Below are 72,089 nucleotides of genomic sequence, written 5' to 3'. Positions count from 1 at the left end.
CAAAGTTCATCAGTATCACTCTTTCTTCCAGAGTCATAGAAATCCAGTGGCAAGATAAAAAAAAGTCAGGATGATTGGTGATGCAATGGATGCCCTTGGCATTTTCAACACCTGAGCAAGCTCTAAGTTCTCCACAGTGCCCACTTCTGCTATATTCATGGTCATTGGAACAAATTGTTCTCATTCACCCGTTCTGCAAGAGGAAGCCTTCACATGCTTGGACTTGACATCCTCCAAACTCATTAACTGGTTTCAGACCTGTCAATCACTTTCAACCAAGTTTAGCCTGTCTGCTGGGATGATTTTAACAGATTATGGCCACTGCACATACTACAGCTTCTTGAAGTCACAGATGAGAGTTGGGTGATAAGTGGGCACTAAAGGTTTCAAGGATGCTCATCATCCTTTGAAGTTAGATACAAGAAAACTAGAGTTCGGATCCTACCTTATATGCTAAGTATCAGCTATGTGATGATTAATGACTCTGAAATCAGATTTCTTATCTGGAAGAACATAAAGCTAGCTAACATGAAGACTAGCTAACCTCCAAGTTCTTTTTCAACTCAAAGCTTTGATGCAAGGATTGTTCAGATAACAGAACTGTTTATGTTTTTGTTTGTTTGTTCTGGCAATAGTCTTTAATACCACCTGAAAGATTTTAATTCAAATGTTACCAGGTAAATGAAACATTTAAGTTTATGTATATTGACAAAGTTTTCTGTTTTCAAAAACAGCTACATATTCCCTAGTAACCATTTGAAGGAAAAAACCACCCATGAAATTGAACTGTGGTACTCAGAACAGCTGCTGTAGCTGTTATTGCAGTAATAAGGTTCAGCCAAGTCAGCAGGATGTTGTTTCCGTCCTTCAAAGTGATGATGGTTTATATCACACAACTCCCTGCATTTAAAAAAAAATATGGCCTTGTAGCACTTCCTCATCTCATTACCCACTTTGTATTTCCTATAAATATTCTAGGAACATAGGATACAATGCTGAAAGATAGTGGAGCTCAGAGGATCATAGATGTAGAACAGGATGATACCTTAAGGATCATCTATATCAGCATGCCTCAAAATATGGTATACAGACACTTTCAGGGATTCTACAACATCACAGTTTATTTTCATAATAATACCAATATATGATTTGCCTTTTTCCCCTATTAGTGTGTACTTTCCAGAGATTGATGACCTGTGATGATATCACTGTTAGGACTGATAGTATGTGTTTTTTGTATTTTCTAGAATTTTCTATGGGAGTAGGTGTAAGGTAAAAATATGCACATCTTTAGATATTAACTCTCGGTCTCTCAGTACTTCTACTATACTCTTAGTTACCTTCAGTTATACCCACTATAACTGTAAATTTACTATTACCTAATAAATTTTTAATCTAACAGTCCAAAGTTTTTCTTGTGCCTACAAGGAAAAAAACAAGAAATAAGTATACTTTGTTGTTTTATCTTACAATTATATTTTGTAATTTTTTTCTCAAACTCATTTTTAAAAATTTAGAAACATTTGATTCTAACAGAAAAAAAGTATTGTTTTTTTTTTTCTATTTAGGGACAGATCACTGACTTTAACAGGGAGATTAGAAAACTTGCCTTCTCAATTCACAACTGCATTGTTTACATCTGAAGATAGTAAAAAAGATGAAACTGAAACTGAAACTGTCACTTAAGGAGTTCTATCATGAGAAAGAGATAAATTTGCTATAAATTAGGTGAAATGGAGTAAGAAAGGGGGGGGAAGGAGAAGAGATTTATAATGTAGGAAGAAAGGGTGGAAAGGGAATGGAGTCTTCTCTCTTCTAGGCAAGGACAGAGAGGAGGTGTTGTTTAGCCAGAGGAGAGAAGGAGGATGGATTTTGTATTTCCCCCCCTCAGTCCTCTCTGACTAGACCCCCCTCACTATGACTACCTTCAACTCCTACTGCCAGGCCCTCTGGGATCTTTCTTGAAAGAGGTTTCAGGTGTTGAGCCTCTTTCTTCTGGAGAGAAACCACTCCTCTCCCATCTTAATTCAGGCTGTTTTCTAATAAAGCTGGAGTCAGTTCTGGGTCCTAATGACTGAGTTTCTTCAAGGGAAGCAGAAAAGGGACAGGGCTGATGAAGAGTAAGGCTTGAGATTCAGGAGGGAAAGAGGGAGAGGGGGTCCCTATCTAATGAACACCCTTCCCCCCAAAGTTAAACAGCTCAGGTCTGATAACCTGAACCCCTGAGGGGTTCAGAGTAGAGAAACCCTGGTTTCTTGGCTGGCACAGCAAGTGTCCCCAAGGTCAAGGTTCAAAGGAAGTTGTAGAGATCTTCTTTGTGGGCTGCTTGTCTCTCAAAGTCCTTGTCCACTGGCTGGGTTTCTGGAGGATCTGGGATCAGTAATTCAGGAAGAGAAAGATCACTGACTTTGAGATTCAGTCAGAGTCCAAAAAACAAACCCTCTGCCCAGGTACTCTCCTCCAGGAGTCCATTTCAGCTGCCTGGATCAGCTTTTTCTCTCCCTCCAAGGTTCCAAGTTCCTTTCTGCCCATCCCCCCTTCGCTGCATGCAGGATTCTTGCAGCTCTTCCAGAATTATTCCCAAAGTTTCCAGATTTCTCCCTCTTACAGTGGTAAATAAGAAATAAAAATATGATGGAAGCTATTATTCCTTCAGTTTTTATAGATCATATTGTACCTTTCCCAGCAGAATATTTTCTAATAGAATTATAGTGCCAGTTAAGTTCAGTTTAAAGAAAAAGGGACTATTTTAAAGGTAGATGTTATAAACTCTTTAAAAGTCGAAAGTGTTTAAAAAAATAAAACCTTTACCTTCTGTCTTGGTTCTAAGGCAAAAGAGCAGTGAGGGCTAGGCAATGGGAGTTAAGTGACTTGCCCAGGGTCACACAACTAGATAGTGTCTGAGGTCATATTTGAACCCAGGACCTCCCATTTCTAGGCCTGGCTGTCAGTCCACTGAGCCACCCAGCTGCCTCCCATAGAGGATTTATTCATGAAAATGCTTGGCAATGAACAAAAATGGGGCCTAAATATTCGCAGTGTTGAATAACTGCTGAATCTCATAGTTTATCAGGGAACAGCTTGTGTTAACATTTTTATTGATAGTATAAAAGCAACGGTGTGTAAAATCACTGGTTTCTTAACATGAATCAAGACAATGGCAGTAAACTGTATTCAGAGTTTTATTCTTTATCATCATGCACTCGCAGTAAAATATACCAAAATCCTAGTTTCACTTGAGAATATCTTTGATGAACACTAACAATTATCATTTTTTATGAAGTCTCAGTTCTTGAGTTATGCTTCTCTTTAACAGACAAAATAGGGAATATGAATAAAGCCCTTCTGTGGCTTACCAAAGGTCAATGGCTGTTTCAAGGAAAAGAACTCCTGTCATTGAGTTCATTTGTGTGAGCTGAACTAGAACTCACCCCCCAAAACCATTTTTACTTAAAAGAATGACTGAAGGACAAACGATGGTTATATAGTCTTGGGGATTTGGTAGACATTTTCTCAAAAATGAATGGAGGGTGTCCCTTCAAGGAAAACAACTGACTATTTGTTGTCAGTCATAAAATTTTAACTTTTGAGCAAAAATCAAAATCTGCCACTGTGGCCCTGGCAGCTTCCCAGGACTTAAAACTTATTTTTTATAAGACTGGTGGCAATATGAACAAATGTCATTTTTAATATTGTATCACAAAATCTATCAACATTTGTAAGAAAGACAGAACTCAGGGAACTGATAGACACTACTCAGTGAATGGACCAACAGATGTTACACAATCACACATGGGTAAAAGATCCATTTAAAGTACATTATAGACCAATGGATTTTAATGTGATAAACATACAAAAAGTTCATTGGTTTGGTTTCAGGGTCCACATTGGAGCTAACCTTTAAGAAATTGCCATTTGTCAAGTTTTAATCTGGAATCAAAGGATATACACAATTAATTAAAAAGGCAATTAAAATATTCCAACAATGTGAGGTTGGACTTTTCTTCATTTGCTTCAGCTAAAACTACACTTCATAACTGATTACATAACTGCAAAGGCACATATAAAAATCAAACTGCCTTCTTTTAGGACAAATATTAAAGAATTTTATAAAAAATATCAAAATAATGCCACTTTTCTCACTAAATTTTGAATATGCAACTATTTTTCATTTTAAATTATGTTAACCTTTAGTAGGTTTATTATTATTTCATATTAATTAATAAATATCTTTAAACATGTCAGTTTTCTTTTCTAATATGGTAAAAATTGATAGACCCAATCCAAATGAACAAAAGCTATTTTGCTACATAATAATTTTTAAAAATGTAAAAAGACCATAAAGCCAAAAGTTTGAAAACCATTTTGTATCTGATTTGTTCTTTACTGCCAGAGAGGACAAGGCCTATGGAAGGAAAGGGATATATCCAAGGTCATATAGCCAGTTAACAACATGACTGAGATGCTACCCAATTTCTCTAACTCAGAATTCTTTTCACTACAGAACATCAGTCAACATTTTCTGGACCTCTGAATAGTTATCATGTCAAACAAGTTAAGACACAGTCAATTTAAAACAATATCTCCACAGATTAAAAGGAGCACCATTACAGTTAACTCTAGATCTTCTCTGGGCTTAACTGGATTCTAGGATTCTGAGGCCAAATAGAGAAGGGGGAAGGAAGCCAGTCTTTATTAAATACAGGCACAGTGCTAAGAGCTTTACATATATAATCTCATTTGATCCTCTGTTGATAGCAGCAAGTCGTCCACAATACTTCCTCCTCTTAAGAATGGGGGAAGTCATTGCACAAAGCAGTCCATCCTCAGTTCACTATCCCCTTGAATAAGTTGTGCTAGGTTGCCACAGACTGATACAGCAGCACCCAATCACCCATGGGTCCGTAAGGCTTTTTTATAATGGCCCAATCCCATTATCTAGTCAGGAGGACAAGAACGAGGACAAGCCCAAGGAAGCTTGTCCAGGAACTAAATTACAATCTTTCATCAATGCATAGCAATTTGAAACTTGCATGTGAGTCCCTAAAATCCTCAGAGGATATCTTCTGTATTTTCATGCATCCAAAATATATCTTTCAAAATTCACTATTTGAGCAGTCAAGATGGCATATGCTATCAGCATTATTAAAACACACAAAATCTATTTCCATGGAACATTGACATTACCAGTTTTAATATTTGGACCAACATCAAAGTTTGCTTCTTTAATGTGCTGTATCCTTTAGTTAGTCATAACTGATTCATTATGATTGGCACTTCTCCAGAAGTAGTTATGCCTCTTGATTTATTCATTCATTTTAATCTTGGAGTAATTTGAACTGAACTCTGGGTTTGCATAATTAAAAAGTTAAAGTTTAGCTGGCATCTAAGAAGTGACGGTGGGGAAAAACTACTTTGGCAGGCCCAGAATTGGGGGCAAATGTCCTTCTTTCTGGTTTGGAGTGCAATTAAAGAAACCTTTCCTGATTCCCCTTAATGCTAGTGGCTTCTCTGGATCAGTTAGCTCCAGTTTAACCCCCTCTGTGTCTTGTTTTCACACAGTTGTTTTCATAATGTCCCCTATTAGGCTGGGAGCTCCTTAAAAGCTAGGACTGTCCTCTGCCTTTGTTTCATTATTCCTGGAGCTTTGCATTGTGTCCAGCAAATGCCAATAATTGTTTGCTGACTGATATCAGTTGTACCTCCCAATAAGTATGCAGAGTGAAAGGAAGACAAGAAAGCTGAGCAGCCCTCTACCTGCAGGGTCAGGGTGCCTCTTACCAAAACACTTGGGAATACAACACACCTGCTACATGAAGCCTTGAAAAATCCTATATGTGGCCCTTTCAGGATTAAAGCAATAAGGACAGAAAGAAAAGCATTTCCTGACTAACAAATGAGGCTTTGTAGGTGCTTATCCCCAAACAATAAAGGCAGTTTGTCACAATGGAAGTTATCTTAAGGGACCAGAAAGGGTGGATGTGGAAGGCAATAAGGCTATCACCACCACTGCCCTCCCCCATATCAGGTAAACTTCCTCACTGGCCAAGAGACCAGGAGACTTGAATTATTCAGCTGAAGGAGGCTGCCAGAATGACCCTTTGTTTTCTGTGTAGATAATGGCCACATATCTGCAAATTTCTCATAGTACTTTGCCCCAGCCTCTCCTTTGTATCATAGCTGTATGTCTTTTCCCCTCATTTCAGTATAACCGCCTAAGGAATAATGTATATAATCCTATCTTTGTGTCCCAAAGACCACACAGTGGCTCCCCTGTAAAATCGCTTTAAATCTTCATTGAACAAAACTTAATTGAAATAGGCGACTTTTCCAAATAGAGCAATAGGCTTTCCTCATTCAAATATCATGGAGGCTAGAAAGGTTCACGAGGAAACTAAAGTTACTAAGCAAAAGTGTTTTCCTTGTTTCTTATCGTAAAAGTAGATTTCATGTCCCAGAAATGTGTATGAGAATTCTGGTGGAAAAATATTTTTTAAAAGTATGCCATCTATTCTAGTAAATCAGTCAAAATCACTTCGGGTTCTTTTTTTTTTGGTTTGTTTTGGTTTTTGTTTTCAAAGCACAGTCTATATATACAGCATAACTGTTTTGTCTGTGTTTATTCAGAGGACTATAGGGTGGAGTGGGGAGGTAGGCCCAAGCAGATCACATTGTGTGGTTTCTCATGTTATTTTCATGTAGATAAAAATCTTGTTTTAATTAGGAGCAGGATTGTCATCAAAAAGCATGTGGACAGTGGTTAGGAGAGAGGTGCTACTATCCAGTATGCCTTTTTGTACAGCCAGTTGAGTCTTATAGCAATGAGACCCTCCCCCCACAAAAGAGTGGAGGCCAGAGTGATCGGTCCAATTTTCCATACTCAAGGAAAAGCTGTAAAAAACACTAAATATGGAGTTGGAAACTACTGCCGAGATCCTTTCCCTCCATAACCAAAAAGAAAGTGGATTTTTTATAAAGAAAAAAGACATTAATTAATCTTTTACATTAGGAGAAACAAAACTTCCCAGAATAATGAAGTGATAGTCATGTTCTCTTCTTTCCTTCCCAGATCACATCAAAAGTCCAATGATCAAGATTTATGAAGTGGCTACTATGTTCAGAAACCATGTTATAAACTAGAGATATCTAGTTTATATCTGAAACTGATGCTCATATGGACTAGACAATATAAAGACATGTAATAAGTAATAAACAAAATATGGGATGGCATTACCAACCAGAAAGATCAGCAAAGACTACATGCAAAGGGTAATGCCCAACATCTGTTTTGAAGGAAATCAAAGATTCCAAGAGTTAGAGCTAAGGAGAGAGAACAATCCTTCATGAAAGTAAGAGGTAGTGGTTTGTGGGTGAGGAGCAGCAAGAAAGCCATTTTGGAGGGGTTAGAGCTTTAGAGGTGGGCAAGAGAGGAGGAACCTATGTACAATAAATCTAGTAGATTAGTGCCAAATGGTAAAGAGCTCTTGAAGTCAGAGAAGGTTGTGTTACATCTTAAACAATGAGCAGGATTCACTGATGCTTCTGGAATAGAGGATTTCCATGGAGTTTCCATGGAGTTTGACATCTAGCTGGAAAATGGGTTATAGAGGGGAAAGGTTTCAGGCAGAGCAACCAGTTAGGTGACCATTTCTGTAAGACAGAAGAGAGAAGAAGGGTTGGAACTTGAGTGATGGCTATGTGAGTAGAGAGAACCGGATGAATGGGACAGATGTTATGAAAGCAAAATCAACAAAACCTGGGAAATGATTAGACATGGAGGAATGGGGACAATTGATGAGTTGAGGATGGTTTCTGAGGAAATGAACCTGAGAAACTAGAAGTATAATGTCTCTCTTGACTGAACTGTGTAGTCTAGGAGAGGATTGGGTTTGAGAGGAAAGAGAACTCTCTTTTAGACAAGCTGAGTTTAAGAAACTTAATACTATGTCTCATACATAGTTGGCATATCCAATCAATATTGTTCCTTAATGTTTAATGAATAACAAACTGACCTGTGGGATATACAGAAACCTCTATGAAATAGTGGAATAAATATATAAATGAAATAACATCAGTTCTGCATACCATGTTTTAGAAGAAAAAAATGATAAATTGGAAAATATCCAGAGAAAGTAATTCAGTATGGGAAACTGGGGATTATTTATTCTAGAGAAGATGAGGGATATGATTACCACTTTTGAATACCTGAAAGAAGTAGAGAGTAGAAATTGGGAAATTGCAAAGAAGCAAACATGGATTTAAAGACCAAAAGAAATGGATTGCCTAAGAAGAAGCAGAATAGGTTTCTGCTGTTCAGAGGAGAATGACAATTTGGGGGTTGTACTGTAGAGGGGATTATTTTTCCCCATGTATGAATTGCCCTAGGTGGTACATAAATCAAACAGTGAAATTCCATAATTCTGTATTTTAAAAAATCATCAGTCTACCAACAAGCATATATTGAGCAGCTACTATGTGCCAGCCACTGGATTGGGTGCTATGTTCTGTGATTTAAGAGGTGTGGGCATGTCTTGAGCCAACAAAATTTGAAGAAAACTGTCTTTGGGACCAAAAAAAAAAATGTAACTACAGAGTAATCTTTGTTGTAAGGCTTTCTTCAGTAACAGAAATGCAGTTCATTGCCTGTCCATGCCTCAGTCTTTCCAAGGAAAAGGGCAGGGATAAGGCAAGCTCTGTTGATAAATCAGTCATAGTTTTTTGTTTGTTTTAACGTTAATTATTTGTAATGTAGCATGGATAGAGACCTGGCCCTGGAAACAAGAAGACCTATATTCAGTTCCTGCCTCTTATATTTGTAACCAGAGAATTAAGCATGGAACATTTGCTTAAGATTCGAACCCCCGGAGAGAATTATTCAATGTGCTTTGCCTATATAACCTGGCAAACACTACTTAAATTCTCAATACTCTAGGCAAATCTCATTAATAAAGGGAATTTCTGTACCTGGTTGAATGAAATTATAGGTCTCTATAACCTATTTGCTACGAGTTAATTTATTTGGTACTGTCTTTGTCTGTGGGTGGTCTCTTATGAAGCTTGTCCAATACTTCTAGTCACAGTTATTGATTTTTTCCTAGGGTTGGCTACTCAGAAAGTTACAAATGAGTGGTTTTTTCAGAGTGAAAAGAGCCAAAAAATTTAGGGAACAGTCTACAACAAATTCTAGACAACTTATTTTGCTTTCAGGTCTTCACTGGTGATGAAGTCTCCTTGAGAGTAGAGATTGTTTCATGCTTTGCATTTATATCCCCAGCACCTAGTAGATTGATTATCTGACACATAGAACATGTTTAATAAATATTTGTTGATTGGTTGATAGGTTTGTAGGAGCTTTTGGGCCACACCTTTGGGCCAAAATAACACTACCAGCCTTCAAAAACTTGAAACATCAGATGTGATCGTTTGTCGTCCCTGTGTTCCCAAATAACAAAACAACTGTGGTTTGGGAAGCAAATTGAACAAATTATCTTACAGACCAGTTATTTATATATATATTTATCTGTCTGAAACCAGCTTATTGAGTGCACATTTCATGGATATAAATAAATTTTGAGAACTTGCTAGAATTAACAAGACATATGGGTCTATGTTGCCACAAAAATGTATCCAACATAAAATCCTGCTGCCTCCTTCATACATACTTTATCAACCTCAGAGTGTTGTTTAAATGTCAGCTTTTATTTCTTCAGTACTTCAAGATTCTGGGGTTTCATCGGTGAGAGTATGCCCTCCACTGGGACAAATTGTAACCCTTCTATAAACTTAGCAGATGGTCTTTAAAGTTTCTGGGCCAAAAAATCTGTAAACTGAATCAGACTGGTACCACATCCAATATTCAAAGCTTTTTCTAACATAATAGGGCCTGTTCGTGATTACTCCTGTGACAGAGGTTGTAAGGACCCTAAGTTAAATCATAAGCAATGAAGCATAAGAATAGAATATTAGTGGAGGTTATTATTATCATTTATCCCATTCTCATACTTTTGGAGTTCAGATAGAAATGTTACACTATTATTATTCATACATTTCTCATCCTCTAGCAACAAGGTGGTGAAATAGAAGAAGATTAGACTGAAAAATGGAAGACTTAAGTTGGAATCCTATTTTAGATACTCATTTCTCTCTGTGATCCTTGGCAAGTCACTTCATCTCTCATTCTCAGTTTTCTTTTCTGCAAAATGGGAATAATAATTTCACCTCACTCCCAAGGCCATTGTGAGCATTAGTTGGGATAATATATGTCAAGCTAATTGTAACCTTAAAAGTCTCTATAAATGCTAGATTTATTATTACTATTGTTGTTATTATTATTAAATTGGTTTGATATAGTAGCCAAGAAAAGCACTGGAATAAATCACTACTCCACCATTTTTCTTTTATATTTGATCCTCTACAAATACCTGCATCTTGTAATTGAATAAAGGTATTAGCATGTAAATTCATAATCATTTTCAACACAACTTCAATAGCAGACAGTAACTTTTAATCTCTTCTGCTTCATCCCTATATTTTTAAAACTTTTCATTCCACGTAGGTTACAGATTACAAATGCTTGTATGGTGGGATTTATTAAAAGTATTGTTTGTTAAAAGTATTGTTCTCAAGATTTTCTGGATCAATGTTGTATCTAAGCAATTGTGGACAGATGTTCAGTTTGTAATAAGGACCCTATTCCAGCATAGTTTGTTGATTGAGTTCTTCATTATATTTTGACCTCTGAATTTGTTGTATTGGGATTTGTTACTGGCTAGTGAATGACAGATCCGCAGCTTCTGTTGTATAATGACTTCTGTTAGGTCTTTTTTTGTTAGGTATTGAAGTGCTGAATTTGTTACAGCCTGCAGTGTTTTGTTGCTTAATGTCTAGTATTTCTTGTATACTCTACACTGGTCACTAAATTCAAATCTCCTTATAGATCACTATTTGTTATTTCTGGTGGTGGTGACCTGGCCCTGAATGGCCACCAGGAACACTTTGCTTCCATAACCCAGTTATTTGTTCAGCATTTCTTTGTCAACATATTGTTGACTGAGTTCATAAAGATATTGTTTGTGGAGGGTCTTTTGATTCTATTCTGGGATTTTAATGGCATCCTGCCATAATGAATAGAGAGCTGCTCTCCAAGCCAAGAAGACTTCAGTTCAAAATCTCCTCTAACACCGACTATGACACAGGACAAATAACCTCTTAGTATTTATTCTAGGTAACCCTCTAAAGAATCTAAGTTTCAGAGAAGGTGATACTACCTTGGTAAAGGGAGAGTCCTCATCCAGGTATTTCTTATACAAACAAAATCACCGTTTCTATTGTCTGTCTTGGATTTTAGTTATTCCATACACTGCATCCACTGGCAAATCTCTCCAAGCTACATTCAACAAATTTATCATTATGTAGCTATTATAAAACTTTGCTCTTGCTTGGTGATATGATTTCAAGTTCTAAAGTTCTTTCTGTGGATTTTTTTTGTTTGATTGTTTTATTTTTTCAATCCTTACCTTCTGTTTTAGATTGATGCTAAGTATTGATTCTAAGGCAAAAGAGCAGTGAGGATTAGTCAATCTGGGTTAAGTGACTTGCCCAAAGTCACACAGGTAAGACATTTCTAAGGACAGATTTGAACCCAGCTCCTCCTAACTCCAAGCTTGGTGCTCTATCCACTATGCTACTGAGTTGTCCCCTTTTTTATGTTTATGAAGAGTTTAACATAGACTCTAAAGATAAAACTTTGGGAGAGTTGGGGATGGGAAATCAATTTAAGTTTAATGGCACCAGAGAATAGCATACAGCAACTCAAAGGCAAGAACATTTGAATTCAAGATCTACTTCTTTTTTAAATTTATTTTTAAAAATATTTTTCTACGTTTACATGATTCATTTTCCCCTCCTCTTTTACCTAACCTCCCCCCCCCACCCCCAGCCAACAAACAATTCCACTGGGTTGTACGAATGTTATCATCAAAACGTACTTCTGATCCTTCTTGCCTATTTGACTTTGGGCAAGACCCTTAACTTCTCAGTCCCCTAGGGCAATGATATCAGGCTCAACTAAATTCATCCGTGTGAGCTACATATTGTTTTAGAAAACTATAAAACATCATCTTTGTTATATTTGAGACAGTTAGGTAGGCCAGTAGATAAGAGTGCTGGGTGAGGCAGGAAGAAATGAGTTCAAATTTGGCCTCAGACCCTTACTAGTGGTATGACCCTTGGAAAGTCACTTAACCCTTGTTTTTCTTAACCAGCTAGAGAAGGAAATCACAAACTACTCTAGAATCTTGGCCCCTTGGGGAATGACAAAGAGTTGGACATGACTAAACAACATGTACTATTTTATTTTGAAAAACATTTCCCAATTATATTTTGGTCTGGTTCAGGCTAAAGTCAGGAATTTTGCTGGCTGCCTGCAACTTCTGGAAAGCAAATTTAACAGCTCTATTCTAGGCAACTGTAAAAACTTGCAGAAAGGTCATTATTTACTTACTTACATTAACTTACAATAACTTAAATTATTTACAGGTGATTTCATTCAAGAGTTCCCTATACCAATAAATTTCCAGATTTAATTTAGTTTATCTCCAAGTAAAAAATATAATAACTAGCTAAGATATTTGAAAAATGTAAAAAGTAGTATTTGGAGGGATCTGGGAGAACTTTATAGTCAACAATACTCTTGTATGGATGACGAAATTGAAGCCCAGTGAGGGACTTATTGACAATTCCAGAGCTCTTAAGAAATAGAATCAGAATTCGCCCACAAGTCCTCATTTTTCAAAATCATTGTTCTTTATACTAAGAAGTTCAATTTGACAATCAACAATATAGAACTAATCAAGAAAAGACAAACCTTCAGCCAACACAGGGCTAGTGTGACTTTGCCCCAACTCTATCAGTATGGGAAGGCGTGCTTTCTTCTCAGATGAGTCCACCAAGAGATGACTACCATGACTTTATCTACTTGTACTACTTTCAAATCACTTTCTGTAGATTTCCGTTTTCCAAGAACTCCTCTCACAGTCATAATGGAAGTAAGCAGAAGTCTGCCCCCTTTCCTAGAGCAATGGCATCCGTAATTCACTCTGACATTCATCCTCTCACTCACCATGCTTCATTCTCTCCAAAACTGCTTCTTTCCTGAGTAAAAGTAGTCATGGTTATCTTGCTTTTATTCATAGAAAATATTTTTCTCCTTCCATAAGAATGTATTCCCTCAATCTAGAGAGGGTTTTAAATATAAGGCAGAGTGAATTTGATGGGTTACAGCTTAATGATAGCCAATCTAGAAAGAAGTGGAAAAATTTTTTTGAATTTAAAAGTAATAAAACAAACAAACAAAAAGAATTCAATGGAACATAATAAGGATGGTGTGTAAGGTACCAACTGCAGCTTATATTTTTGCCTTGGTTGCTTTTCCCCATATTTTCAGGGTTGTTGCTGTTTTTTAATCTTATCATGGTCTTATTTATTCATTTGAAGTCAGAGCTCTGCCACCGAGCTTACCAATTCTCCCATGTACACTAGGCCTGATTAATAGAAGTCTTTCACTATATCTTTGAAATTATATCAGGAGACATGGTTCTTTTTTGAAAATGTCTTCTCTCTAGCCTAAGGTCCTCAAAAATAGATCATTTTTAGGAGGCTAATGGTTGATCTTGGTAACCATAAGACAACATAGAGAAAATATAAAGTATACAGTAAGTGTATTGTTTACCATCAAAAGATCATAGGATTTAACCTACTTTGAACTTAATTTGGTTGACAACCTCAGTTGCTTGAAAATAGCAACTGTGAGACAGATTGTTGGGGATCTAGAAAAAAGCAAAATATAAAATAGCCAAAGAAAAACCTGAATATTATGGCAAGACACAAAAAAGAAAAGTCTGCTCTAATGTCTTCTCAGTGAAACAAGTCCCATGGAAGAGGAGGAAAAAATTACTCTAAAACAATGCCATCGGACAAAAAATTGCCAATTTACCACTTCTATAAATTAAGAAAGATTATAAAATTTAATTACTTTGTAATAGAGCATTTCTTAAGAACCTACTATGTGCCCTGTACTGTGCTAATGTCTCATTTGATCCATGCAATAACCCTTTAAATTACTATTATCCTGTTTTACAATTAAGGAAGCAGAGATTAAGGGACTTGCTTAGAGACTCACAGCAAGAAAATGTCTGAAGTTAGATTTGAAGTAGGATCTTCCTTATTCTAAATCAATGCTGTATTCACTCTATCATCTAGCTGTCTATAGGGCCACTGCAAGGCTCAACTATCTGATAGTGTCTAAAAGTATTTGGTTTCAAATGCGATATAACTTAGTTACCATTAATGAGATTAAAGATCCACTTTAGAAGCAAATACATTAGGCAGAAGTGAAATATTTGATGTATCTATTTAACACCAAGCATCATGGCCCAGAGGTAAAAGATTTGGAATCTGGGGATTTGGATTCAAATCCTAGCTCTATTTTATTGGTATTTTCTACTTGCACAACCATGGAAATATTTTTTAAGGTCTTTTCTAATTAAATCCTTTGATTCTTTATTTTTATCATTCTAAATAAAAGAGATTCTGGAATATTGGTTTTCTGTTTTCTTGTGCTAAGAAGAAGGCAAATGAATCGTCTGAACTGACTGTCATTTTGTCTGGACCTCTATATGAATCACCCCATTGGCAGTCACCTGGGTATCTCACTCTTGTAAGAATCATGGTTTGGGAAATGCTTTCAACTCATTGAGGATATGACTAATTGATCAATTCGTCTTTCTCACTGTATTGTCATTTTAAATTATGATGTATAATGAACCCCACAACAAGCTCTAGTGAAGAACCAAACATTTCTACATTTGACCCTAAATCCTACTGCATTCCTAGACCCAAAGCAACATTTTGCAATTATAGGACTGAATTTGGAGTCTAAATTTAGATAGCATCATTTATATCCGTTTGAAAGTGGCTCTCTTTAAATAATTTGAAAGAAATATCCAAAAACTCTGCTTGAATTCTGCTTATTCTTTTCATTCCTAGAGAAAAATCATTTTCCCTTGGAGAAAAAGGGTGAACTCCATGCTTGTACAGAAATAATCTAGTCCTGGCTTCTAAGAAGCCTCCAAAAGTTGAGAATTCCCAAGGAAAATGAGCCAATTTTGTTTTTAAAGTGAATCCATTTGTATTTACATATTTCATATGGAATTATTTAAATAAGTTGTTTTCATAGTCCAAATTTAAAAAGACAAATTGTTGATTGTTCCACTGGTAAACATTTTCAGAATAAGTAATTCTTCATGAAAACAAAACTTGTTAAAATATCATGTTTTCTAACTAAATTTAAACTAAAAACACCATCATTGGAAAAATAATGTTTGTTAACCATACTGGAAAAAATCCTATGGTAAACATGATAAATAAAACAGTTTTATATTGTCAAATCATTGTAATTAATTGAAACTACCAAAAGATCAAGTCTTCAGAAAAAAATTATATATGAAAATGGTTCCTGCTATTGATTTAAAATTTTTATCTAGGATTTCCCAAATTCAGATAAAATAAAATAAAATTTAATGGAGAATTTATGTGTTACCTCTTAGGTAAGAAGACAATATAATAAAGAATAATTAATATAACATTATTCTATGTAGATATACAGTTTTGAGTAGGTACTGTGATTTTTTTCAGGAAAGAGCTTCCAGTATGGGAATGTTCTCCATCAATGCAGATTAGCAACTCAAATATAATTTTTTTTCTGTGACTTGTTCATAATCACAAATGGGCATTGTGGTGGTGCCACAGATAGAGTGCCAGGCTGGAGTCAAGAAGACATCTTCCCATGTTCATTGCCAGCCTCACACATTAAGAAGCTATGTGATCCTGGGCAAGTCACTTTGTCCTATTTGCCTCAGTTTCCTCATCTATAAAATTAGCTGGAGAAGGAAATGGCCAACCACTCCAGTATCATTAAAAAAAAATGGAGTCACAAAGAGTTCGACTTGACTGAAAAATGACTTAACAGTATAATCACATAGCCAGAACATGTTATTTAGGGAGGATTACCATAAAAGTTTTCCTGACTCTAAGATCAGCCATTAGGCCATACTATCTCTCTAGTATATATAAACATTAATTTAATATTATTAGTATTTATATCAGTTAATTTGTGTTTTCTTCAATCAAAAATATCAAACACATTGAATTCTTATGAAGCTCAAACCAGGCTAAAATGTAACAGGGAAATGTTTTAAAAACATAATAGAACATAATGTTATTATATTATTTTCTAAGTCAATAGTTAGCCTTCAGAGATCCTCATGTCAATTTAGTGTTTCTCACCTACCCTGCTCCTCACTTCCATCTGCCTTGGATTATCAGTAGATAAAATATCTTTTGATCACAGATAAGTATCATTACAAACCCAGATCACTAAGAGATTACCTAAAATTATTTTGGGGGGATATGCTCAAATTCAAGCTAACAGTTCAATGTATATGGATAGTTTGAACTTAAATATGTATACTTGATAATTATCTATAATTTGGAGTTTTTAAATCAAATCGAATTATAGATCAAATTATTTGATTCTTCAGTTTTCTTGTGGGTAGACATCTTCAATCATATCTGAGGAGCAGGAAGCATCATAATCTAATGGCAAAAGCAATGTAATGATGAACTATCTCCCAATTTTTGCTAGAAAGGTGAGAGGACCAATGGGTTCAGAATCTACATTACACTATCATATGTCACTGTATCATTTGGAAATAGTTTTGCCTAATGGTTTTTCTTAGTTATAAAGTGAGATACTAATTTTGTGAGATGTAGAGGCTATTTTCAGAAACAACAGATATTAAAAAAAAACAGCACTGTTATTTACCTAGATTCAAATCCTAGCTCTGCCACTAACTATCCATTTCCGAATGAGTAAGCCATTAAATCTCTGAACCTCAGTTTCTTCTTCTTCTGTAAAAATAAACAGATAAATAAAGAACAGGAAATACCTGACCTGTCTACCTCACACATTTGTTTTTATTTTTATGAGGTTCAAATGAACTCATTTTCATGAAGTATTTGGTAAACTATAAGGCATAATATTGATCTAAGCTTGTGATCTTATTGTTAAGGAATACAGATCAATACTTCCTTTGGAACTTAATGGTCTTCGAAAGTGTCCAGGGGCATTGACAGGCTAAGTGACTCTCTCTAAATCACAGTCAGTATATATTAGATGTAGGACTTGAATCTTGAGTCTGGTTGAAACTGTTTCTCCATTGACTATGCAATCTTTCCTCTCTAAATGGAAACACTTAATGTAAATGAAATTATTGTTATTATTTGCAGGACAACAGAGTTTCCACAAGTTGCTTATTTGTACACTTACTTAACACTAGCTTACATCTAGGAAAATCTGGTTCACTGAGCACCTGTACCGTTGGGGCATAAGATATGTCTATTGAAAGAAAGAATGGTTACCTATTCTGCTAGTTCTGCCACTTTTGTCTTCTTGAGACCCCAAATAACAACTAGATGAAGTCTGTGCATGGAAAGCACTTAGGCAAAAAAGAGTTAAAATTATTACTGAAATATATAGCAAAAATTTTTTTCAAGAAATAAACAATATCTATCCATCAAAGGCAGAGCAACATAAGTAATAGGGTGGAAGGGAGAGTAGAAAGGAAGAAGCACAGGGCATGGAATTCATTTTGTAACACCTTGAGACCAGGGACTGTTCTGGTTTTATGTTTGTGTCTATTATACATACCACAGTAGCTGGCACATAGTAGGTACTTAAGGTATATTTGTCATATTGAACTGAATTTAAACAAGGAAAAATAATGAAATTCAGATTTACCTAAGACGTTCAAAGACTATTGTTTTACTGAGAGAGTCGGCTTCAAAGTACCCAACATACTTCAAGTATTGCATTTCCTGTGGGATTACATGAGTAATGTTCTCTGGAGTCCATCCATAGCTTGATGAAAGACATTTCAGAACCCCTGTCACCATGGCTAGTGCTAACTACTTTCTACTGGAGGCCTGAAAGACAAGGGTTTATTTCCAGTATGCCCAAAGAAAAGCGGGTTTACCAAAAGTTTTCATGGACAATTGAACATGGTTTTGAGAGGATGCATTGATTTACACCATGGGCAAGTATCATCTTGCTTATAGACCCATCAACCCTTAAGAACGATATCATTAAGTTTGGACTGGAAGAGGTGAAGTTATTTATCTATAGGCACAGTCAATGAACCTCTAAGAAAATAATTTTTCCTGTTACACTTTGGTTACATGGTTTCAGCCTCCAGCAGCTAGCCCTTATGTAATGAGAAACTTTCCCCTTCATAAGGTATCAGAAAGTTTTAATTTAAAATATTTCCAAACAAAGTAAGGGTCAGTTATAAGCAGAAAATTAAGAAAAGCTGCACAGGCTGAAACAAACCCAGTTGTCTCTGAATCCTGCTGTGGAGGTCGCTTTTTATTTTGGATTCCTTCCTTACTCTTTGGTTACTCTCTGCTATAATTATCTTTTCTCTTTTAAAAAAAAAGTATCCATTTTGAACAGAGGAACTAAAGAGCACTGGGTTGGGAGTCTCAAAAACCTACACTTGAATTTTGCCTCCTTTCAACTGTCTAGGTCTCAGTTTCTTCATAATTACAAAGGAGGGTTTGAAATAAATAATTCCTGAAGCCTCTTTAGGCCCTGAATCTTAGAACTGTATATCCCAAAAGCTGTCAAGTGTCGATTATTCACAGATAGATTATCCAGAATCCCTACTTCTCCTTCCTGCTACACATTACAATATTATCAGATCATTATAGGTAAGTAATCTCTAATCTATTTTAGTTATGCAACCCTATCAGTTAAAAGCAACTGAGTATGAAGTACTAAAATGTGTAAAATTACTTTTTATAAATAATAGGCTTATATTATTGTACCAGTATTGGTATATTATAAATTGGGCAATAAATTAGGGCAGTGGATAGAAACCTGGGCTTGGAGTCAGAAAGATTCATCTTCTTGAGTTCAAACCTGGCTTCAGACAATTACTAGCTTGTGACCATGGGCAATAAATAACACATTATTAACATATTAATAATAGTAATGCTATAATTAATGATAACATAAGAATTTATAGTATTATTGTTTTGTTCATTGTAATATTAACATAATGATTAATGTACTGCTAATATTGATAATATAATATATTGATAATGTAGGTGATTAATACACATTATTTAGTAAATATATAAAAATAGTAAATAAAAATTAAAATAAGATAAATAAAATATATAAAATAATAATAAAAATTAAATTAAATTAAAATAGAAATATATAATCAATTATTACTGATTTTAATAAAAAAGCATTTATTAAACATTGTCTCTCTGCAAAATATTATGTTAAGCACTAGGAATACAAAGAAAAGAAGAAGAAAGAAGAAGAAGAAGAAGAAAAGAAAGAAAGAAAGAAAGAAAGAAAGAAAGAAAGAAAGAAAGAAAGAAAGAAAGAAAGAAAGAAAGAAAGAAAGAAAGAAAGAAAGAAAGAAAGAAAGAAAGAAAGAAAGAAAGAAAGAAAGAAAGAAAGAAAGAAAGAAAGAAAGAAAGAAAGAAAGAAAGAAAGAAAGAAAGAAAGAAAGAAAGATAACATTAAGAAAAATTCAGGGAAAAAAATTCTGTTTCGGGGAAGATGAAAAAGTCCCAAAGTCAAAAGGGTCATTAACAGTATCCTTCAGTTGTATGAGTAAGTCAGGTGACAGTACTAGGATCTATGAAGCACAGAGAGAGCATATGGTAAGGCTTGATAGTCTTTCATCTCTCCAGTAAGAATAAAGTTGTTGATTTCCATCCCATCCAAGCCCTGTGACCATTAAATAGCCTGGATGGCTTCTAGGCAGTCTGAACCAGTAAAGACAGGTAGGGATGATGAAACTGAGACCAAATGAAAGACACTTTTCATGTTGAAATGGACAAATGAATGACTAGCAGAGCTAGAATTTAATATCCTTGCTACCATAGTATAGCACAGCTGTCCTTGAATGGGTTTTTCAATGTCACTATTATTGTGGAGTAAGCTCTTAATGTAGCCATTTAAATTATTTTTTTAAGTTTTATGGATGTTTTATCTTTACAGAATATTGTACACTTACAGATTATCCTGACTCTTGTTGAAAAATAAATAAAACCAATAAAACAAATAACACAGTGACCTCATCCAAAAATGGATACATTTTAAGTCTATAGAAGCCCTCCTGTTTCTCTATTTTAAAGAATGAGTAAAATCCATTTCTCTCCTTCCTACCCCAAAGTCACTGGAGAAAAAAAGAAAAGAAAAACAATTTCCTTATGATGAATGTACATAGTGACATGGGAAAAATTCCCTCAATGATTCTTTATTAAAAAAAATATATATACATATATATATATGTCATTCAGCACTTAAATCTGCCCATCTCTGCAATGGATTACATATTTCATCACTGGTCCTTTGGGATCATGAATGGTTACTGTATTAATCAAAGGTCTTACAGTTTTCAAAATTGCTTGTTTTTACATATGTTATTATATAAGTTGTTCTACTGATTCTGTTCCTTTCAGTCTACCTCAGTTCCTAAAAGTCTTCTAAATTGTTCATTTTATAGCATTGATGTGAATATATAACAGGAGCTCCAGTGGTCAAATTAATTATACATTATATGTGTGTGTGTATAAAATTATATTTGTAATTCTGAGAAAATGTCTCTTCTAAACTTAAAAAGGAAAATGGAGAATTGAAGAATGTTGAAATAAAAAGCATTGTGGTCTTAGAAGAGAGAGTACTCCAAACATGTTAGGGTAGTTCTAGATAATTCAAACTTAAAGCTGCACTAAGATTTTGGAGATACCCTGAATTTGCTGTTTCTTTTTCCAGGATCATTTTAAAATTCTTATTGTGAATCCCAAAACAGTATGATCATCGGGTCTTGTCCCTGAAGGACATTGTGAAGGGATGATTGTATTTTCTGCCCATTTAACATCCCAATTTCTTGCATTGATGAATCTTGGAAGACATGGCAGTTTTTTAAAAGGTGTATTCACATTCCAGATATGGAGTACTTTTTTTCTGATTTAAGTGTGTCTTCTATATTCTCTCACCCCTGGAAAGTTTTTCCTTTCTCCTTTCAGTCTCCCCACTCTAAAAGAAACAAACAAAAATACCTCTTTCTTAAATAATCATCTCCTCATAGACAATCTCTTTACTGATTGAATTTTGAATTACACTTAAAACCAGTTTGGACTCCTGGCAGTGAAGTGGAAGTTTTTTCTTCATCTCCCTCTTAATTCAGGAAAAGCCACTGATATGAGAGTTCTAGTACACCTCACACACACACACACACACACACACACACACACACACACACACACACACACACACACACACACACAAAGCTACTTTCCAGTGTTTGATAAGAAGTGGAGGGGGTTTTAAATCACTATTGATTATAGAAATACAGATTAAAACAAGGTACCTTGTTTTGTCTGAGGTACCAACTTATACCTTTCAGATTGGCTAATATAACAGAATACTAAAATGACAAATGTGGGGGAGATACAAGAAATTTGGGACACTAATATTCCCCTGGTGGAAATGTGGACTAATCTAATCATTTTGGAGAACAATTTGGAACTATACCCAAAGAGCTTTAAAATGCTGATTCCCTTTGACTCAGCAATATCACTACTAGGTCTGAACCTCAAAGAAGTAAAAGAAAAAGGCCAAATCCTATATGTACAAAAATATTTATAGCAGCTCTTTTTGTGGTGGCAAATAATTGAAATTGAAGAGATGCCCATCAATTAGGGGTGACTGAGTAAATAATGTTATATGATTATGACAGAATACAATTTTTCCACACAAAAAAGGCAAGCAAAATGGTTTCAAAAAACCTCAGAAGGCTTCTATGAATTGATGCAAAAGTGAAGTGAGCATATCTAGGAGATCATTACACACAGTAGCACCAGTATTATATGATGATCAACTGTGAATGACTTAGTTATGCTCAGCAATAAGACAATTTTGAAGGACTTATGATGAAAAATGCTATCCACTTCCAGAGAAAGAACTTGATTTTTCTTTGGTGTGGAGGAGGAAGTTGTGTTCTCGTTTGCAAATTGGCTAATATGGAAATATGTTTTACGTGACTATACATGTACAGAATTGAAGTCTAGAGGGTCTTATGAAAGGATTAGTGTGAAAAGAGAAGGAAGTTGAACTGAAATAACAAATCAAAATCATAAATTTTCAGGACTTGTCACATTGCAACTTTTGAATGCACTCATTTTAGGAATGAAGAATATAACTTTGGAAAAATTTTCTTCTGGCAAAGTTCCACTGAATGCCACTTTTTCTATGATTTTTTTTAATTCACAGTGAATTTTGTCCAGCACTTTCATACCTGGAAATGTTTTATCTAGTGTATATCAATAAAAGAAACTAAACAACACATCTGAAAAAGTTTTCATCTCTTAATATTAACTTGGTTATATAGAATTCAGTTTCATTATCACTGTGAGCTAAAACATGTTTTTTTTTCCTAGTAAACCAAAAGAGAAAGCAATTCCCTCCTAGCCTATGTGCATGCTGTTTCCTCTGCCTGTGGTCACTGAATTAGCCTCATACATCTGTTCTTTAAATACCATTCCAATGTTTCCTCTATGAAGCCTCCACAGATCCCACAGTAAGTGCTTAATAAATCCTTTTTTCAGTTTCACTTCATTCATTCATTCCCCTCCAACTAGTAAAATCTGCCTCTGACTTGCCACCACATTTTGTTCATCACTATTCTGTGGCACCTAAAATGGTCTATTATATAGTAGAGTTATTTTATAACCTCCATTATTAGAGAGTAATTTGTACATCCCCATTACTAAGTTATAAACTCTTTTAGGAAAATATTATCTTTTCTCACAATATTTCATGAAGTAACTGTCTTGTACATAGTAGGAGTTCAGCAAATAATGTGGAATGGAATGACACTGAAGAGCTGTGGATAGAATGCTGGTCCTGGAGTCAGAAAACTTGAGTTCAAATCCTGTCTTAGATACTTAAATAGTTTTATGATCTCAGAGACTTATTAGCTTTGTGACCCTGGGCAAATTATTTAATGTTGTTTGCCTCAGTTTCTTCATCTGTAAAATGAGCTGGAGAAGGAAATGGCAAATCCCTCCAGTATCTTTGCCAAGAAAATCTCAAATGAGGTCATGAAGAGTCAGAAATGACTGAACAACAAAAGTAATTCAGCAAAATTCAGGCCACCAGAGGTTCTAAGGTCCCTCTCCACTTCCTCAACATACTTTTTTATTGTTGTTCTAGACTTGTGATTTTTATCAATGTGGGAAATATTTATTATGGAAAATACCTCCACCCCTAGAGATCAGCAACTCTTGCAATGTAATTTTGGTAAATTGTCTCTGACTTAGGCAATAATCGTTTTGTTGACTTGCTTATAGTAAAGGAGCCAAAATATGTAGAGACAAACCTAGAACCCAGTTTCTTCTTATTCCAAGGCCTTCTGGTTCTCTCTGCACTACTATGGTGCCTCTCAGGTACTTTTGATACAATGAACTAAAATGTTACTTCACTTTCAGAAAGATTTTGTATTGCTTTTTGGGAAAAAAATATATGTATTTTCATCCCAACACTCAAACAGACTTTAAAATCAGAATCTTTTAAAATAATTCTTGATTTGCAAGTATTTATACATCATATTTACCATGCATTGTAGATGCCATTTTTATATTTTTACTAGTTGCATGACTCCTTCAATGTGCACATTCTTTCCACCAATGCAAATGACAATCTATTTTCTTTTTATACTGTGCATAGTTTCCTGTGTTATGGGGTTTTTTTAATTGAAATTTTATCCAATGATCTGGACCTCTTTTCTTTGGTAAAGTAGATAGAGTGCAAGGACTAGAGATAGGAAGATGAGTTCAAATTTGGCCTCAGACACTGACTATCTGTGTGACCTTAGGAAAGTCATCTAACCTCTCTTTCCTCATCTATAAAATGGAAATAGTAATAATAGCAACTACTTCCAGGATTAATTTCAGAATGAAATGAGATAATATTTGTAAAGTCCTTAGGATAGTGTCCAGTATATAGAAATTGCTGTATAAATGTGAGCTATTCTTGTTATTTTGAAGCAAGGAAGACCTGAGTTTGAATCTCTACTCAGGTACTAACTATATGATGCTGGGCAAGTCATTTAACTATATAACCACAATTCACTCATTTGTCATATAAAGCTAAAAACTCCTACCTCACAAGGTTGTGAATATCTAATAAAATAGCATTTGCAAAGTGTTTTTCAAGCATTAAATGAGTGCACAACTATTACCTAATTGGTAGTTATTATGATCAATTCACTTAATTTCCTAGTTGCATGTATCCTTGATAATGGGTTTGGTAATATTCTTCCTATACAAGTCATGGTTGGTACTATTGTATGACATATTTTTATTATTAAATTAATATTTGAATTATTATATAACTTATTTTGCAATGTCCTTTGCATCAAAATTACTTGATCAATGACATGAAAGCTGTGTGAGACACAACATTTTATAATTTGATAGTCACGTCTAATTTTCCAACAGATCATGGTATTTCACAGCTTGATTGTTCTCACCTTATTCACTGGACTTGGCTACAAATGTCTGAAAGCTTCCAAAAAGTAAAAAGCAATCTTCTTTGCTTTGGCCATTCCCTTCTCCCAGAATACCTTCTTTGCCATATCCACATATGAAATCTACCTCTCCTGCATTTTAGTTCAAATCCGATCTTTTCCATGAAGCCATTCCCAAGTAGCTCTGCCATGAGTTAGTTCTCTTTCTTTGGAACCCTTCTGGCACTCAATTTGTACCTCTTATAATGTACTCATCACACATATATTGTAGTAATTTGTGCTATCTTCTAATCAAGCCTAAGTTGTTTGAGGGCAGGAATCTTTTCAGACATTTTTATATTACTGATAGTGCTTGTGTAGTGTTGAAAAGTTAAGTATCCTGCTTAGGCTCATAGAGTTACTTAGTGGTAAAGTTGAGCCTCGATAGAAACTAACCTTTTTAATGCCTTTACATACTCAAATGAGTTTTTATTGAATGAGGGAACACATGACACCTAACTGTATTTTATAATGAAGCATTCATTTCTATTATACCCCAAAAAAGAGCTTCAAGCATTTAAAAATTTTAAAAAGGTAAACATGAACTATAGAGGAAAAGCAGGAGGTATAAGAATTCAAGTGATCAAAATTCAATTCTTCTCTCTATTACTATGACCTTAATAATTTCATCACACAAGAATTTTTCATCTTTCTTGCATCATGGAACCCTTGGGAAGTCTGGTCAATGCTATGGAATACTTTTCATATTGTTTTAAATGCATAAATGAAATCCAAGGGATTACAAAGGAAGTCAAAGGCTAGTGAAAATAAAGATGTAGTTGGTTTTTTCACCTCACAATCTCCCTGAAATCTATCACTGGATCCTCTTTAGGAGGAAGAGAGGAAGAAGTCCACTGCCATAGAATATATATCAGAAGATTTCTTTAAAGATCAAATGAGATTATGGCTCACAAAGTTAGTAAGTGGTAAACGTGGAATCTGAGCCCATGTCTTCAAATTTGAGTCTACCACTTTCTACTGTGCCACACATAAGATTTACATAGCTAGAAGAGAAAGAGGAAAGTATTCCAAATGAGAGGGCAAGTTAGAAACAATGTAGGAAGGAATATGACCCTGGAAAGCAGAAGACATGGACTGAATCCTAGCTCTGCCACTTACTTGACATGTGAAAGGTCATGTGGGCAAGACACAATGTCTCTAAGCATCCACTTCCTAATGTATAAAATTAGAACAATATCTACTTCACAGAATTGTTGCAAAGGAGTTTGAAAAGCATACTGTAGATGGATGCTATAACTACTAAGTCAGAGATAAGCATGTTTGTGAGACAGGAAAACATCTAAATAGTTCTGAACCAACTGAGTGAAATACACTCTTGGAATATTATAAAAATAACTGCTAATATTTATTTTTGTGGCACTTACTACATGCTAGGTATTGTTAATTGCTTTACAATTACTAACTCATTTGATCCTCAAGGCAATTTAGGGATGTAGGTGTAGCAATATTAGTACCATTTTACAGCTGAGGAAATTGAGGCAAAGATTGGATTTGAATTCAGGCTTTCTTGACTCCAGGTGTAGCATATCTACTATGCCAATGAACATTCTAGAGAAACACAAATATTATTATTTATATAGCTTTTATATTTACCAAGTATAAGTTGGGATATTCAACACACTGCTGAAATAGGTGACTAACAGTTATTGTGTAGAAAAAGCTGGGGATCACATACAGTAACAATAAGTAGAACTAGAATTTATAGTTCTTGGTATCTAGCACATTTACTTATTCCAGGATATTTATTCTCAAGGAGATATATAAGTGTATATACATGAACAAAGATAGATAGATATATAGCTACATAAATACATAGATAGATACATAACTACATAGATGCATAGATATATAGATTCATAGATTAGATAGATAGATAGATAGATAGATAGATAGATAGATAGATAGATAGATAGATAGATAGATAGATAGATAGATAGATAGACACCTATAAAATTTCTGACTTACCCCTTAATCTCTTTATGCCTATTTTTTACATTTATACATTACCTTTTTGAAACTATAGCTATTAGATGCATCTCCTTGTACTTAACAAATATCAGTGTTCTATAGTACTTTTCTGAGATCCAACAGTATGGAAAGGCTCCAGGCACTTGGCATTAACAAGTCTGGTTTCTATCTAGCCTCAACTTTACCTCTAGGTAGCTGTGTGATCCTTGGCAAGGTGCTTAACTTTTTTAAACATAAATTTACTCTTCTATAAAATGTGGAAATTGGACCTACAGTACCTTCCAATATTAGCATTCTAAGATAATATAAGCTTATAGGAAGCTAAATGACTTAAAAATAGCATGGATTGCCATATGAACACAAGTTCCAAATCACTTTAAGTAAGATAATTGCAAATATAAGCAACTCTGTTATTTCACTCCACACCCTACAAATAGGCAAAAATGACAAAAAAAATAAGAGTAGTCAATACTGAAGTTGCTTTTGGAAGAGAGGTGCACTAAATCACTATTGGTAAAAAGGTGAATTGATTTAGCCAGTATGGCTATCAGTTTGAAAATATGCAAGAAAAATGTCTAAATTGCCCATACCTTTTGACTCATTGAACCCACTACTGGTCAGATTCCCCAAAAATCTCCCTAAGAAGCAATAAAAATCAAATATACAGTAATAGTAGTATTCTTAGTAATTATAAGGACTTGGAAACAAAAGGGGGGAACTATGGCATTTTAATATAATTGAATATTATTATTCAATAATTATAAAAGTGATGAAATCAGAGAAACATGAAAAGGACTTTCTCTTCAGAAGATGAGTTTTTTGGTTTTTATTCCTTTCTGGAGCTCTCCAAGAAAAGGCTGAATGATCACTTCACTTAAATATTTAAATGGGAATTTGACATGCGATCTTATGACTCAAAAATCTTGAAATCCTGGGATGGATAGAAATTCAAAATAAAAAAGTAGAACCAAAATAACAACGATTAAATAATGTAAAATCAATAAAGTTAAAATTCTTGGAGAACAGATGGTGAAAAATGCTTCCTTTTTCATTTAAGAGAGACAGAATGCTGCACACATGGCTACTGGTGATGAAGAATGGGGGTTTTCCCCTTTCCTCCTCAGAAATAAGTTATATAATAAAAACACTTCAACAAAATTACTTTAAATTATGGGGGTTGGGAGAAACATGTGACAATAATGAGATCACATATTATTCAATATTTATCTTTCTTCTTTATTCACTTCTTGGAAAGAAATGTCCAAGTGATTCAACTAGCATAATTTTACCATATCATAAACAACCAATATTCAAATATAGGAACCAAACCTCTTATTTCATTGATTTGGGGATGATTAGGGGGTCCTAGATGAGGAAATTGTACCAAAGCAGTGCAGTACCTTTTCTGCATCTTATTATTAGTATCAGTGAGTTGCCTAACGCATTAAGAGCTTAAATGTTGCACATTCCAGTATGTTCCAAAGTGGAACTCAGATTTTCATAGTTTCAAGGCTCACCCTCTATCCAAAGCACCAGCTGCCTATCATTCAGATAAAAGCATAAAACGATTTTAAGTTATTCTTAGACCAATTAAGTGAATAACATCCTAAGTTTATATAGCAGCTCTCACCACTGACAAATAATTCTGTAGAGCAGTCATGTCACTCATCACAGTAGTATATAATCCCAGAGGACCAAAGTGACCCCCAGCACAATAGCATATTGTAGAATTCGACAGGAAGATGGGTGGGGTGGCATTGCGAAGCTTCTTTTAGGAAAAATGACAGAGTTTTTGCTTCATTTGGGGAAAGTGAGAAGGCAGAAGAAGAACGGGTGTTAAGTCTTTCAGTTTGTAGTTCTATCTGGTACTTTAGAAAAGAAAAGAAAAATACTATCCACTACTTGCCCCAAAATATGATTCCCCGGGACTAGATACCTTTGGACATTTGATTGGGAAGAAAAGAAGCAATCAACGTTAGAAGTCTGAGAATTAGATGCAGTTGCAAGTATTTTAGAAGCAAAAGAAAATCACATCTCTTTAATAACTTGCAGGGTCTGGATTGTCCAATGAGCCATTGAAAAAGAAAAGAAAAATCAGCCTCAAGCACGGACTGACTATAATTATATTAAAATATAATTAGTCACTTTAAGATCGTCTTTGGCTATAACGGATTCATCCAGTGTGACCCTGCAGCCTGTCTGAGAAATTCGGGGAAACTTTCTGCAGATGCTGTCCAGGCAACCGGGAGAGCTAGCACCAGCCAGAGGGGAAAAGGTTGAGGCTTTGTAGGAAGGCGCGGGAGGAGTTTGGCAATGATTGATGGGAAAGATACTAATGAATAAAAGTACTTGTGGATGGCGAGCACGGACCCGGAGCAAGTTGTAGATGTTGCCTGTCTGGCATCATCTGAGTCATTTCGTCAGAGCCAGACCCGCCTGCAACTCCAGAGGGGCGTGCTTAACCCCATGTGCAGCCAGAAGCCGAGCTGTGAGAGCTGAATGTGCTTTTCAGAGCTAGGATCATCAATCCAGAGGCAGGAACACCAGCCCCCGCCCGCTGGGAAGGAGAGTCCAAAATTTTGTTCCTGGACGAGCAGCAAGGTAAATAGCTTGCTTTGGTTTTAAATTACTATCAAAGTAGTCCAACCTGCCTTGGTGCGATCTGTTTATTTCTTGTAGTTAAAAAAAAGTTTTAAATATAGACGTGACAAATTAACGTGATGTGGGGGATGTCTTGGCAATCGATTGTGTTCATTTGTTTGAGGCTACGGAAAGGAGAAAGCCCCGGGAGAGTTAATAACAGAATAGTCCTAGTTAGACCTGGGGGAGGGGCGGGGGGGACCTAGAATCAGAGCTGTTTCCTTTGGGTTAGAGAAGCCTCTATCATACACTAGGTGTGACCCTTGAATCTTTGCTCTCTCTGAGTCGGGAACTTCCCATCTTCCCTCCCTCTCCTTATCTCCGGTCAACAGACATAAGCAATCATTATACGCCTGCCACAGAGACTGGCACGCAGTAGGTACTTAATAAATGCTTGCTTGCTTGCTTGCTTGCTTGACAGCGCCAAGAAATAGGGAGAATCTGATGCATGCCAGTATGTGAAGGATTCTTTATGCCTTCCTACAGCTTAAATCTCGCCTTCTCTAAGGAGTGATAGTCTAGAGTTCTGATGATAGGAGAGGAACAGAGCAGAGTTTTGCCTTGGCACCCTCTTCTGTGTCCTGCTCTGCTCCCTCTTCCTCCTCCTCCAGAGACCTCTCCACCCTCCAGTACTAGGAGTGAGTTCTTTTGTAGGGAGAGAAAATGCAACAGTCGTCCCCACCCCCTTCATTTTCTCCCCCTTTCTTTCTCTCTTGAGATGGAATTATGCAGAGAACTTGGGTGGGGGAGCTCCTGAGTTTCCCCAGTTGGACAGGCAGGACACCGGGCTCTGGGGTAAAGGATAAGGGCCCATGGGGCTGTTAGCTGGAGTAGTTACTAAACTGATCTAGTGTCTTCTCTCCTCCACTATTCCTCTCTCCAATCCTAACCCCCTCCTCCCAACCCTACCTTCTCCTTCCAGGCTCCTGACGCCTAGCTGGAAAGCAGTCCTCCCGGATTTCTACTCGTATTTCGGACAGAGCAACGTAATGCAGCAGTATCTCAGCCCTGGCAGTCCCCTCCTGCTGCTGCTGCTTTTTCTCTTCTGCGGCACTTTTAGGGTCTGGGGAGAGGAGAATGAGCTCCTATCCTCCCGGGACACCTTAGCCCCGCTGGGGGACGGGGAAGTGATGACACCCACTGCCAGAGCCGCCTGGCCCAAGGCGACCAACGCTAGCCAGCCTCTACCATCGGTACCACAGGGGCGGCCCCGCAGCCTCTCTCCCACCATGTGCTCGGGCCAGACGGAGATCAAGGAGACTTTCAAATACATCAATACCGTGGTGTCCTGCCTGGTGTTCGTGCTAGGCATCATTGGGAATTCCACCTTGTTGAGAATCATTTACAAGAACAAGTGCATGAGGAATGGCCCCAACATCCTCATCGCTAGTCTGGCCTTGGGAGACCTCCTCCATATCATCACTGATATCCCCATTAATGTCTACAAGGTAAACGGCTTTCTGAATTGAAGTGGTTCTAAACAATGGTATGAAAGCCAGGGCCTGGGGGGAGACAGGATAAGTAGTTGGAGGGTGGGAGAGGAGAACGATCAAACAATTGACAGTTACTGTTCCTCAGTCCTTTCTCCTTCTGTGCTCTGATTTCATATACCTGAGACTCCCAGGGATTTGGGTGTTTAAGATATGGTCCCTCTTGAAGTCTGAAATGTTAACCTTAAAGGACACTGCAAGTCTGCAGAAGGAAGCCCAGCATTGGCTGGAGAAGGGCAGTCTGACACACAGGGGCACTGCCTAGATGCCCAAGACAACCTTTGGGAGTTTCACCTCTTCAGAGTTTTGCCTAGACATCTCTAATAATGCCAAAAAGAGGAGATTCCCAGAATCCCTTGATAGTGAAGGATTGGATGTTACTATTCTTGCTAATAATCTGGTTCCAGGAGACCTTGGAACTTCCTACCCCCAATTTTCATTTTTAGAGATTCTTAGACCTTAGGAGCTCAGAGCTGTGGGTTAGCAGAGGCAAGCCATGGATTAATCAACATTTATATGAAAGCTTTTATTGAGCAGCTAAGAAGTGATCAAATCTTGCAAGCCAATAAATCTCATTGATTTGGAAAGATCAGTGAGTTCTGAATACTTCTAAACATTGTGGGGCAGGTGGTGGTAGGGAGTGCTGTGTGAGACATGCTCATAGGAGAATACTGAAATAAACTCCTCTATAAAGTCTTATCTCCCTTTGGTACTTAGGTCTCCACTAAGTTCTGCAAGAGATTATTGAGTACCTACTATGTGCTGAACACAGGGCTGGAAGTTGCAGAGTATTCTATGCAGACATAACCAGAAAATATTTTCCATCAGTCCTTAGGACAGCCAACAGTGAACTGATCCATATAGCTCTGCTTTGGAATGTTTTACTATCTGAGGGAGTAGATGGAAGGTTGGCTTTAGAGTCAGGAAGATCTGAATGCAAATCCTGTCTCATATACATACTACAATCATTTATATTCTCAGTATCCCAGGCAATCCTCTGAGATTTGCCCTGAATAATGGATAGAGTTTCTATACAGCCCCACCTCTATAAAAAAAAAAACTGTTTTAGGAGACATATTTCAAATTAGATTGGCTATATTTCCCATTATTTGAATGTAGTACCTTTTATACAAATGGAAATTTGGAGCACATTTTAGGATTCATAACTGTAAAGAAAAAAGTACTCAGGGCTATGGGATTCACTGAAAGCAGGCCTAAGCACTGTTAGATTTGCTTTTTAACTTTGTAATTTAATTATTTGTTCCATATCCTAGCCTTGGGCAATCCTTAATGTGAGACTAGTACATTGCTCAGTATCTAAAACTAGACACCTGATAAGTTAGTTCATTGAAGTTGAAAAGCCTCAAAATTCCCCAAGCCTGGCTGGAAGCCAGAGTCCCTGAATCCTGTAAGAGATGGGCTGAATGAGGACCTCACACAGAGATTATTCAGGGTCTGGCTTGGTAATCCATTATGGGCACTAAGTATGTGTTGTGTTTGGGTTCTTAAGAGTTGGACTGCGGAACACTTCCAAATATAACCAGTTTGTTCTCTGGATCACCAGAAGAGCAAGAATTAACTATACCTTTTCTAGGTGAAATCTCTATGTTTATTCAAAGTTCTTTTCCCCTGAGTGTTCTATTCATGCTGAATGAAGACTGCAGCTATAGAAACCCTTTGAATGTTCATAATAATGAGGAAACGAAGCTGATTTTAAACTGCTCCAAATGCCCTGATGTTTCAGATGGTTGTGCTGTTGTCAGTGGGTAATGATATTATTCTCTGTCCCCATCCCTATTTGTGTATAAAAGAAGAAAGAGTGGAAAGAGTTCACTTAGAGGGAGAAGATGTGTCTCTGAGTCTATAATCATTAAATCAGGAAACATTATTAAGTGCCAACCAACTATGTGCCAGGTTCTGGGCAAGGTGCAAGGGATACAAGGAAAGAAAAAAGGAGTGAGTCCTTGTCCTTAAAGAGCTTGCACTCTTTGTAAATTATATTCTTGTCCTCAGCAAGTAACTTGACCTAGCTAAGCCTCAGTTTCCTCATTTGAAAAATGAAAAGGACACTTGTACTAATTTGCCTACCACCACTAAGTTTCCACACCAGCCTCATTATAAGCACAGGTCAGAAAGGGTACTAAAGTGGAGGAGATTCTGGGCTCTTGAAGGCTATTCAAGTGGATGGCAAGGTCTGTTAGGATTTACTTATCTGAAAAGGCTTGGAATGCAGACCTGTTGACAAAAGGGATGTTTGTTGGCTGAGGACCAGCCTTGCTAAGGTCTGTGAGACTCTTTGGGAGAAGGTTAGCCACCAGATAATTGATGTTTTTCAGCCACAGCAACACATGAAGAACATAGTTTGTGGTCCACATCTGTGATGAAGGAATCGACATTACCTAACCCACAGTACTTTCCAGTAGGGAAAGTCCTTTATAAGCAAAAGCACTTATCAAAATACGAATCATGATTAATATAGCTAGGAAAAGAAGAAAGAAATAGCATACATTTAGGTATCACTTGCAATTGGTTTACCTATACTATTTCACTACATTCTCACAATAACCTGAGTGGGTAAGTAGGGTGCAAATGATTACCCCCATGTAATAGCAGGGGAAACTAAGGTAGAGAGGAGTTAAGTGACTTGCCCAGTGTCATTGAGCTAATAAATAGGTATCCAGTAACTCAAACCCATTCTTTATTTCCAAATGCAATACCCTTCCTCTATTTGATATACACTACAAATCTCCTTTTCCAAAGCTGCTTGCTGCAACTTTTCTTGATGCTCTCACCTGAGGAAGAACTTGGTATCCATATTCCCCTCCGGAGTAATAGGTGACAGACAGTAGTGCTACTATCATAGCTCTCTAGTAAAAGGCAGCTACTTCCAAGTGTTTTTCTACTGAGTCTTGCAAAGGCAGTACTTACAATTTAACAAGATTTGGCCATTGAACAGAGTGACTTTGAATCTCATGACTAAAAGGAGTCAGGGGAGGGGGTGGAACCCAGAGCTCTTACTCAGCTTTGCTTTTCCTGACTGCATTAAAATGGGCAGTGAAGAGAGATAGCCAAGACTCCTGTAAGCTCCTTCTGACCTGTGATAAAGGACACTCTAATAACTAACTTACCTAACATCTGATATTAAGTAGAGAGAAATTAACTCCTTAATAAGCACAAAAATGGCAAAGCTTCATGATAAGGGGAAGGGGTCAAAGATGATATTTGGGATCATTTGCTGGAAGGAGTGTTGTTAGGGAGTTGTAAAGGAAGTGAAGGGTCCTGTGATCCTGACAAAGTGATTTTCAACTCTTCACCTTTTAACCAGGTAATTACTGCTTCCAATATGGTAGGTAGTCAAATATTTGTGACCTGAGTAGTTAAATAGGACCTAGTTAATTTACTACTTCAAAGGTAAAAAGTTAAAGCTTTAACTTTTAAATTTCTAAAGCTTTAGCTTTTTAACTAATTAAATGAAGTGGATTCTCATTCCTGGATAAAAGGTAGAAGTGATCAAAGAAGCTTTCTTTTGCTATTTATCATTGGAAATTCACCAAGTTTTTGTAGGAAGCTTCAATAGCAAGGAATTTTTGAGTGGCAATGACAAGTCCAACTGAAATCATTCAAAGAAAGTTGTTATTAAGAATGTTAAGAACCTAAGGTTAAATTTGTTTCAAGTTAAGAGTAATGAGGATACAATGAGCTGACTTTTGATGATTGATAATTATTGTTTTTTGTATTAGGACTTTTGATTTACTTAATGAGTCAAGGAGACTTCCTGATGAGGAAATTCCCTTTATAAATACTGTTTACTATTTTGCAGCTTATCATCTACAAGAGTTTCGTAGGGCCAGATGAGTTTTAGTGACTTAATTGCTAAGTCAGTATGTATCAGAAGCAGGATTTCTTTATTTTGAGGCAAATTCTCTATCTTCTGCAACATACTAGATATTAATTAAAAACTACAAATAATCTGCTACGTCTACAGCCAAATTAACGTGTATTACTATCACCTCAAAACATATTGGTAAGAGAGTGGTTCTTATTTCCATTGGTATTTATTTCCTCAGCTCTGAGAATGACTTATTCAGAACCACACAGCAAGACAATATTAAGGTTCAAATGATAACTTTCTTAAATGACACTTTCAATTTTCAACTCATGGGTCTGCATATGGTTTATAGTTTTCAGTGCTACAGGAAGACACGCACACAACTTTAGGCCAATTTAAATCAGACTTCTAGAGTCTAAGTATGAAGGTAGGGGGGTGAGGGTCTTGGATCCCAGAACAGAAAGTAGAGGCAGGGAAAGCATGTTCTCATTTCAGGATCTAATTGGTAAACACTGACATGTCAAGATATAGAATTGCTTGATTGTATCCACATTTAGCTCTATATGGATTGTCAAATGATCCTCTACAACACCAAGCCTCTACTGCACAGAAAATCATCAAAATTTACTTTCTATAAAAAAAGAAACAAAAAACCAACAACAAAAAAATTATCTCCTCCATACAATCTTAAAATAACTCATACCATTTCTGGGAAGATCAATTGTCAGTGAGAGGTAAAGATGACTTGACTGAAAATTATAGGGAGTTGGGAGGAGGTAAATGATACATGTGTGTGTTCCATGCTCTATTGTCCCTCTTCTATTCTTCTGTTGCTTTTGTCTTCCTTTCTCTCATGCTTTCTTTTCCATGCTTTGCTAGTCTTAATTGGGCTTTCTTCCTTTTGGAAATTCACTTTTCTTGCAGAAATGAAATGAAAGTCTTACCTTTTACTAGTTAGCTATACCGCCATGTTGATTTTATTATTATATTCCCCCAATCTCTTTTCCATTCTCCCTCTCTGAACTTTCTCCATTTCTATTTTCCTATTTCTTAAATTGGTCTCCTAACTTTTGCTGAATGGTATCTCTATTTATCCACTCCCATTCTCATACTTCCTCAGGAGAAGTTATCTTTACACTATTTGACTAGTTCCTCCCAAAAGAAGGGAAGGAAGGAAAATGGGTTGGGTGCTGCCATAGGAAGCTTAACAAAGTAACAGAACTGAAAAAGACTTTTGAGGTCATCTCTCTAGTTGAGAGATAGACTGACTCAAAGAAGGGACCTTAGAGATAATATAGACTAAGTTTCCTATTTTACAGGTGATAAAACTGGTGAGTCCCAGAAAGAGATAAGATACCTTGCCTAAGATACCACAGCTATTTAATAGCAGAGCTCAGTCTGGAACCCAGATTTGCAGCATCTATCTCATTATGCCAGGTTATCAGTAAGCTTATTTTCATTCTGTGGCTAGAGTAAGCCTTGGTGATACCGTTCCTTTGGAAAAAGTGATTTGAGAAAGAGAGAGAGAAAAATTGTTTCTACATGTAACTAGGGGAAAACCACAATAAAATATTATTGAAAAGCACACACACACACACACAGAGAGAGAGAGAGAGAGAGAGAGAGAGAGAGAGAGAGAGAGAGAGAGAGAGAGAAAGAGAGAGAGAGAGAGAGAGAGAGAGAGAGAGAGAAAGACAGAATAATATGGCTGTTACCAGTTGAGACTGGCAGGTAATCAGCAGAGATGAAGGCTGGAGGGCCTGAATTTATTCATTTCCTGTTAAGGTTTTTCCACACTTGGGAAATGTGTTCAATAACATATTTTTGAGAATTATAAAGGATAAAAGTAACAAAAATAAAACTGACAGTTATTTTGGAAAAATAAAATTTCAGTTATTTGTCATAAGCACAGAAAGAAAAGAATTTGGAGGTTGGACTAAAGCATAGACTTCAAAAGCCTTAAGTTTGATCAAACTATTAAGCAATGGATGGGTTTTCTTATCTGTTATATTTTGGTCTTTTAAATTGTTCTTTCCCTACCTAGTGTGAGTTATCCAAGCAAAACTGAATACTTTTTTCAAAGCTGATAGAGGGAGGATTGTGTAACTCAGTTTGCTTTGTGTCTCTGCTCCAGAGTTCTATGATCTTGCTTTTCCAAAAGACAAATAATTGACTATATATGGTTATGTGCGTGTGCCCATTATGCTATAGTTGATTTGATTTTATTTAAAAGAACATGTCACAACCTAATAAATGATTAAGTGTTTTTAAGTGGTGCTGACAGCCTCAAACATGGGTTGACATAAGATTCAAGAAATAATTTATAATGTGAAACATTCTCTTTCATAACTTTGAAACACTAAGGAAAGGCCAGTTATGTTTATGAGAATGTTATATACAATGAATAGTACCACTTTAACTGAAGAGTGCTCCAATTTTATAATTCTGCTTTCTTATAATGTGTAGATCAGTCACCATTTCTTTCTTTTCATCACCAGACATATTTGTGGAGGCAGAAAAATAGCCAAAATATGGGTAGGAATCTTGAGAGAATATAGGATCCTATCAATTTATCAGCTGATAAAACCTACTGGATTTAAGAACTTTGGTGCTGTTCAGTCATTTTAAGTCATGTCCAACTCTTTATGATCCCATTTACGGGTTTCTTGGCAGAGATACTGGAGTGTTTGCCATTTGTTTCTCTAGTTCATTTTCCAGATGAGAAACTGAGATAAACAAGGTTAAGTGACTTTCCTAGAATCAGACAGTTAGCAAGGGACTGAAACCAGATCCAAACTCAGGAGGATGAGTCTTCCTGATTCCATGCCTCACTCTCAATATCCGCTGCACCACCTAACTCCCCATAAAGAACCTTAGAGACCACTTAATCAAGTTCTTAATGCTTTTTCTATCATGGAGCACTTTACCAATATGATGAAGCCCATGAATCACTTCTCAGGGTGTTTTTAAATACATATAATAAAATATTTAGGATTACAAAGAATATCAAACAAAGTCAAGCAACGTTATATAACTTTACATATACATATATTAACAAAGAAATGTAACTTTACTTTATATATTTCATATTACATATATGCACACACATACATGTGTTATCTCTATATAAATATATGTATATATGCAAACCTTTATAGATAGATAAACACATAAAAGTTTCCAAAACTCAACTTAGAACATCTGATCTAGTCAAGCCCATTTGATCTACCAATAAAGACACTAAAACCCAAAGAAGGGAAGGGAATTAGACAGGTCAAAAATATAACTAGAGAGAGGCAGTACTAAAATAGCAAACTTAGATGTTCTAATTACACTTTTTTTAAATAAACTACACAAGTATTGTTTCCATAACTACATGCTTCTTTTAGCTAACATATTTCTGATACAAGATTTTTATGACTTTGTCCACCATGTAAAAATTTACCTTAACCACTTCAATTTAAAAATAACTATGAGGAAAAGAACAACACTTCCCCAGCACTGTCCTTTTGCCACAGACAGGTGCCTCCTAAGCACCCAAGCTCATCTTCCCCCACAGCATACCCTAATGCTCTGGATCACCACTGATTCTCTCAAAAAGAAAAATCTTAGCTTTCCTATCCCTGTCTCAATTCCTTAAAACCTTTCTTTCTGTTCAGTATCACTTTATTAATTTAATAAAGAAATCTAGGCCATCATGTCAATGTTGCTAGTATGTTAAAGCAATTCTCCCTTCCTCAGTTATAAATATTAATATTTATAGACATAATGATGTATTTAATTCAACTAAATAATTGTTTCTTAATCACTATGTCAGAGCACTGTACTAGCTGCTGAGAGAATAAAGACCCTCAAGGAGCTTTCTTGGAGGGAAGGAGATCAGGAAAGCAACTTTTAAACCATTTATACACATGGGGTTAGAGACTAGAGTCCATCTTCCTCTTTCTTTTTTCCATTTTGAAATTATGTTTTCATTTTCATCCATGTTAGTGCAATATGTGTTTCCAAGTGCAATCAGGGACTGGGCCAGAAAGCAAACCGTATTTTATAGTTTGACAATGTTTCTGGCTTTTATCATCTTCATTACTGTCATATAAAGACTTTTTTGGCTTTAAAAAAGTTTTAAATGGGGCAGCTGTGTAGCTCAGGGGATTGAGAGCCAAGCCTAGAGATGGGAGGTACTAGGTTCAAATCTGGCCTCAGATATTTCCCAGCTGTGTGACACTGGGCAAGTCACTTGACCCCCATTGCCAAGCCCTGACCACTCTTCTGCCTTGGAGCCAATACACAGTATTGACTGTAAGACTGAAGGTAAGGGTTTAAAAAAAGTTTGAAAATTCCTTTAGTAAACTATGCAGATTTAATTATGCAGGTATCTTGGTAGATGAATCCAACCATGGTTCTTGTTAGGAGAGACAACTTGGAGTTGAAGTTCTTGTCATAATCGTGTGCTATAGACATTGTTAAAATTTTTAAAATATTATGAAACTAAATATGGACTCATGGATGAGCTTATGGTCTCCCAGAAGGTTAGCTTGGTTAAGAGGCAACTGGGTGATGAATATTTTCAACCACAGAAATTCAAGGAAATCTAGAGAGACTGTGGAGGAAATACTCATGCAATTAAATCAATAATCCTTGAGCTATTTAAAATAAATGGTGCCTTCTTTCCAATATGAGCAATGAAAAGCATATGACATATTTATTTAAATGGTCAGGAGTTTATCGTCGTTCCCTCTATTTCATGAGCATAAACAACAATTCCATTTTGATGACTGTTGAGAGAAAGTATAGGTATGGTCTGATTTTATTTTCTACACATAGTTAAATGGGAAGCTCTGCCACTTACAGCATTAACTGTGAGTTCAGACATGTCTGACTCTTCATCACCTCATTTGGAGTTTTCTTAGCAAAGATAGTGGAGTGGTTTGCTATTTCCTTCTCCAACTACCCATGTAACCTTAAGTTATAACCTCTCAGAACTTCTGGCGACTAACTCCTTATCAAGTGTTCTTAATCTGGGGTTTAGGAACGTGTTTGTTTTATTTTAATATTTTGATAATTGTCCTTCAGATGTATTAATTTCCTTTGTAATTGTATGTGTCCTATTTTACTTATTTAAAATTATTATTCTCAAAAGGAGTTTACAGATTCTGCCAGACCTCCCTTGGGGATCTTCAGCACAAAAAAAGTTTAAGAACTCTAATATAGACTCTCTGATAGGCTGCTAGGTAAAAGGAGAGATTTTCCACACTGACAAAATCAATAGCTACAATTAAGTTAAATATGATCTCAAATTAAGTAGGCAAATTAAATTGAAGCTAAATTTCTGTTAAATAATCATTTTATAGTCACTATATTCTACCTACTTACTCTTTCCAAAAAACTTACTATAAAAAACCCAGATTTGTTAAAATAACAATATGAACCCTTTACTAACATCCTACCACTATTTCATCTTATCATGGAAGTGACTCTTTCAAAGATTATGCCAGTGAAGAGGGCAGTCCTACCAAATGGGAAAGACTTTAAGTAAGGATATTGTAATGCCTAGCTTCCAAGAACCAAATTCCTTATACTTGGATGGTAGTTGCAGCCTCTTGATTTTAAAGTAGCCAAGTTCTATTGTGGGTATGAACCTGGATGTGGGAAGACCTGACTTTAAGCCTTACTGGAGACACTTAATAACTGTGTCACCCTAGGCCAGTCACTTAACCTCCTGGACCTCAGTTCCTGCCTCTAACAATAGCAACTTCCACATAAGATGGTTGTAAGAATCAAATGAGTTAGCATATGTAAAGTGCTCTGTAAACTTTAAAGCACTCTAGAAATGTTAGCTATTATTTTTATATTTATGAAATAGAACATTTGCCCAGTTGTTGTTCTTTCGCCCTCCCAATGAGTACACTGATCACATTCTGAAAATCTTTGTTGAATCTATGATCTCATCGAGGTAAGTATTTTCTCCAATGGCATGTATAGCAATGTATTCATGTTTTGTGAAACTCTTAGCAATCGAACCATCAGCAAGCAATTTTAAGTACCTACTATGTGCTGGATAATCATCATCATAACTAAAATGTATATCATGCTTACTTTGTGCTAGGTACTATGCTAATGATGACTAATTCATTTAATCTTCATTATATGGTACTGAGGCATTGTAATAGATCTGGGAATACAAATACAAAATGAGGTAGTCCTTGCCCTCAAGATGTTTATATTTTACTGGGGGTGGGAGTGAGGTAGTACAAATAATATTAAACAATGGTGGCCAAGAAAGGGAATATTCGCCCAGACTGTTAAGAGGATTGGTGGGATAATAGATTACCAGACTCTCATTAACAGTAAAACGGATTTAATTATTGTTCCTTGAGAAGGGTGTGGAATGGCAAAGGATTGTGGGTATATATTTACTGGCAGGGCAGATGTCAACATGCTCACATGTTAACCAGGACTTGGTTAACATTCTCATTGAGTGGCTGCATGGGAAAAATATGTCTTAGGGTCAACTATGTGGTTGGTCAGAGTCTCTGGACTTTCAGTCCGAGCACTTATTCATATCTTCTTTTTTTTTTCAAACTTGCCTTCTGTCTTAGAATTGGTATTGGGTATCAGTTTAAAGACAGAAGAGTGCTAAGGGCTAGGCAACTAGAGTTAAATATCATTCTCAGAGAGACACAGCTAAAAAAAATCTGAGGTCAAATTTGAACCCAAGACAACTTATCTCCTGGCCTTACTCTATCCATTGTGCCACCCATCTGGCCCTTTATTCATATCTTCTTGTAGTTCTCCAAAAAGGTCCACCAAATGTTCAGGGAAGCTTCTTTTAGATCTCTTAACATTACATGATTAGCATTTGAGAGAAAAAGCTGCCCACCTACTTTCTCACTATATCACCATCCCACTTCCTTTTCCAGCCATTCATAGCTTTGATAGGGTTAAGAAAAAGTCTTACTGCATTTGGCTTGAAGCTTATTCCTCTTCAATAGCTGAGGATATGGTTGATAAATAAATAAATGGAATACTGATGTGCTGGGATGAGTGTGCACTAATTAGAAAAATGGCAAAAATTGAGTAAAATTCTTTATCTACTGCGGGAAGCCAAGATGAAAACAACAGCAAGGAAACACCCTGTCCAAAAATGAGGGAAAAGCAACATTTTCATTCTCCGCTTTCCTCTGCCTATCAATATATTTATATAATTCCAGCAACTTTAAAAGTAAAGTTCACACCTCATCACCAAGTAAGCAATCGGCAACCTCAATAGGTGTTTATGATTCACCTATAAATATATTTCTCAGCCATATAAGAGCAAATTTTCACTTAAGATGCCACCTCTTAATAATATTCTCCTCTCATACTCATTATATCTATCTTCGCCTTGGACAGAATCCCTCAAGCAATTAAAATTCCCTGTGGAATTCCATTAGATAGTGATGAAATCGTAAGTTCTGGAATACATCAGCAGTTTCTCTGACAGGTTTTAGGTTAGAGGAGAGTGTAGGATAGTGGGAGAGAACTGATAATTAATAGCTATGAGTTTCACCTCGTCCAGTCTGCCTGGAAGGTCTAAACCCCTACAAAACTATCTCAGGGCCCCAGCCCTCAGTACAAAGTCACTGAGGATATGTGTCATTTTCAAGGGTGAGTCTGTGTTTGTAAAACACATAAAACTAGAAGTGTCCTATCCTCAAATCATTATAAAAACTGCCTCCGAATAAGAGAAGCAAAAGATTGGTAATGAGTGGAAGTGGTCGCATTTGAGATGTCTGCCTGTAGACCATCTTGTTAATGGTGTACATAGTGTGCCTTTGATGGAATGTTTTGAAAACCACAAATGGCCTTATATCACTGTATACACTAAATAAGAAAAACAGGAAGGGAAAAAAGTATGTATGGGCCATGAAACAGTGACATTCATTAGTGAAAGCTTGTTAACTTTGGCATTTTCTGATTTTATGGGGCTTGATTCCTTTCTGCATTAACAATCTGTTAATGGTATTTTCCCCCATTACTTAATTTCACTGTGAATGTGTTTTTTAATTAAAAGGAGAAAGGGGAGAACAGAAAGTAGATAGAGAAAATAAAAAAGAAATCAATAACTCAAGTAAAATCCCCAGCCTGCAAGTCATTGTTGGGCTCATGTGGTGGTATCCTTTGAAGAAAATAGAAAATGATACAATATTTATGTTAAGTACCATTCAAAAATTAAGAGCTTTAATAATATCACACAGAACTTGAGAAAAAGTATGTGGCATTCTTCCTGCCTAGAACAAAACGGTAGCATTTCTAATCTCAAAGTTCTAAAGATCCAGTAATCTTCATACCCACAAATCTAGAGATTATGCCTCATTTGATACTATTTATCTGTTCTTATTTGGGGATCTTAGCACATACACAAAAAAAGTGTTCATAGCTACATTAACCTTAGGGGAAAACAGGTATAGCCTGTTCTATCAGCATGAGCACGGTCCATTTAAAGCTCAATAAACACCAAGTTGTCCAACTCCTTGACCATATCAGTACAATAGCCATTGACTAAAGAACTCATTAAGTTGGTAACAGAAGTGTCAATACATGGACAGTATCAGTGATGGTTTCTAGCTCTTATATCTATTCAAACTCAGCTTTGGAGAAGACACATGAATGTGCTTCACGTGACTAGACACAGAAATGTACTCCTACTTAACACCATTTAGAAAACATTCATGATGTCAAGGAATTGTTTCACAGTGGAAAGAATTCTGGGTTGGCAATCAGAGGACTTGGGAATAAATCCTGGATTTTCTACTTAATGCCTGCGTTCCAAGACACTTAACTTCTCTCTGTCTCAGTTTCCATATCTGTAAAATGAGAGTTAGACAAATGACCACAAAGATCACTTCTATCTTTTAACCTGTCATCATATGAATCATTAGTGAAACATGTAAAACATTTAATTAAGAGATCTGAATTCAAACCTTAGCCTTAATATTTACTAATTTGTTAGCATGAACAAGTCTCTTAATTTCTCTGAGCCTCAGCATCTTCATCTTCAAAATGGGAAACAGTACTCCTACTTACATTATCTACTTCACAGAGATGTTCTTGACAAAGATTGTTATGAACCTTAAGAAGTTTATATAAATGTGAGCTACTATTATTTTGGGGCAAAGAGGTGGGGCAGGTGGTCCTGAAATCAGGAAGATTCTTCTTTCTAAATTCAAGCCTGGCCTCAGACACTTCCCAGTTGTGTGACTCTGGGCAAGTCACTTAACCCAGTTTGCCTCAGTTTCCTCATCTGTAAAATGAACTGGGAAAGAAAAGAGCAAATTACTCCACTATATTTGCCCATAAAATTCCAAATTAGGTCACAAAAATAGTTCACAACTAAAATGACTGAACTATTATTTTGTTATTCAAGTGCTTTAAATGAATCTTACGCCACACTACACAGACATAATGTCAAGGTCATCTGAATGCTTCAGAAAATTCTAAAGAAAGTCTATAAGTAGAATTTTGAATGTAGCTACTGGTGGATATTGCCTTTGCACAGTGAGACAGAAAAAAAAGTAGTGAAAATAGTTATTCTTTCCATCTGAGAAATAAGGAAACAGAGTGATGAATTCTTGAGGTTGAAATGAGAAAAAAAAAAGGAATAGGATATTTTTCAGGATCTTTTGAAAATAAAGGGTGGGGAGTGTTGCTCACTTCCCTTGACATATCTGTCCTCATAGCAGCAGAATATAGGTAGAAGAAGTAGCCAAGACCTAGTACCCACCATGCTCTAGTCAAAGGAAGGTGGAAGAAGTTTGTTCTGGTTGCCAGCATAACCTGGGGGAAGAGTATCATTTCCTATGAAATTTTAGAGAACTCTTCTTGGTTATATGTGTGATGCCTTCCCAAACCATCCAGTCTTTTTCCCTGAAAGGAAATTTGGCTCAGTTTGGGAGGCATCTGTGTCTTAACCCCATTTTTAGCACTGAAATAGCCCCAAAATTCTGTTGTCCCATCCCTTTAAACCTAGAGATATGAGAACTGACTTTATGCCAGTACTGGTCATATCAGATGCTGTCAGATTTGGCAAAGGCATTCCAAAATCAATGTAAAGTGGGGGCATGGATTAAACTTTTCAGGGGAGGACAAGCAACTGTCTATCAAAGTCAAGACTTTCAACTGCTGTTGAAGTGTAGCAACATCAAAGTTCACCAGCTAGCAAGATTTAGCCCCTTTCTTATAGGAAGATGACATTAGAGAACTGTAATGTCACGGTTAGGGCACTGGTTACCTATTGTTACTAAGTTGAGCTGTAGTGAGGTGGTTAAAATTTTTAGTTTGCTTTTGTAGTTTCACTATGATAGCTCCAGGTCAGAGGTTGTTTTGCAGATCTCCAGCTGGTATAAAAAGCAATAATCCAACTTTGCACTGAGCCAAAGAAAATAGCATCCTTGAAAGAATACCAACCCAGCCCTGTTCAACCTTGAAATAAGATGTCAGTTCAGTTAATGGACCCTGAAACTGGATTGTTTCCACCCAATATCTCCCCTTAGATTCAAATCCTCTCAGTGACTGTATTCATTCACGTATCACCATAACTTGCATGTTTGTTCAAGATTGTTTTGAGAGAGAATACATTTTTCAGAAATATTCAAGTGTTTTGGTGTCATGTAGATAAAATGTTCAGATGATTAAATGAATATATGTGCGTTCATCTGCCTAGGTCAGAGTTCTATAAACATAAGACTGTAGGTTTTTAAAGATTTCTCTAATCCTGTCTTTTCTATGAAGAGAATTTTCCAGAAAACAGAGGGTTTTTTTTCTCTGATTCCTCAAGGAAAAGACTGTTTATCAGGTCCAATTTTATTCAACAAATGACTTAAGCATATGCTTTATACAAAGTGAGTTGGGATGTGGAGAAAGCTAAACTTAGGTTCAGAGTATCCATGTTCAAATTCTGTCCTTATGTGACTGAGGACATGTTATGGAAGCTCTTAGTGCCTCCAGATGATTATCTCATATTCTAAAATGCAGAACAGCTGTCAATCTGCATTAGTACAGGGAGTTTCTTTACCTTGAGTTTCCAAACATTTATGAAATCACAGATTCAGGAGGGAAAAAAAAATTAAAGGCACTGTGCTAAGTGCTGAAGATACAAATGAACAAAAGAAGCAGTCCCTGTTGTGAAGGAGCTTACATTCTTCAGGGTAAGAGACTTTGGATCTAACTGACCGTGAGCTAGTGATTTAATCTTATTTCCTCTAAGTAAAATGAAGGACATTTGATTAAGTTGTGACTTAACAAGCAATTAAAACTTGAATTTGCCTTATATCAAATCTTAATAGCAATAAACCAATTCCAAGCTAAGGGTAAACTCAGGGCATGCAGGTGGTACAGTGGATTGAGCACTGGGCCTAAAATTAGGGATACCCCAGTTTGAATCCAACCTCAGATACTAGTTTTATAACTCTAGACAAGTTATTTAATCTCTGTCTGCCTCAGTTTCCATGTAAAATGGAAATGATAATATCACCTACCTTCGAGGTTGTTGAGAGGATCAAATAAGATCATATTCATAAAGCATCTTATTATAGTATCTACCACCTAGCATGTAATGCATACTTAATAAATGCCTCCTTCTTTCCTTTCCTCCTTCTTTCCAACATGTACAGACAGCTCAATTTTTACTCATTTGACCATTATAAAAATGACTCATTCACTAGCACTACGTTAAGTTTTGAACAAAGTAATGTTCACCCAGCCTGAAAAATTCAGGGAACATGTTGCATAGTGTACGGGAACTCATTTTTCTTAAGTATGCATATTTGTTACAAGATTTTTCTTTTTTTTTAGCTTTTTTCTATGTGTATGGAGAGGTGAGGGGGGGTGGATTCTTGTATATTGAAACAATTTCAATTAAATTAAATCAGCAACAAAAGAAAATGGTACATTGGTGAAAAGACAGTAAGACCTAAGCATAGCATTTCCATTTCTTTTTTTTTCTTTTTTTTGGTGAGGGTGAAAGGGTAGTTATTTTTGAAAACATTTAAAAAACAAAAACAAAGCCTAGAAATATTTCCCTTTGAATTCAGAACCCAATGAACATTTTATCCAGATGTTCACCTAAAATGATTCATTACTTTGGGACACCCAGTTGTCCCAAAGAAAATTCTGTTGTCTGCCCTAAAAATGATACATGTGTATTTCTAATTTTCCTTCTACTTATAATTGAGTGATGGAGGGGAGACAGACGGAGGGAAGAGAATATTTAGATCAAACCTGTATATGACTGTAGGGATATAATTCTTAGTAAGGAAACTCCAAAACTGTCAATCTAGATTGGTACCTCCTCTACACCTTACAGTCTTAGAGTGGACTAGGGTCACTAAGAGGTAAAATTGTTTGCTTCTGTTTGAGAAGCCAGACTTGAACTCAGATTTTCCTGACTCTCAGGCTTCCTGTTGATCCTATGTCCTCAAGTCTTTCTCATGTTCTTCCCCCATTTATTTATTTATTTTTTCATTTAGATTAATCTTTCCCCACACTACACACATATAACCTTAAAGTCATCTGAATGCTTCAGAAAATTCTAAAGAAAGTTTATAAGTAGAATTTTGAATGTAGTTATTGGTAGATATTGCCTTTAGATAGTGAGACAGAAAATTCATTCATTTTTTTTCTCTCTCTCAGAAAGGGAGAGAGTATTTATATATATATAGATATATATTTATATAGAGTATAGTATAGAGTGTATATATATTATATATGTTATATATATTTATGTAGAGAGTATATATGTCTACTAAATATACTTATAGAGAGTACATATATACACACGCACTCATACATATATCCATTTATGTACATGTTGGCATATATTTATCTTAATTTCTTTGATAAAACCTTCATTACTTATAAGCATAGTGACAACCTTTATCACTTTTAATGAGGGGTATTCAGCAGCATAAAGCTTGGGAATGAACTAAGGATATACTGATAACCAATACCCCAAAGTGGGGACCAAGTTGAATTTTCTTTATTCTCCCCACACTCCCCTTTTCCATATTATCATTTTCAAAAGTTATTCCATGAGAAGAATAAGTAAGTACCAGGGTTTCTGATATCCCTTTGTATGTGAAATACACCAAGAAAAGAGCTTTGGGCTCTATGCAGAAGCAAATGCAGTTCTTAAAGAACCTTTTGAAATTGTGTGTAACATAGCTTCATATTTTCTCAATGCAGCTGCTTGCGGAAGATTGGCCCTTTGGAGTTGAAATGTGCAAGTTGGTCCCCTTTATTCAAAAGGCTTCTGTGGGCATCACGGTACTCAGCTTATGTGCTCTAAGTATTGACAGGTGAGATCTTATATACAAGCAAATAATATTGTAAATGCACAATTACTGGCTGAGATGGAGATAGGGGTTTATTTATTGTTGACTATGACCACTTCCTCTTAGCTTTAATATCTTCCCTATGTGTTCATTATAAGGTATCGGGCTGTTGCTTCCTGGAGCCGGATTAAGGGGATTGGAGTGCCGAAATGGACCGCAGTGGAAATTGTTTTAATTTGGGTTGTTTCTGTTGTTCTGGCTGTCCCCGAAGCGATTGGTTTTGATATGATTACTATGGACTACAAAGGAAAGTACCTTCGAATTTGTTTGCTTCATCCTACTCAGAAAACTTCCTTTATGCAGGTAAATATGTTATTGGGCTCCAGAGAAAACTGTTCTTATTCCATGGATGTTTAGCTATTTTGTTTCTCAGTGCCCCACTTATTTGAAATAGAACGTGACTGCTTCATAATAGACTGTGACTTGAATTAAGAGTTGAGATAAAAATAAAAAATAAAAAAAAAAACTAGATCCACTGGAACTCAGAATTGCAACAAAATGTGTTCTGCAATGGCCAAGGGTGCTCATAGTTAAAAGAATTTAGAGCTGGAAGAGACAGTAGAGATTAATGAGTCCAAATTCATGTTACAGATAAGGAAAATATGGAACAAAAAGGAGATGACTTGACCCAAGTTACAGAAATAGTAAATAGTGAAGCTGAGTTTGGAACCCAGGTCCTCAGACTGTAAATCTCTTTTTCAAGAGAATTCCAGGGACTAAAACAGAGCATAGATCAAATCTCTGACTATTTCTGAAGCTAGAAAAACTGTGAAATATGTTGTTTGAATTTAGCTTTTCTATTCAGACAAATGGCTGAGGCATCAAAATGCTATATATAAGTAACTGAACTTAACCTTCACACGTAAGGCTTCTGAATGGTTATATGCCTAGTTGTTCTTTTTTTCTTTGTTCCCAAAGTTAAAACTAAATAGAATTACTTACTTTTTTCTTTACTTTTATTATTTCTTTATTATTTTCTTTGTTCCCAAAGTTAAAACTAAATAGAATTACCTACTTGTTTCTTTATTACAAGAACAGTTGGCAGGAGATGTGATTCTAGCCTCCAAAAGCCAGGTACCAAGTCCCCCAGACTATGATCCTCAGAACAGTAGAACAGGACCTATCATGATATGAGCAATGTATAATGCCATTTCCCTTTTATTTCTTTGAAGAAAAGAAAGCACTTGTCTCTGGAAGAAAGTGAAAGGCATTAAAGCATGGATAAATGGAGAAAGAAATAGCACTTGATTCCCTTTTCTCATTGTAAAAAGTCCTCAAACCAAAATGTTCTTTTTTATTATTTCTTTTCTCCACCTACACATACTTGTGCAGCATTAGTTAAAGGAAAAAATGGAAGTCTCTTTTGAATACAGTTCAAGAAAGGGACAAGAGGAAGAAGTCATAAAACAGAATGACTTTTTTGTGAGGAGCTTGAACTTATAGATTGCTGAGTGGATTGAGGTTAAAAAAATGATTCCCTCATCACAATCTGCAAGCTAAATATTGTAAATATCATGGGCTCCATTTTAGAGATGAAAAAGTGGAGGCTGAGATGTTATATGATTTCCTTGGTCACATAGTGAGTGTGGAATGCAAATTCAGATCTCTGCTGATACCAAGTCCAACAAACTTGTCAAAGCATACCAATAGGCAAGTTGCTTCTTCTTCTTCCTGAGCCTCAGTTTCCTCAATTGTAAAAGGAAAGGGTTGGACTAAATTATGTCAATGTTCCTTTCAGCTCCAGGCCTCATGATCATGTTTGATGCTATAAACACAGTCTCAGAACTCACTACCTGAATACATGTTTTACAAGTTCAAACTTTTGTAGAATAAATTTTTTTAAATATTATTTGATATTGCTCCTAATGGTATTCTTTCTCTCCCTTTAGTTTTATAAAACAGTTAAGGACTGGTGGCTGTTTAGCTTTTATTTCTGCTTGCCTTTGGCCATCACTGCATTTTTCTACACTTTGATGACCTGTGAAATGTTGAGGAAGAAAAGTGGTATGCAAATCGCTTTAAATGACCACTTAAAGCAGGTAAGAAAGCAAAAAAAAAAAAAAAACCTGACAACTGAATGCAAAAGTCTTATTTTTATTTTTAATTTAATATTTAATATAAATTATTTTTATATTGTAAGCAGGCAAATATGACAAAGGAAAAAATGATACTGCTTTTTGCTAGTGGCTCAACTACTACACTCTTTATGCATACATTTTTGCTTAGTCTTTAGAATCTGTGCCTTTAGTTTAAACTTACGGTTTTGAACTCATCCATCTAGGCCACTACTCTGAATAATGCTTTGAAATACCCAGAATACCTAAGATTACAAAGGAAAACAAATATTATTGAAATAGCAGCATAGTTTTTCTTTTTCTTATTTAAATCTATACCAAGTGATTGAGTCAATACAAAATGATTCTGTGGATTCTAGGCTAAGGACTGTTGATTTTGAACGATGTTTCGGACTCTAAAACAGGTATTCTAAACCTTTTTGTGTCATGGACCCCTTTAGCAGTCTGGCAAAGCCTATGGACTTTGCTGAATAGTATTTCAAATGATTTTTATATGCTAAACTTCAGTGAAAGGTTTGTGAAAATAAAGGTGTACTTTTCCCCATACAAGTTCCTAGAATCTTTGATTCATTCTAGAGAATGCCTGGGGATTCATGGACCCCAGGTTTAGAAATCCTGTCCCTAAAAGACTTGGCCAGAACCAGCACTGAGTTTACAAACTGACCTTCTATTCCAGCATTGGCAAAGGTTTTCAAGTTTGCATGCCCAAACTGCAACTTCAAACTGCCTGTGAGGCCCCCACATTACCTCAGAGAACAGAGGGAGGAAGTACCCTCTTTGGGCAGCTGGACAGAGGGGCAGAGCATGCAAAAAATGTCTGTAGGTGCTGGGAAGAGGACGAATGGAGCAGCTCTGCCCCCCTCTCCTACCTCCAAAAACTCAGCACCTATGCCAATACTTTGCCAACGTTGTTCTATTCCATTCATTCTCATTTAGAAAAGCTATTTGACTTAAAACTCATCATTCTGGATACCTTCCAGTATTTATTCCTTCGGTACTTATCTTACCTCAACTATTTTGTTTTAGGAAAATATTTCTGATGGTGACACTATGCCTCCATCTAAAGACTTGGCTTTCCTTTCCTTTCAGAGACGTGAAGTAGCCAAAACTGTTTTTTGCCTGGTGCTGGTTTTTGCTCTGTGTTGGCTTCCCCTTCATCTCAGCAGGATTTTGAAGTTCACTCTCTATGATCAAAGTGATCCCAATAGATGTGAACTTCTGAGGTAAGAATGGCATCATAAAGAAAGAGTCTAGTTCATGAAATGCTCCTTGGGAGTACTGCCGCTGCAGAAAGGTACCTTTCTGCATTCCTCACTAAGAGGATGAGCATGAAAAAAAATTTCCATCTTTCGTCTTCTGTTCCATTGTCATGGAGAGGAGTGAGAACATGGGGAATGTCCAGAATGGAGGGATAAAGGAAATCAGGAATGCTATAAAAATTACAAGATTAAATCTACCTGGTAGCTGTGAACTGATCCAACCATTCTGGAGAGCAATTTGGAATTATGACCAGAGATTTATAAAACTGTGTATACCCTTAGACACAGCTATGGCATTGCTGGGTTTGTTTTCCAAGGAGATCAGAGAAAAAGGAAAAGAACCTATGTGTTCCAAAAGATTTACCACAGGTCTCATTGTGTTGGCAAAGAAGGAAATTGAAGGGATGCCTATCAATTGGGGAATGACTAAACCAATTGCGCTATATGATTGTGATGGAACACTAAACAAACAACAAAATGAGTGGAACAGTGGGAACATTATACACAGTTACAGACTTAATACTTGCAGAATAAACTATAAATATGTATCCCAGATGATGCCTTGTATGATGTGGGGAGGGGAGAGAGAGACTGAGATACCTGTAAATAAATTCAGCTAATTTAAATAAAGATTAAATTTACCAGGATTCCTTCAATCTCCATAAATCCTTTTAGCTCAGAGGGGTCACTCTCAAAGGAAAGTATTGTAAGAAATAAGAGTTATGAGGAGGAATAAAGACCAACAGGAAGTTAAACCACTGTTCATGAGTAAAAACTTTTCTACCTAAAAAATATCCTTTCATCTCTATCTTGAATATATGGATTAGCCGTAGGCTCTCACTGACATGCTTTGGGGATACATTTGCAGCTTTCTGTTGGTCCTGGACTACATCGGCATCAACATGGCTTCATTGAATTCCTGCATTAATCCAATTGCTCTGTATTTGGTGAGCAAGAGATTCAAAAACTGCTTTAAGGTAAGGGGATATTCTTAAGACAAAGGTTACCTGTTTGCCTTATCGTGAAAGATAGATCCCCCCAATTTATTCTCATTCTTTTTTCCCCTTCATTTCCACAGAGAACTCCGAACTTTACAGGATTAGGTCTGGTTTTGTTATAAAAACACAGGCTGGGTTTATATTCACAAGATCAGCTATTCATGTCTCTCCCATTCCCTCCAACTTGGCTAATTTCCTTTCTATATAGAAATACCATTAGAATCAACAAGGATTTTACATGAGGTATATAACTGACAGAGAAAGCAGAGTGAAACAGTGAGACAGCAACGGTAAACAGCTGCGTCAGTCTTGTTTCTTCTGAGGCTCTGGTTCTTTCAACATAAACACACATCTCTGAGGCCCTAAATGAAAGTTTTTCTGCTGGGCCATCTTAACAACACCTTGTAACAAGACTAGTATTTCCAGGTTCCTATCATGTGGTCTAATCAAGTAGATGAACTTTCGATCATTAGATTAGGGCAAGTATTTCAGCTCAATCAAATCTTACTGCTCTTGAATAGATTTATAACATTGAATAATCTCAGATAAAGGACCTAAAAGAATTTGATAGAAATAAATGACCTGTTTATCTGTGATATACAGCATTATTAGCTATTTTCCCAATCAAGTGTTTTTCTGCAACATCAAATTTTTTTTGTTTTTTGTTTTTAAAAAAGAGTCTCTTTTTTACCCACAGAGAATGACTCTGCTCATTTTACATTATCATCTAGGGACAGCTAGCTGGCCCAGTGGATAGAGAGACAGGCCTGGAGTCAGGAAAACTTCTTCCTGAGCTCAAATTGAACCTTATACTCTTATTAGTTATATATTCTGGGCAAGTCACTGAATCTAGTTTGCTTCAATATTCCCATTTGTAATGGCAAACTTCTCTAGTATCTTTGCCAAGAAAACACCAAATGGAATCACAAGGAGTTGGACGTGACTGAAAATTGACTAAACAACAACATCCCTTTTATGAAAGATTTTATCTTTACAAAGTCAAAGTCAATTAAGCAGATCAAATTTTCTTTGCAAAATCATACAAAGATAATATTAGAAGAGATCTCAAGGATCAATCCCATTTTTTTACAGCTAAGAAAACTGAGACAACACATTTATGAAGGTGCCCACTTCTCTCCCTACTGTGCCTTTCTTGTCCTTCCCACAATCTAATTTAAAATGTGTTCAGAGGAAAAATAGTACTTCACATATAAATCAAAAAAAAAATGAGAGGTAGGTGGGTTGATGAATAACTGCTCTGATTCCTTTTTAAGGTTTGCCATAAACTTCTGGTTATGGAAAAAAAATTCAAGTGGCCCATGGATTTTTTGTCATGGATAGAAAGTCAGAATCCCAAAATGTACTCAGATTTTTTGACATTTGACTAGCATAAGTGTATGATAATAATTTATTTTTGTTTTGGACAGTCTTGCTTGTGTTGTTGGTGCCAATCTTTTGAGGAGAAACAGTCCCTGGAGGAAAAGCAATCCTGCTTAAAGTTCAAAGCAAATGATCATGGATATGACAACTTCCGCTCCAGTAATAAATACAGTTCATCATGAAAGAAGAATGAGGGAGTCACTGAACTGTAGTCCCTTCATTTTGGACAGAATTGTTATGTTTGAGACAATGGGGCATTGGAGTCATAGTTTTGTGTTTGCACAAAAAAATGGTGAGAAAGTGATTGTTCGCGTAATACTAATAGTTCTTCATGGTCTCTTTAGTTGTTTACAGTACATGAAGGAAAGTAGGAAGAAAAGAAAGAGCACCTCATTGTCATAGCACTTAAAATCTTTGAAGTTAGCACTTCAGTGGAACTCTAAATAACTTCCTGTAGGTTAATATGCCATTTCTATTCAGCATGAATTCAACCAGAATTTTCAGTCCAACAGTTGTTTTCTTATTGATGTGAATCCAACATAGGATACAAAAGAACAGACTTCTCTGCATATCATAAATGTACAAAGTGATTAAATTAGGGCTTTTAAAAAATCCTAAAAAAAAGAAAAGGTGTTTTAATTTTTATCACAAGGGTAACACTACTGGCTAGATATAGCATTGATAGATATAGGAGGTGAAAGTGTGTGAAAGTGAAGTTTAGCTGGGTTTTTTTTTGTTCAAGTTTAAAAGCATACTTGAACCCTCCCAAGGAAGGCTCAGAAAATGTCATCTAAGAAATGGGTCCAAAAAATAATTGAACACCCTTCAAAATAATAGATGGAAACAAATATAGCAAAGAAAAAGAGGGAATATTTGAACTATTGTTTGGACTGAGTTCTTTGAGAATTTTTACATCCTTTGGATTGTTTTTGGAAGACGTTTCTATTTTCATAGATGGGGTTTAAGGCTATATTTGATTAGTTTGGACTTCTGTAAATATTTAGATGATTTCTAACTACATCTAGATTACTTAACTAAGGGCAGGTCCCGTTCTTCATACCTTTAAACAAGAGAGATGCCAGTAGCAACCATAAGGTAGATTGCCTGGAGAAGTCTACTTTGGCAATTGAGAAGGCCTCATGCTCCACACACTCCCTTGAATACTATAATTAAGTAGTTCGTAGGTATATAATATTAATTAAGATACTAAGATTATTCTGAAGTGGCTTTGATGCTCTAATCAGTCAATTATTAACTTTTTCCCCCAGAGGGCAATTAATGGTCTCCATATATTTTCCCATTTTTCCTCAAATTTTAGCCATCAGAAAAAAATAGTGATATTTGGCCTTACTACCCCAACAGACAAAAGTACTCTAAGAACTATAAAATCTTTGACAGTTTATATTTTCCAGGAATTTTTAATCTGCTCTGCAAAGTGTCTTACTTATGGGGTTACATCGTTATATGCACATGAGCAAGAGGAAAGAAAAGAGGGAAAGAGAAAGAAAGGAAATTAGGTGGGACAGGAAGAAAATTGAAAGGTACAGATTCCCACTGTTATTGCAAAGTTGTCATTGTCCTGTGGATGCAAATGCAAAAGATCCTAACTCAATTCCAGCAGAGCAACACTGTAATGTTCTCAGAGCTCCTACAGGATTGAATTGGACCCAAGAGCTTTGCCTTTTACTCCTAAAATATCACAGAACTTTTTTTTTTTTTGGTAACCAAGACCACATGTAGGAAATAAGCTACTAATGTAGTTTCCTGCCAGTTTCTAAACTGATGATAAACTAAACCAAAAACTAACATTGTGGCCAAGAAGAAATGACAATAACTCCATGTGGGTAATTCACATGCCATGTGCATACTATTTATAAATCACACAATGGGTCCTGTCTATTAGCTTCCACAGCCACTGCCTTAAACTGCTGTCATCATAAAAATACATTCAGTGCCTTAAAAGGGGGAGACAGTGAATTCTATGATAGCCATTGGTCAGTGTTATTTTCAAAGTTTCATCATCTTTCTGTTTCTAGTTGAGTTGAAGCTGCAGTATTTTACCACTATGTAACCCATTTTGATTTCTCTGCACTAATTCCTTGCTCAGTCAAGCATCCTTGGACGTGGCTACCCTCTCATGCCCTACAACTTCAAGTCCATTGCACGAGAATTTTGCCAGACCTGGAAATTGCACACACAAAGAGCATATGCACTGTTTTTAAAAATGTAATCATAGTCAATAACTTCTAAAAATGCTAGTTTGATATTTTCAAAGTAATAATAAAGGCTGGGAAGAAACAGAGATGATTCTTGGCATTATTGAAGCCAAGATCAGAAAGGTGCTACTTGAACTATGTAATACTTACCAAATTATGTTTAAGCTAAAAACCATCATTCCCCAGCAACGCGAACTATGTAATATAGTTCTGGCCCCAAAAAGTAGCTTTTATATTGCAGCTTACAGATTTTAAATACTTCTAATCTTTGTCATATCCTGCTAATATGTCAGTATTACTTAATTCGAGGCTCATATCCTACTGAGTATTGCCAGATTGTGTGTGTGTCTGAAGGCACATAACCCACGACTTAGTAAGGGGACTCTGTAGCTAACTGAAAATATACAAATGTTTTCTTTATAAAGTTGTATAGAACCATGTAAAATAACAATATATATATAACAATATATTTTGATTTCTGTGGTCACTTAAAGTGGCAACTACTGTAGTTGCTGAATACTTATTTGCTAGGTAAACAAAGTGAAATTATCAATAAAATTATTTTTAATTGTTTGAAAGGATACTTTGTATTTTTTTCTCTTACTATAATCACTACGTTCATCACATACTGATTTTTAAAAGTGTGGTTCAAGGAAACAGAGCTGCCAGCAGAGGATCTTTGCATGCAGTAGCCACTTAGTAAATGTTTCCGGAATTGTTAATATTAACTTCCTCTGAATCATTTTACTAAAGATAAAAATGATTTAGGATGTACTACCAACAATGACCTGTGAACTGGAGCAGTTCACAGTTCCATCAACAGTGTATTAGGGTCCCCATATTCCAACATTTATTATTTTACTCTTTTATTATGTTAGCCAATCTGAAAGGTAAAAGATGATATCTCCAAGTTGCTATCTCATAATTTTTAAAAAATTTTAATAGCCACAAATCTTTCATTTTATTCTCACAACAACCCTGGGGGATAAATACTATTATTGTTGACATTTTATAGATGAAAGTACTTAAGCAGATAGGGTTTCAATTACTTGCTCAGGGTCACACAGCTAGTAAGTGTGAGGTCAGATTTAAACTTGTCTTCCTGACTCCAAGTCATCTATCTGCCTCATTTTGTATAAGTTTCTGGCCCCTTTTCCTCTATACTTCTTCTCAATATACATCAAACCCTTCCCAAAACAGCATTATATATCTTTTGTTATTTTGTTTCAGTCATGTCCATCTCTTCATGACTGCATCTGGAGGTTTCTTGATAAAGATACTAGCATGGTTTTCTTTCTGTTCTTCCAGTTCATTGTACAGATGAGGATATTGAGGCAAATAAGGTTAAGTGACTTCCCCAGGATCAGAAGCTAGTAAGTGTCTGAGGTCATATTTGAACATCAAGAAAATGAGTCTTTTTGAAGATGGCCTAGAACTCTCCCCACTGTGCCACCTCGTTTCTTAAATAAAATCTAAAACTGTCTCTTTATAATCTCTCATGAGAGCTCCCAGTTCTGCCCTCTAGGGCCCAGAAAAACAAATCTAATCCCTTTTTCATGTGACAACCCTTCAAACATTGGAAGACAACTGCTAAGGGTCCTCCCTATGCACAAATCATTATATTATCTTTCTTCAAATATTTGCAGGCTAATATTCCCAGCTTCTTCATCCTATCCCTTAATGGTATGATGTCTATGCTCTTTAACATCCTGGTTTCTTCTCTCAAGAATACTTATTTCCTTCCTAAAATGTGGCATCAAGAACTGAGGTGGAACTGGAATGCTCTAGATGAAGTCTCATGAAGGCAGAATAATAGTACTATCACCCTGTTTTCTATAAATATTTGTTTCTTAAAAGAGTTCAAGATCACATTAATTTTGACTATCATGTAATTTTTTTAAACCCTTACCTTCAGTCTTACAGAAAATATTGTGTATTGGCTCCAAGGCAGAAGAGTGGTAAGGGCTAGGCAATGGGGGTCAAGTGACTTGCCCAGGGTCACACAGCTGGGAAGTGTCTGAGACCAGATTTGAACCTAGGACCTCCTGTCTCTAGGTTTGACTCTCAATCCACTGAGCCACCCAGCTGCCCCGTTGACTATCATATAATTAACTGATATTTCATTTGTAGTCCAATAAAATTCTTAGCTCTTTTTCAGATAAACCACTGGCTAGACATGTCTACCCTGTAAACACATATTCACCATACTTATTTCTAAATTTCCTCTTGTTAGATTTAACCCCACTTTTTAGCTTTTTAAGACTTTTTGGAACCCAGATTCTGTTATCCAATATTTTACCTATCCGTCCAAGCTACAAATTTCATCTGCAAAGTTGATGAGCATGCCACCTAAGAGTTAAATGTTCAGGAACATGTCTAAAAAGAGGGAGAAACATTTGTTAAGGACCAGGGTGGGGGTGTCCCGAGGCAGAAGGTGAAGTGTTGAGTGTGAGGAGCTCTTCCACATCAGCACTGAAGACATTCTGCCTATATTTCTCACGCTGCACGCTAGTGTTGATTTTTGATTATATTAGGGAATGGCAGGAGCCTTTTGAATTGGCTTTAGAAAAAAGGATTTTTATTGTTGTTTTTAAACTAAATGAATAACTCAATAGGCAGAGTTTTGAAGATTGGCTAGGGATTTATTATCATGAAGACTTATTATAACAAAAGTTTTTTGCAGCAAAGGATAGTTAAATAAAACTCGAGGTAGGGGGGGTTGAAACTATGTAAAAAATCAACATATTCATTTCATCAGAAAGGTCAGATTAGAATACTTTATTAAATCAATTATGGAAAATGTAAGTTTTTCTGCCAAGGCAGAGGAAATTGTAAAAACACTGGAAGGAAGTTTAGAGCCACTGTGACCTCCACCCCCACCCCCAAACACTGTGGTCAATAATGAAGCATGGCTTTTTCGCCAACATGATTACAGTACAAGTATGGTTAGTCCAGGGTGAATAATAATCAACCAAATACAAGTAGAAGCAATAATGTTGATGTTCAAAATGGGGGAGGGGGATATTCAATTCATAATAAACATCCAGAATTTGTTTCTATCTGTTTTAGAATTTTTTTAACTCCATGGTACAAGTGCATAATAGAAATTATATTGGGGGAAATATAAAATCCCAAGCCTGCAAATGATAGAGAAAAGTGTCTCTGAATTCATGTCAACGCCATTAAGATTAAAGGAAACAGGAGGCACAGGGGACACATTCGCAGGCTATAAGACTGACTCAAACACAAGCATTCTATCAATAGGCAACTACGCTATTAATATGGTGAAGAGTTTTGAATATAATTTGAGTTTTCCCAAGGAGCAACTTTCTTCAGTTTTGTGGAAGCCAATTTCCTGGTTGATCTTATTACCAGATTATGTTTTCTGGGCTATCTATACTGAAAAGTCCTTTTTCCCTGGTTTATACAACTTGTAGACTAATGAATCTGACTCTGTACTAGCCAAAAAGGAAAGACTAATAAGGACACAATATGAGTTATATAGCATGTATTACTTCCAAGTTTCCTAGTGGATTGCATACATTATTTATACCACTGAATAACCAAGCCATGAGTCTCTCTCTCTCCCTCTGTGTTTGTGTGTATGTGTGTGTGTGTGTGTAAGTATGGATGGCAGATTTCTAGAACCTCAATAGATTAAAGAACAGAATCGATAAAAAAAAAATTAATTTGTTCATTCTTGGACTCACAGGATTTTTTTTTATTTTAGTATTAAAGAATACTAAATCCAATTCCAAATTGTGCATTGAGAAAGTCAAGACCCAGTGAGAATGTGACTCCCCCAAATCTATACAGTGAGTGTTAATGACCTTGCTGGAACTAAAATCTAAGTTTTCCCAATTCATTTTACAATTTTCTTTCCATTATAGTATGGTATTTATATCAATTATGCTGTGGCTATAATCCCCAAATATTATAACTCTAGTTTTTGATATCTTTTTCTTTTTCAAATAAAATATATTTTAATACTATATTTCTTATCTGTGCCTAAAATCCACTTACATCAATGTTCATGATAACTTGGGCACCTAAGGATGCACAAAAAATAAAATCTTCTGACAGATTAGGCAAAATTATGAAATAGAACAGGGTTTGTGTTCTTATTTTCCCAAGAGTCCTGCTTAAAATATCGTGATAAATGCCACTCCCGTCTGTCAACCCTGTACTCATCTTGGATATCTAGTGATAAAAAATAGATGGCATGATGCCTATTTTTTAAACTCTTACCTTGTGTCTTAGAATCAATACTAAGTATAGGTTCCAAATCAGAAGAGTTGATAAGGGCTAAACAATAGGGGTTAAGTGACTTACCCAGAGTCACACAGATAGGAAAAATCTGAGGCTAGATTTGAACCCAGGACTTCCTAGCTCTAGGCCTAGCTCTCTATTTACTGAGCCACCTAACTAACCACATGATGTTGTTTTTTTTTCTTAAATATACCATGGCTACATGCTATCATGAACTGATAAATTGAAATCCTATCCATTGCCTTTAAAATATGAAATATTTAGATTCACTGATCTTTCCTCGGGATAAATCCATTGTATTAAATAAGGTCTTATTGCTGACAACAGTACAAGGAGTATTTTCTGGCGATTGGAAGATGTAGCTTATAATCTCGGCTATACTACTAACCAGCTATTTCACCTTCTGTCTATAAAATGAAGGAACCTTTCCAACTTGACAGGTAGATCTGCCAGGATGTGTACCTGCTGGTAAAGATATAAGAACCCAGGACACCTCCTCAAAGCCTAACATATATCCAAAAACCCACACACATGAAGCATCAGTATAGTGTGTGGAGATAATTAGAGATAAAGGTGATCTCTAGGTCAATTTTGACTCTAAAATCCTATGAAATGAAGTCAAAAAGAGGAGCCAAGGAATAGCAGAAGTTCATCCATTGAAAAGCAAAGCTGAGTGAAGGAACTTCTAGAAATTCTTCTAATATTTTATGATTCAAAGTTTTTGCTCATCTCCTATCATAACTTTGGGCTAAACATTTTATATCTCCCCTGTACTTTTGAGTTGAGACATTAAGGGATCATGCTTGAGTATCTATTTCCCTTAGCCATGGTTTTCTGTCTCAGATTTGGATGTTGAATTTTAAAGGGTAACTATATTTTATACAGATATTACATGGCAGAAACAATCTAGATGCGCACCCTTCCTATCTATCATAATAACAAAAGTATGCAAGTCCCAGCATTTTCAATAGTCTGGCTATATTAAAAAGCAAATCACTTGCAACTTACCTAATAAGAACTTGCTGTTAAAAAAAATGTCATAGCCAAGTTACTTCCTCTGACAACCATTCAAGCAAGACGTTTGTTCATGAGTTCTTTATCTGTGGAATCCAGAAGACTGGGTCAGTTCTCAAGCATTTATTAATACAGCATGATGAAGAAGCAATATTTGGAGGTGAAAATTGTGGATCTGAAACCTGGCTGTGACACTTATGATCCATATGACATTGGGCCTCAACTTCCTCATCTATAAAATAAGAATATTGGACCAAAGTACCACTTTCTAGTTAAAAATCTTCAATCTCCTTAAAATAACAAGGATGAGACATGGAACCAAGAGCCTGTCCTCTTTCCAAAAGGAAATCACATGGAGAATTATAATGGTGTGTCTCCAGGGGTTTCATGATTACTTTCAGATGATGGTCTAATTAGATGTACAAATATTCAATAAAATAAAAGCCATATTTATAAAATCTTCCAAGATATATTCTACAGTGACATTTATATGATTACAAAATTATTAACACAAATGCTTCATAGACTTTAAAATAACTGCCATTTTCGTAACACTTTGTATTTTGTTAGCTAAAAATATAAAGGATTTTTAATAATCACAGTGTTTATTTAGCACCATAAAATTGCCACTGAGAATGTCAAACCGATGCATTATCTTCTTGATGTCTTCAATTAAAATTCACTAACAAAAATCTCAAAACAATAAATTAGAAAACAGTTTAATTTGTAGATAATGTCTACCTAGAATGAAGAAAACTACAGCTGAGGAACATTTTTTGTCTTTTGTTTTGTCTTTGTATCCCCCCAGGGCCTGGCATAGTGTCTTACACATAGCCATTTCTTAATAAATGCTTGTTGAATTGAATTGAGGTCTAGGTGTATTACAATCTATCTTGCTTTTAGACGACTCCCAGAAGGAGAGTCTTAATCTCCCTTGGATGGGCCATAAAAGTAGTTTCATTTACTGTCCTGGAAACTTTCTTTGGAACTCACTTAAAGCTTTAATTCTATGTAAAAATATGTACTCTGTCTTAGTATATCTGCAGAACAGGTGCTCATCATTCACTATAAAAATAACCCATCAAATATTTGAAAACCTGTATTTAATCACCCCTTCGGGTTGTATTGTTCCGGCTAAAAAAAAGGACCAACACAAAGCTCTTTTTTCCCTAAGCAAATATTTCATTTTTGTAATTCTCCCCTGAATCCTTTCCTTTCTCTACATACTTTACGTATTTGGAAAGGGGTCATGAGGGAGAGGGATCAGACTTGTTCCATTCTGCCCCAGAGGGCAAAAGCAGTAGCAATGCCTGGAAATTGCAACAAGGCAAATTTGGCCTGGATGTCAGTAAAACTGTCCAAACAAAAGAGTTACCCAAAAGTTAAAGGACTGACTCAGTAGATCTTTAAGGAGAAACTTGATGAATAATTCTCAAGTGTGTCAAGGAACTCCTTTTGGATATGAGTCACTCTACCTGACCTCTGAGCTCCATTCCAAGAACTATTACTGGGCGACTCTCTAATTATGGAGCCCAATGCTGGATTCAGTAATCTTTACAAATATCAGTGCTGAGTATAAAATGTAAGGTGTTCATTAAATTTTATTTTTCTGAATGTGTATACTCATTGCCTAATATAGTCCCACTCATAGAGTAAGTATCTAATAAATATTTATGGAATTGAATTGAGTTTTATTCAAAGAATGACACATTCTCTTTAATTGGAATGGACCACATGTCTCAGAGAGAAATGAGTCAGAAATACCTTTCCTTGAATTGCTTGCTAGTTGTTGGACCATGCACTCCTGAGTCCTAGTTACTTCATCTTTAAAAGTGGGCAGAATAATATTTGTGGTACATACTTCAGGTAGGTAGCATAGTAGATGGAGAGCTGGCCATGGACTTAGGAAGACCCAAGTGCAAATCCAGTCTCAGACACTTACCAGCTGTCTGACTCTGGGCAAATCACACAACCCTTTTTGCCTGTTTCCTCCTCAGTGAAAATGAGCTGGAAACGAGATGGCAAACTCCAATATATTTGTCAAGGAAACTCCAAATAGGGTTATGAAGGGTCTGACACAAAGGAAAAATGACTGAACACATACTTCATAGGGTTGTGATGAGACTCAAATCAGATAATAAATGTAAAATGTAATTTTTTTAAAAAAAATTACAAAGGTTTAAAATGCAGAGTGTCCCAAGTATCTGCTACTAAACAGTTTAAGATCACATTCAGACTTTTGGGAAATCATATATAACTATCAGCAATTACCAGTGAGATAATTAGACTAAAATTAAATTTCTCTCTTTCTATTTTTCTTCTACTCCCAGATCTTAATTTTTTGATTTTACATAAATTCTATAGCATGTTAAAAGGTGGAATTGGGGGGGGGGGGCAGCTAGGTAGCTCAGTGGCTTGAGAGCCAGGCCTAGAGATGGGAGGTCCTGGGTTCAAATTTGATCTCAGACACTTCCCAGCTGTGTGACCCTGGGCAAATCACTTAACCCCCATTGCCTAGCCTTTACCATTCTTCTGCCTTGGAACCAATACACAGTATTGATTCCTAGATAGAAGGTAAGAGTTTATATTTTTTTAAAAAAAGGTGAGATGAATATTATTTGCCTTTGTTTTCCACTATTCTCCCCTGTCGAGTGCCTGACAAAGGCAGCTTAATAAAGGCTTATTTAATTATATTTTAAAAAGTAATATTGTAACACCTATATACAGGGAAAAAAGTAAACACTTTGGATTCTAGAGTGGGCAATGATCTTCTAAGGGCATATACTTGAAAGGTACTGTTATCCTTCAGGTTAACGAGTTTCTTTTGATGTCTGATATGACTAAAAGGTCCAATTACTAAAACACAATCAAGCAGTGCTATACATTCTGACAAATCCTGCTATAACCAGAACAAATTACAGGTGACTCCACTCTTAGGAGAAAGGAGGAACTAATAAATCAAGAAAGCATAAAGCCAATGAAGGAGCAGCTCATCATCTAGATGTCTAGAAGTCTAGAATAATACAATTAACTCCCTTTTAGCTATCACCAACCATTATGAATCCAGTTTGGTACCCAGAGGGAAGGAACCCATGGAATAATCTACTCTTGCTCAGCCCGTTTCTTTATCCAACGCTACTGTCAAAGCTAGAAAGTCTATCCATTGAAGCTACAGCTGGCGGCATACTAATTCTTTTTGCTCCATATGAGAGGGGGTGTGGTCCGTCCTAAGGAATTTCTGGCAGATCATTTTCCAGACCTCATGTCCCCTACAGACAGACTTTACAGTGAGCAGGAGCAGAAGGACACATCACCTAGTGCAAAGAAGAAAAACGAATCAAAGCATTTTTGTTCTTCATGCTCTCAGATGCTGCAGCTGACTGTGCGTTGAAGTACGATTAGGAAGAGGGATGTGAGCATGTTAGAACACTGTACATTGTTTTGCATCTATAGTGACCCTTCACACAGCCAGGAGCTATACATGTTCTGCTTTTTATAAACTTGCTGCTTCCAGGGCATACAATAGAGAGAGGCTGCTGATACACCACTGCTATTTCCAGTTCCAAATCAAAGTGCTGAGAAGAAAACGAACTCTTTTTCCCTCCATTGCAATCCCCTTTTACCAATAGGCTCCCACATATGAAATATGCCCAGAATGAGATACTTACTGCCTTTAAGAATATCTTCTTCCCTTCAGGCAAGGGCCTTGTCTCTTAAAAGTCCTGTAAATTGCCTACTCTCTGATCAGCAGCTAGCTTTCCCAACCATGTTTATATGAACTATGTGCTGCTTTCAGATAATTTCCTGGATAGCTGAATTTTATTTTCCCAAATCCACATTCACAGAGATGTCACTCAGACCTGGGTTACTTTAAATCTTTGTTTCTTACCTGAATATTCAGCTGTTAAAAGTGAAGGGGCTGATTCTGAGATATAGGGAAAATGCAGAAATCAATTCTGAAAAAATATGCTACACAAATGCCAAACATCCTTTCTTCAAGGAGGTTACATTCCACTGAAAGGATAAGATCATAGGGGCATAGCTTCAGAATGGGAATGGATTTACTTATGAGAAAACTGAGGCACAAAGGGGTTAAGTGACTTGTCTAGGGTCATATAGCTAGTCTATCTGAAATAGAATTTGAACCTGTCTTTCTGACTACAAGTCTAATATTCTATCTATCATGCCACATCATATAGCACTATCCAATATGTAAATAGCAATAGTCAAGAAAAATGGAATAAAAATAAAATTTTAAAGTATTACAAGACATTATCTTCTGTAGTAAACAGGATATAATATAAATAAAGGAAATAGCTAATGCAGTTTTTGAATCACCAAGCAGGTTCAATTAGTATTTTAAAGTATATTATCAGGGGCAGCTAGGTGGCGCAGGGTTAGGGATGAGAAGTTCTGGGTTCAAATCTACCCTCAAACAGTTCCTAACTTTGTGAGCCTGGGCAAGTCATTTAGCCCCCATTGCTTAGCCTTTACCACTCTTCTGTCTTGTATGAATTTTAGATTTACTCCACCCTGATTAGTCTAACAAAACAGGAATGTCTACACCCCTACTTAAGGATTAAGTATTGAGAATGATGACCTATGACAGACATGTGCTAGCAATTGACAAATCAGAAACAGCCAACAGACCCCTGGGCTATCCTAAGTCAAGTTTAAGCTACCATTTATACATGTGAGATGCAGGAAAGTGATGTGAAAACTGTCTATATATTTAGCATCACTTCCTCTCTCTGGCCTCTTTGCATGGAGAGGTGGCTGGCGGCAGCGCGCTGAGTCTCTTGGCATCTTGGCGTGGCAACAGCTATTGTCCGGGTTTGGCAGTGGATGTCCTTGATACACTACTGGGGAAGCTTAGTAACCTAGTTCAGGTGAGGTGTCCTCTCTGAGCTCTCTCCGAGTTTAGGCTGATTCCTTTCTCCTTTACCTTCCAAAACACTATCTTCTTAGGAAGCCCCTAATCTTCTGAGAAAACCTCATGGCAGAGGTCTTTGAACTTCCCCTGGCACAGGCTAGGCCAGAGATATCCTATACCCTTTCCCTCTCTCTTCTTCTTAATTTCTTCCCTCTATATTAATTAAACCACCATAAAATTTCCAAACTGGCTTGGGTATTTTATTTGGGGTATTTCCTGGTGATCAATTATATTTAGATTAAGTCACAACCCTAAAATTTCCCCTTACAGTCAGAACCAATACACAGTATTGATTCTAACACAGAATGTAAGAGTCTTTTAAAAAATAAGATAAAATATATTATCCATATTTGGACTTCTAATCAAAACTTTCAGGTAAACAACTCTCTCTGCTTCCTTGGAAATATTAAACTAGGGTCAATCAAATACATTTTAAAAAGTAGATGATCACCTACATTGATTCATAGAAGTTTCAAACTAGGAAGGAGCTTCATGGGTCATTTAGTTTAACCTCTTCATTTTAGAAATATAGAGATGCCTGAAAATGTTGGGTTATATTTAAGCCAAGGTCACAGAGTTAGTAAATTGCATAACTAAACCAAAATCTATCAAATATCCTCATCATTAACCCAGAGCTTTTTTGTTCTTCCACATATTATTATTTTATAGCATAACAGATTTTGAGCTAGAAATAATCTCTTTGCCACCAACTGCAGTTTTATTTTTAATTTCTTTATCATCTTCATCATGCCCTTATCAATACCCTCTGACACTACCCTCTCCCTTTCAGCTTCCTTTTGTATATTATCCTCTTCCATTAGATTGTAAACTCCTGGAAGACAGGGATTATCTTTCTTTTTCTGTTTGTATACCCTTTGCTATCTCTCTCACGTGCTCCGTAGAATGTACTCCCTTCTTCCCTGATTCTTAGAAAAACTCTAGATATCTTCAATTCTCAGCCCAGATACCAGGGCCTGATTCTTCCATTTACCAGTGGCCCCTCTCTCCTAAAATTATTTTGAATATATTTTTTCTTAAATCATCTATGCATATGCCACCATGCCCCAAGAACATATAAGTTCATTTATGGAAAGAATTTTCTTCTTTTTTCTCCATACACACACACACACACACACACACACACACACACACACACATGTATATGTATATATATATATATATATATATTGCTATATATATTGCTATATATATATAAAACACAGTGATAGGGGCTGAGATCTGTTGAAATAAATCATTGAATTCAACAAAAAAGCATTTTAAACTCTCCTTATGAGCAAAGCACCATGTTGTGCACTGAGAATACCAAAATAGATATAATGTAGACCCTACTGTCTAGGACCCATACACTTTAATGGGGAGACAAAGAGGGAAGGGGGAACAAAAAGAACCAAGTGCATGAATAACTGTGGTAGAGGGAGAAGTACAGAGAAGTGCAAAGAGGAGATCCAGGCAAAGGCCGATGAGAAATGTAGGAAGGGAAAGAGTACTTTCATTTGGGGGAAACCAGAAAGTCTTAGTAGTGGAGGTGGCATCCAAGATGATCCCTGAAGGAAAGGAAATATTATGAAGGCCAGAGATGAGAACTAAGTACATTCCATGATGTGGAAATATAGGAGACAGGAGATAGAATTTCCAATATGAGAGGCATAATATTAAATTCATCTGGAAAGGTAATTTGGAGTCAAATTCTAGAAATTTAAAAAATAATTAGAAATAGTCTTAATGGACTTAGAGGTTTACATACAGATTTTTATTTACAGAGCTATTCACAGAATAAGAATAAGTGATTTGGAAAGCATTCTGGGGAGAAAAAAAGATGAGTCTATAAGATGATCCTTAAAAATCCTAGTTTAAATACATTGATACATAAAATCATGCCAAAAGCATCAAACCACAACCTAGGCAAATAAGTAGGATAGCATCCCTTTGTCCTTTTCCCTCACATGGATGAAAATATTGAAGATTTAGAGGGAAATCCAAAAGTGATTTGATGTTGGGTCTTTCTCATGGCACTCTCAGTCCCATTTAGACCTTGCTTCTATAAATTGAGCCGACTATAGTAGTTTAATTCCCAAAGCTCTTTTGATCTTCTAAATTTAGAAGATGAATAACTGATGGCATGATATTTAGTGGGCATATCAAGAAGAAAACTCCTTGAGAACAATCACTTTTTAGATCTTGCTTTAGTATTAGCAAAGTCTAACAGAGTATTTGACATTTAGCAGGTGTTTGGTAAATACTGGTTCAACTGAATTGAAATGACACTGTGGACAAGTGCAAACAATACCACTCAGCATCCAGGTGGTATGTTCAGTTTCGAAGGTGAAACCAAGCATGAAGAAGACCAATAGCTCAGTAAATCATTCCGTCTCTGTTTCATCTCTCTTTCAGACCTGACAGACACCGTGGATGTGTGGATGTGTGTGTGTGTAGAGTGAGTTCAAAGAAGTAGAGTCAGAAACAACTATAATTCTGTCCACCAGCACAACAAGCGGTATACAAAACAATTCTTAGGAATGACTGGAATTTCCAGCAGTCCATCACCAGCAATAATTTAGTAGCTGGGGGACAGGAGGAAAGGAACTTAAAGGAGAAAGGAAAACATCTATTAAGCAGCAATTATATGTTTTATCTAGTTGATTTGAACTCTGGCTCTCTATTCTCTCTACTATTCTGCTTCTCGTGTTAAGATGATGGGCCTTTACACAGGAGCACTCTAAACTACTGGGTCATATCACCCTAGCAATCATTAAGGAACTTTGTTCCACAATCTCTCTAGCAAGTTACTAATGCCTCCTTTGGGATAAGCCAGAATGGTACCTAAACAATATTGTGGTATTGAATTTTACTGAGGGTGGGAGAGGGGAATACTGTGAATTTTACAAAAGAAGACCACAGGACACTTCAATCATAAGTAGAATGCTTTAAAACAGATTCAATTCAAATCAAAGGACCAAATAAAATTTCTGGTTCTTGTCACCTTGTTCTCAACAGATCTAGATGTCCAACAACTGAGTAAATGGTTATTTGACTTGGGCCTTTAAAAGGTATGACATAACAGGGATTTGGAAACAGGAAACAAGCTATTTTTCTTCCTGGGATGATGTTTAAGTTGAACAAGTAAACATGTGTATCTGCCTCCTGAGTATTACCTAATCTCAACTTTCAAATGTTGTCTATTGAAAACAACATATCCTACTGTTACTATTCTGAGCCACTTACTTTAGATTCAACAGACGAATTATTTAATTTGTGAACATAGGTTACTAGTAAGAGCAACAAGATTCTATATTTAAATAGTACGTTCTATTCGGAGTTACATGAAAAGATAAGCAATAGAGAAAGACTCCTCCCAGTATCACTGTTACAAATGGTTAATACCCCAAAGAGGAAAGCAGAGACACGTGGTTGATATTTTTTAACCCATCAAATGTTATTTTAATTTCTTTTGCATTCTTCTCGTTTGCTGCATCCCTCAAATCTCTGGCAATATCCAGAGCACTAGACAGGGAGAAATATAGAACATAACAAATAACAATAACCAATACCTAGAAGTGTTTTACAGTTGTGAAACATTTTGTATACGTTATCTTATCTGACCTTTGAAACAGTTTTGTGAAGTTAAGTATGCTGTTACTGTTTTTTTCCACATGAGAAAATTGTGCCTCAGTTAAGTAAAGAGACTGGCTTAGTTCACAAAGTAGGATAGAACAAAATTCAACTCAGTTCTCAAAGCAAGATCCTAATATGTACAAGGTACTATGCTAGGTCTTGGGGATTCCAAGGCTGAAATAAAAGAAATCTCTTCTTTAATGGAGATTATGTTCTTGTGGAGGGTTACAACAGGTAGAGCTACAAATCTGATTCAAGGTTGATGGAGGACTCTAGCAACTTGGGAAATCAGCTATGGTTTCATAAGGCTTGTGGATACTAACCTTAACTTTAAAGGAAAACAAGAGAAAGCAAGCAAATGAAGAAGGACTGCATAATCTATTCAGTGATGATGGAAATCGGTCAGTCAAGAATATATCAGTAATGACTACTTTATTATTTGTACGCTGGCCCCGAGTTCCTCTAGGAACACCTAATTTTGATACATTTCTAGTTTTCATGTAAATGTCTTTATTTCCCTTCCCAGCAACAATACAGTAAAAAGCAAAAATACAGTAAAGAATGCAAAAAAAAAATAAGAGTTGATACTAGACTTTATAGACAATCAAGAATTCATTTTTTTAAATGAAACCCAGTTTTCCTCCTCAGGTACCTACCCTCATATAGATTTACAGTGCTTAGGATGACTTGGGCTATTGTATCAATAGCAAGTTACCTGTAAGAAGTGGCTTAAAATATATTTTGGAAAATATATGAATAGCATATGAATAAGAGGCAGCATGACATTGATCTCAGGTCCTGATCGGGGTTGAAATCCTACTTCTGCCATATTCTGGTTGTGTGAAGTTGTGTGAAGGGCAAATCAATTAAAAGCTTGTTTTCCCCAAGCTACACTCTAAGACTACTCCAGTTTTTAAATCCCTACCTTACCTTTAGTCTTAGTATTAAGACGGGAAAGCAGCCAGGGTTAGGTAATTGGGGTTAAATGACTTGCCCAGAGTCACACAGCTAGGAAGTATCTGAGGTCAGATTTGAACCTAGGTTCTCCCAACTCCAAGTCTAGTGCTCTATCCACTTTGCTAACTGGCTGCCACAAGACTACCCCTTATAGAAGACTTGCTGGAGTATATCAGAAGAGTCTCCTCCTTGGAAGTGCCTACACTTGGGGGGGGGGGAGGTGTAATGGGACAATCATTGGACCCATCTCTGACTAGCTGTGTCCTTTTTTCACTAGCTGTGTGACATTTCACAAGATACTTAATCTTTCTGGGTCATATTTTACTTAATTTACTCATCAGCAAAATGAGGGGGCTGAATTAGGTGACCTCTGATATATTCTCCCTGATCTACATCTATGAAATTGAAAGTGGGTGTTTGAAAAGAAAAGAATGTATGATGTGAAAAAGGTGGTGGTCTGGTTATGTAAAGAGATAGAATAGATCAACAATTCAAATTACACATTAATATCCCAAAGTACTGAACGTATTAAATAATAAGAGGAACCTCTTTCCGCCCTAGCACATGCAGTAGACCTTCTTAAGAGGATTTATGAGAGGAAAAACACAGAGTTTAGAAGAATGGTAGCTTATGCTTGTTCTGATGACAGAACTCTTCTTTCAAAGTATTACAGTGAACTTATAAACTAGATCTCCTAGCTCTGTCTAAGCTCCTCAGTACTATGGGAAACCCTTATTATAGCAAACATCTCAAACTAGGAGCTTGAGCTGAGAGCAATTGAGAAAACTCTGCTGGCTCTCAGTGGCATATCTAGAATTCTGAGAAAGAGATGGCCCAATCTGGTTCAAGAGGACCCAAAGCAATATAGCCAGAAGTTGGAATTAGGAACTCCCATAGTCAATAAGAAATATACCCAGATGAAGAAACTGAGGCAGAGAAAAGTAAAATGACTCTCATGTTCACAAAAGCAGTGAGAGTCAGAAGCAGGAGTTGACTCAATTCCCTCTGATTCAAGTTTGGGTTCCTTACACTTAACCATACTATCATATTCCCATAGATGATCTAGGTCCAACTAAACTGACCTTTAAGGCAAGGTGGAATATGCCCTCAGGAGCCAAGCCTCAGCCAAGACCCAACTCTACAACCACCTTGAGACAATGGTGAGTAAAATTAGCCTGATTAGTGCAAATAATAAATCCTACAAAGTTCAAATCCCCACTATTTGAAGTTATAATTATGTGAAATATGGTCAATGGTTCTAGCCCAAGGGAAATATGGAGAACTAATTCATTCAAATGGGATCACTTCACAGGATTCATCATTCACA

General features: G+C 36.2%; 1 protein-coding gene across 2 annotated transcripts; it reads left to right on the top strand.

Annotated features, from left to right (window-relative positions):
• Positions 1-28,501: 28,501 nt before the first annotated feature.
• On the top strand, positions 28,502-56,534 carry EDNRB (endothelin receptor type B). Of its 2 annotated transcripts, none has more exons than XM_007501484.3 (8): positions 28,502-29,300; positions 30,262-30,787; positions 47,880-47,992; positions 48,127-48,331; positions 49,918-50,067; positions 51,193-51,326; positions 52,231-52,339; positions 53,788-56,534. In XM_007501484.3, exons 2-8 carry the CDS (start codon positions 30,329-30,331, stop codon positions 53,920-53,922), a joined length of 1,305 nt encoding a protein of 434 aa, XP_007501546.1. In that variant the 5' UTR covers positions 28,502-29,300; positions 30,262-30,328; the 3' UTR covers positions 53,923-56,534. The 2 variants fall into 2 exon arrangements, with proteins under 2 accessions (XP_007501546.1, XP_007501547.1); XM_007501485.2 differs by lacking the exon at positions 28,502-29,300 and adding an exon at positions 29,575-29,718.
• The last annotated feature ends 15,555 nt before the right edge of the window (positions 56,535-72,089 follow it).

Source organism: Monodelphis domestica, chromosome 8 (assembly GCF_027887165.1).
Source record: "Monodelphis domestica isolate mMonDom1 chromosome 8, mMonDom1.pri, whole genome shotgun sequence".
Lineage (NCBI taxonomy): Eukaryota > Metazoa > Chordata > Mammalia > Didelphimorphia > Didelphidae > Monodelphis > Monodelphis domestica.
Note: the sequence above shows the minus strand (reverse complement) of the source record. Positions and strands in the feature narration are given on the sequence as shown.

Bases quoted from the DNA above. Each gene is read 5' to 3' on its own strand.
- EDNRB (XM_007501484.3), top strand. From the start codon at position 30,329: ATGCAGCAGTATCTCAGCCCTGGCAGTCCCCTCCTGCTGCTGCTGCTT. The intron at 30,788-47,879 runs GTAAACGGCTTT...TTCTCAATGCAG, and splicing joins TCCCCATTAATGTCTACAAG to CTGCTTGCGGAAGATTGGCC. The intron at 47,993-48,126 runs GTGAGATCTTAT...GTTCATTATAAG, and splicing joins TGTGCTCTAAGTATTGACAG to GTATCGGGCTGTTGCTTCCT.